Genomic DNA, 72,089 nt, shown 5'->3' with positions numbered 1-72,089 from the left:
ATTTTTGCTTCAATATTATAAATATGTATATACTCTTATCTGAATAATAGGAATTCATGATAAAGAAGAGGCTATAGAAGACAGCCATGGATCAAAAATGTAGCTCTATAAACCAGCCTGTTGAGTAGATGTGTTAAGAGTAAACATATACAGATTAAACCAAAGGGGTCCACTGACTGTAATAATCTAATATCTCTGAATCTAGAAAGGCTTTTTAAATAATTCTCTGAAAAATCAAATGATTTTTAAAATATTGGACTTTTTGTATATCTCAAGACATTTACAGACAAATTTAGCTGACATGTAGTATTGTATTAATCAAGAGCATTAGTTACAGGCATGATGGCCATTTGGTTTTTTAAAAATTAAATCTGCAATTTGAGAATGTAAAACAGAAATACTTTATTAGTTAATATTTGTGTTTATAATTTCACATTGCTGTACACAATTTCAAAGCAAGTTCCCAGAGACAACATACATAATACCATATTTTCTTCTAATATTGGATTCATATGCTTTAAAAAAAAGTTTCATGTTAAAAAGAAAACACTACAGTCATGTTAAAGCTTGGTTCTTTGTTTTGAACTGATATTCAGAGAGAACACAATGGTAGCAAAAATTTACTCTATGACATCTGCAAGTTCAGCATAACTGTGAAAAATTGTATATTATTCAGAGATTAAATGGAACCTCATTTGCCACAGTTAGTCTAGATTGGTCTTTACACACCTAAGAATGAGAAGTTACACTTCTAGTGATTTAAAATTCATTATTCATAATCCATTATGCTAAACCTTTTAGTAAGAGCAGGTTCTTACCTCCTGTCAGGCCAAACAGAGCCATGAAATAGAAAACTCTTTTCTGTGAATTCAAACTTCTGTTGGTGTAAATCTATTTATAGGTGTCCTCATCAAGTGGGAAGAAAATTCGCATCTCTCTCTATTAATCTGTGACCAGGGCTGGGGCTGGGGGCACACAGAAACTGAGATACAGACCCTCATATATGGCTGTGGGTGATCCTAGACCCCCAAGCACCCCTGAGGGTGAAGAGAGGTGAGTTTCTTCTAACTGCACAAAGGAAGATGCAGCTCTATCTACAGAAAATCAAATCTAAATTTTCAGTGGTGAAATTTCTTACTAGGGTGATGATTTTATTCTTAGACTTTTATTATTCAGAAGAATAGGAAAATCAAGAAGTTAGGAAAATATGATTCCAAATTAAGAAGTTAGGAAAATCTGATTACAGACACACATACAAGTGCATGTCTGGGGTCCCATGAGACACACATTACGTTCTCTTTCAATACTTAAATCTGGAGATGTGTTCCTACACAGTTGATAGGCATGTTCTTAAAAGACATAAAAATTCTGTAAGATTTTTGAGGGAATTTCAGCCCCTTTGTTGTAAGAAGGTCATAATCCCAGACTCTAAATCCCAGGTTTGTTGTCCCTTGATCCTGGTCCCTCACAGATCACAGGGAGCTCTTGGTACACACTTGAGGAGTGAATGCAAATATATTTGAACCTGACATCTCTTAGTCTTCCCATAGAGAAATAAAGATGTACAGAGATGAAAACTATTCACGGAAAAAGGTAATTTTTTAACGTGTGTATTAGTAGGAAGCCTCATCAATATTTTCTCTGTGAATAGCATGTAAATTGATTTCCCCATCATTATTAGATTATGTCTAGCTTTTAAAAAAGTCATTTAAAAATCATTTTAAAACCAACTGCAAAAAAGTTATAAAGACCTGTCTTCTTTTCATCTTATCGGCTAGAATTTATGAAGACATCTCCTTCTTCCTCTAAGTGACTGATCTCAGAAATTCACAGAGCTTTACTAAAACCATGTGAAAATAAAAACCAGGCACAGCATTTCTATCACGAGGGTCATCTTTCTTTCTATTTCTTTCACTATATTTGATCATGGACAATGAGATATATAGATGTATAGAGACATGTACATTTGCCTTTCCACAGAGTTCTCAATAATATATTGTCCATCATTCATTGTGACAATTTCAGTTTTCTCCAGGTTGATTTTCTCCATCTCATTTCTTTCTCTCATGTCGACTCTGAAGGCTTCTGCCTAGACTACAAATTTTTTCCTCCTTTTTAAAAATCAGTTCTGACAAAAGGCTATGGATTTCTATAGAGCTGGCCTTTTTTGAGGGAGTATTTCTTCTTCAAAACACTGAGGACTGCCCATTTATATTTTGATTAGGAAAGGATATTTTTTTCTTCAATAGAATTGCCTCATCCATTAAGAGAAGAAAAACATAGCTCCTTCTCTTCCCATAGATCTATTGACAGACAGTTGAATCTCTTTAAGCCACACATTTGCCAAAAGAATTCATGGGATTTACTGAGTCAGTGATTCTTATTTTACCCAGTATTCTGAAAAGTAAGGACTAAAAGCAGAGCGTTGAGCTTTGTTTTATAATAATGATACCAGGGTTGTTTATGAGGGTCATGTTTGAATTACATATTCTTTTATGCTTATAAATCAGAGGGGAATAGGAGCTACCATCGACTCATCAACTTTTTTAATTCTGTGAAGCAAATTTCTCTGGAAAAACAAATATAAATAATTAGACAATATCCAATTAAGGTCCAGAGGCCAGAGCTAAGGCCTCAACTCAAAAATCCACAAAGCACATGTGATAGTAGAAACTTTAGTTAACATACCCTATTACCATAAAATTAATGAGAATAGTATAGTGTAGGAGATTTCAGCCCCCTCCAACTAAGAGCCTTTTGACATAACTTCTTTTCTTTTTCTCAGGAATTTATTTTTATCATAAGACTTTATTTTTATCTTAAGACATAAGGAGCACTTCTCAAATTGAGAACACATTTCGGTTTGTATTTGTCTTTATTTGAACAGAGAAATTACTGTGTTTCCAACAATTAAGTGAGGAAGTGCTCCACTCTTGACTGATATAGAGGTGCTAGATGTCTCATAATAATTTATAGTTTTATTAGTATGTTAAATTGCTAAAGACTTGTATGTCCATTATCTCAGTAGTGGTCTTTACATGGTAGTTATGAAGTCCATTTTACAGAGAAGGCAGTGGGGGCTCTGACTAGTTAAATGAGTTGCAGAAGGTCACAGGTAGATATCAGTTGAATGAAATCTGGGTGGCAGAATGAGTCTTGAGCTGACGTGGTCTCTCCTGTGCTCATCACCTCCATAACTTTATCTTCTGCCAATTATCCAGGGACCTGCTGGAAATTCCCATGGTTTTTGTCCCTCATCCTGACCCTTGGCTTGGCCAAAGGGAAGGAAAACAAAATATGAGGCAAGAGAAGTAATGGAAATAAAGTCTGTTTCCTGTGATCCATGACAATGTTCCCTTTGGATCTAGTCTAGAGATTTTCTCTACTCTTTTACAATAAAATAATATATTTTAATATCACTCTCCTTCATCTTGCTAGAAACTCTGCATCAGGGACAGATCTGAAAAATATTTATGTGTCTTTCTATACATAAAACTGGAAACTAACCCTCTATGTATCAGTTTTTGCATACAAATAAAATTGACCAAATGCTACTGGGAGGAAGGTATTTACCAGCTTCTGAACAATAAGAGAAAAAGGGCTCCAAATATATTAAAGCCTGAATTATACAGCACCCACAAGTAGACACAGGCAAGAATAGTCTACAAACTGTGCCCTTTATGTATAATTCAGTACACAGATGATTTTTATCTCACTAAATCAGAATTCAGTAAAAAGTGCTAAAGCTTCATTATTAACCAAATCTCCCCAACTCCCTATTAAATGCTGATGTTACTTTTCACTTCCACAATTTAGAAATTACTTTCATGGATACATATTGAGTATGCTTAATTTTTTTTTCTTAAAAGTTTCTTGCAGTCAAATTTATATGGGAGGCAAGTGTCATACTTGTAGTCTGGTTCTTTTCAAAATGAGAATATCTGTTCATTTGGTTGCCAAAGGTCCTCAGATCTTCCAAACTAGAGACAAAAAGAGGGAAGAAATAATTTTATCTTTTATCCATTCCATCCACATTCCGATGAAGTTTTAAAAAATGTTTATTTTAGCCAATATGAAAATTCAACTTTAATAGTTTTTAAAATGCAGATTTAAAACAACAAAGAAACACAAGTTATAGCCCATCAGATTGGCAAAGTTTATGAAGAACGATAATGCTCTGTGTCGGCTAGTTTGTGGAAAAATGGGCATAATTACACACAGCTGGCAGGAATTTAGAATTGGTACAGCATGTCTTTAGCAACATCTGTCAAGATATATTAAAATGTACCTAGCTTCTGACCATTTCTTGGAATTCCTAAGGAAAGTATCAAGATGTGTATAAAGATATTCGTTCAGAGATTTTTCTTGTGCAGTTATTTATAGTAAGGAAACTTACAAAAATACCCAATAATCTTGGATTAGTTAAGCAAACTGTAGTACACCTGTATTATGTTAAAATCATGTTGTACAAGAGTATTGGACCTAAGAAGATATTCACCGTATTTATGTAGTATCTTGAACTGAAAGAAGGAGTCCATAAAACAGTACATAGTATGATGCTGTGCAACTCATCATACTATGATGTGAGATATATTTCTGGAAAAAAATACACCAAAATGTTACAGTGGTTTTATCTGTGTAGTAGATTTCAGATGGGTTTTCTTTTTTAATTTCTTTATTTCTCTTCTTTCTCTCCTCTTTATATCCTTCCTTCCTTCCCTTCTTTTGACTCCTTTTTTGTAATCTGTATTGTAAGGAAATTTGAAATAAACAGAATACCCAATGGCATTGGGTATCTACAATGCAAAATGATGCATTGTTTAGAGCACACTTTTATGTGTTACCTGATTTTTAGCCTTTAATTGGCTTTGAGTTATTTTACAACTCTGTTAATTGTGGATAACTGAGAACAATGCAAAAAAACCTTTTTCTTTAGGCATAAAAATAATTCTGTCTAAGGGAGGTTCAATTGTCATCCCTTCTTTCTGTTGGTAAGAACAATTTGGTATCTAGTTGAAATTCATTTCAATGTTCCTCTAGATTAATTTCTGCTTCTTTAACTTTTCCTCTGAACTGGTTGTAACATCTTTCCTGGTTCTCTCATTTAATTAATAGGTTAAATAGAATATCTGCCAAGTGTTCGTTTTATTTGTATGAGAATCATGATTTTACCTTTTCAGAAAATTACCCTTTAGCCTAGGTTCCGTACTCTGATAGATTGAGCATGTATTTTTTATTAGAACAACAAAATAACAGCAAATGTGATTTAAAAGAATAGTGTGCCACAGTCCACTATTACAATGTCGATCTATTATTTTTATAAAACATCTCACATTAAAATTTCTTAACATCTCCACAAATCAATTTAATGAACATTTATTGGCTGTATAGTCTTTTTAGGTCAATATACTAAATTGGAGAGCATATAAAGATGAATCAGACTATGGCTATAATATTCAGTATCTTATAATACCTACTTTTTTCATACAAAATAGCAAAATATCTTCTATTCTATTATTAAATATCTTAAAATATCAACTATTTCAATATCTGATTATTCCAAATGGTTTTGGCCATTTTTAGCTTAATCTTTAAGTGACAGAAATAATGTAATGCTGAGAAGCACAGAAGCTACTTAGACACAGCAGCTGTTGATTTATAGAATCAGTACCAGTAGGTTCCTATAATCTTACATATTCACAAATTGCTATTTGCCTTCAGAATCTGGCCATTAACATATAGTCTATAATAGAGCAAAGAGTTAGATATGGTGAAAATAAAAAAAGAATAAGACACATGATTTGGGGCAGAGGAGGCAATTCAACTGAGATTATGCATAAAATATATTACATACTAGGTTGGAGAAAATACTGGTTGTGGTCATCCCAGAATTTGTTTCAATAATACATGATCTTTTGTGTGTATGAAGTGAATCTTTAAAATTTTTTCTTGTTCAAAGTCCATAACACAGAATGAGAAAAAATATGGAGGGAAATGTTTCTGATGGGTGTTTGGGAGACCTGCTCCACCCCGTTGCCCTAAATTCTTCTCCCTTCTTCCTCCTCCCTTCCTCTTTCCCTTGGAGACAGGGAGGGGGGCAGATGTGGATTGGCCAGGAGCATTAAACTGGTAGCTCTTCCTGCACAGGAGGGAAACATCAGAAAGGGGATGAAGGGCTCTTTCCCTTTCTCAGGATGACTGGCTGGACTTCACAGCAGCTCTGGGGAGCTTTTGGGTGTGGAAACTCTGCTTTATAGGGAAAGTGCTGCTTCTCTTCCTTGGTCACAGCTGGTTGGGTGCAGATTGCTGCCATCTGACTTCCAGGCACAATGCATCCCATCCTAAGGGCAAAAGCAAGAATCCAGCAAGATGTCACCTTGCACTCACAGTTAATAGAACACATCATCCTAGAACTCTCATGGCATCCTAGGGAGGGAGACAACATTAAGCAAAGGTGGAGTCATAATATTTGCATATTATTAGATTAGTTAATATCAACAGCTTCACTCTTTCTACAGCACATAAGTTAACAATCTCTGATTTATTCTGCAAGCTCTAGAAATAAACAATTGACTTCAGTATTCATCACACTGTATTTGGTGTCCCAGATGCGATCCAGCTGGTGTGAAGCATAAACTCTACCAAGAAGCTACTTCTCTATTGGAATCGCCTTTGGTTTTGATAATTGTATCATATTGTAGTTCTTACTCTTTGGTGACATCTGGTAGAAACAAATTTCTTTTAATTTCCCCAGCTTCAGCAGCAAGCATTTTAAACACAGAGGTCTCCAAAATAAATATAAAATGTACTCCACAGCAGGCAGAAAGCCATCACCAAGATTTCCAGAAGTACCTCTCAATGCTCTTTGAACATCTTGAAGTCCTCCACCATGAGAAGTGAAGGCATGTTAACCTTCAATTAAAAAAATTTTTTTAAACGTCTTTATTGGAGTATAATTGCTTTACATTGTTGTGTTAGTTGCTGCTGTATAACAAAATGAATCAGCTATACATATACATATATCCCCATATCCCCGCCTTCTTGCATCTCCCTCCCACCCTCCCGATCTCACCCCTCTAGGTGGTCACAAAGCAAGAGCTGACTTCCCTGTCAGCTAACTATTTCACATTTGGTAGTGTATATAAGTCAGTGGTATTCTCTCACTTCATCTCAGCTTACCCTTCCCCCTCCCCGTGTCTTCAAGTCCATTCTCTACGTTTACGTCTTTATTCCTGCCCTGCCCCTAGGTTCTTCAGAACACTTTTTTTTTTTTTTTTTTTTTAGATTCCATATATATGTGTTAGCATACAGTATTTGTTTTCCTCTTTCTGACTTACTTCACTCTCTATGACAGACTCTAGGTCCATACACCTCACTACAAATAACTCAATTTCATTTCTTTTTATGGCTGAGTAATATTCCATTGTATATATGTGCCACATCTTCTTTATCCATTCATCTGTCGATGGACACTTACGTTGTTTCCATGTCTTGGCTATTGTAAATAGTGCTACAGTGAACATTGTGGTACATGACTCTTTCTGAATTATGGTTTTCTCAGGGTATATGCCCAGTAGTGGGATTGCTCGGTCATATGGTAGTTCTATTTTTAGTTTTTTAAGGAACCTCCATATTGTTCTCCATAGTGGCTGTATCAATTTACATTCCCACCAACAGGGCAAGAGGGTTCCCTTTTCTCCACACCCTCTCCAGCATTTATTGTTTGTAGATTTTTTGATGATGTCCATTCTGACCAGTGTGAGGTTACACCTCATTGTAGTTTTGATTTACATTTCTCTAATGATTAGTGATGTTGAGTTTCCTTTCATGTGTCTGTTGGCAATCTGTATATCTTCTTTGGAGAAATGTCTATTTATGTCTTCTGCCCATTTTTGGATTGGATTGTCTTTTTGATATTGAGCTGCTTGTATATTTTGGAGATTAACCCTTTGTCAGTTGCTTCATTTGCAAATATTTTCTCCCATTCTGAGGGTTGTCTTTTCGTCTTATTTATGGTGTCCTTGCTGTGCAAAAGCTTTTAAGTTTCATTAGGTCCCATTTGTTTATTTTTGTTTTTATTTCCATTTCTCTAGGAGGTGGGTCAAAAAGGCATTAATTTGTAATCTGTGCATTAATTTTGTATCCTGCTACTTTACCAAATTCATTGATTAGCTCTAGTAGTTTTCTGGTAGCATCTTAGGATTCTCTACATATGGTATCATGTCATCTGCAAACTGTGACAGTTTTACTTCTTTTCTGATTTGGATTCCTTTTATTTCTTTTTAGTCTCTGAGTGCTGTGGCTAAAACTTCCAAAACTATGTTGAATAATAGCCATGAGAGTGGGCGGCCTTGTCTTGTTCCTGATCTTAGTGGAAATGGTTTCAGTTTTTCACCATTGAGAACGATGTTGGCTGTGGGTTTGTCATATATGGCTTTATTATGTTGAGGTATTCCCTCTATGCCTACTTTCTGGAGAGTTTTTATCATAAATGGGTGTTGAACTTTGCTGAAAGCTTTTTCTGCATCTATTGAGATTATCAATTTTTTTTAAGAACTTTATTGGAGTATAATTGCTTTACAATGGTGTGTTAGTTTCTGCTGTACATCAGAGTGAGTCAGCTATACATATATCCCCATATCTCCTCCCTCTTATGTCTTCCTCCCACCCTCCCTTTAGGCGGACACAAAGAACAGAGCAATCATATGGTTTTTATCCATTTGTTATCCAATTTGTTAATATGGTGTACCACATTGATTTGCATATATTGAAGAATCCTTGCATTCCTGGGATAAACCCCACTTGATCATGGTGTATGATTCTTTTAATGTGCTGCTGGATTCTGTTTGCTACTATTTTGTTGAGGATATTCATCCGTGATATTGGCCTGTAGTTTTCTTTTTTTGTGACATCTTTGTCTGGTTTTGCTATCAGGTTGATGGTGGCCTCGTAGAATGAGTTTGGAAGTGTTCATCCCTCTGCTATATTTTGGAAGAACTTGAGAAGGATAGGTGTTAGCTCTTCTCTAAATGTTTGATAGAATTCGCCTGTGAAGCCGTCTGGTCCAGGGCTTTTGTTTTTTGGAAGAATTTGAATCACAGTCTCAGTTTCAGTGCTTGTGATTGGTCTGTTTGTATTTTCTATTTCTCCCGAGTTCAGTCTTGGAAGGTTGTGCTTTTCTAAGAATTTGTCCATTTCTTCCACGTTGTCCACATATTTGCTTGTAGTAATCTCTCATGATCCTTTGTACTTCTGCAGTGTCAGTTGTTACTTCTCCTTTTTCATTTCTAATGCTATTTATTTGAGTCTTCTCCCTTTTTTCTTGATGAGGCTGGCTAACGGTTTGTCAATCTTGCTTATGTTCTCAAAGAACCAGCTTTTAGTTTTATTGATCTTTGCTACTGTTTCCTTCATTTCTTTTTCATTTATTTCTGATCGATCTTTATGATTTCTTTCCTTCTGCTAACTTTGGGGATTTTTTGTTCTTCTTCCTCTAATTGTTTTAGGTGTAAAGTTAGGTTGCTTATTTGAGATGTTTCTTGTTTCTTGAGGTAGGATTGTATTGCTATAAACTTCCCTCTTAGAACTGCTTTTGCTGCATCCCATAGTTTTTGGGCTGTCGTGTTTTCATTGTCACTTGTTTCTAAGTATTTTTGATTTCCTCTTTGATTTCTTCAGTGATCTCTTGGTTATTGTGTAGCATATTGTTTAGCCTCCATGTGTTTGTCTTTTTTACAGATTTTTTCCTGTAATTGATGTCTAGTCTCATAGCATTGTGGTTGGAAAAGATACTTGATACAATTTCAATTTTCTTAAATTTACCAAGGCTTGATTTGTGACCCAAGATATGATCTATCCTGCAGAATGTTCCATGAGCACTTGAGAAGAAAGTGTATTCTGTTGTTTTTGGATGGAATGCCCTATAAATATCAATTAAGTCCATCTTGTTTAATGTATCATTTAAAGCTTGTGTTTCCATGTTCATTTCATTTGGATGATCTGTCCATTGGTGGAAAGTGAGGTGTTAAAGTCCGCTACTTATGATTGTGTTATTGTCAATTTCCCCTTTTATGGCTGTTAGCATTTGCCTTATGTATTGAGATGCTCCTATGTTGGGTGCATAAATATTTACCACTGTTATATCTTCTTCTTGGATTGATCCCTTGATCATTATGTAGTGTCCTTCTTTGTCTCTTGTAATGGTTTTTATTTTTATTTATTTATTTTTTTTTACGGTCTTTATTTTAAAGTCTATTTTGTCTGATATGAGAATTGCTACTCCAGCTTTCTTTTGATTTCCATTTGCATAGAATATCTTTTTCCATCCCCTCATTTTCAGTCTGTATGTGTCCCTAGGTCTGAAGTGGGTTTCTTGTAGACAGCATATATATGGGTCTTGTTTTGGTATCCATTCAGCTAGTCTGTGTCTTTTGGTTGGAGCATTTAATCCATTTACATTTAAGGTAATTATCGATATGTATGTTCCTATTACCATTTTCTTAATTGTTTGGGGTTTGTTATTGTAGATCTTTTCCTTCTCTTGTGTTTCCTGCCTAGAGAAGTTCCTTTAGTATTTTCTGTACAGCTGGTTTGGTGGTGCTCAATTCTCTTAGCTTTTGCTTGTCTGTAAAGCTTTCAATTTCTCTGTCAAATCTGAATGAGATCCTTGCTGGCTAGAGTAATCTTGGTTGTAGGTTTTTCCCTTTCATCACTTTAAATATATCCTGCCACTCCCTTGTGGCTTGCAGAGTTTCTGCTGAAAGATCAGCTGTTAACCTTATGGGGATTCCCTTGTATATTATTTGTTGCTTTTCCCTTGCTGCTTTTAATATTTTTTCTCTGTATTTAATTTTTGATAGTTTGATCAATATGTGTCCTGTTGTGTGTCTCCTTGGATTTATCTGGTATGGGACTCTCTGCGCTTCCTGGACTTGACTATTTTCTTTCCCATATTAGGGAAGTTTTCAACTATAATCTCTTCAAATATTTTCTCAGTCCCTTTCTTTGTCTCTTCTTCTGTGACCCCTATGATTTGAATGTTGGTACATTTAATGTTGACCCAGAGGTCTCTGAGACTGTCCTCAATTCTTTTCATTCTTTTTTCTTTATTCTGCTCTATCGTAGTTATTTCCACTATTTTACCTTCCAGGTCACTTATCCGTTCTTCTGCCTCAGTTTTTCTGCTATTGATTCCTTCTAGATAATTTTTAATTTCATTTATTGTGTTGTTCATCATTGTTTATTTGCTCTTTAGTTCTTCTAGGTCTTTGTTAAATGTTTCTTGTATTTTTTCCATTCTATTTCCAAGATTTTGGATTATCTTTACTATCATTACTCTGAATTCTTTTTCAGGTAGACTGCCTATTTCCTCTTCATTTGTTTGTTCTGTTGGGTTTTTACCTTTCTCCTTCATCTGCTGTGTCTTTCTCTGTCTTCCATTTTGCTTAACTTACTGTGTTTGGGGTCTCCTTTTCACAGGCTCCAGGTTCGTAGTTTCCTTTCTTTTCAGTGTCTGCCCCCAGTAGCTAAGGTTGATTCAGTGGGTTGTGTGGACTTCCTGGTGGAGGAGACTGGTGCCTATGTTCTGGTGAATGAGGCTGGATCTCTTCTTTCTGGTGGGCAGTACTGTGTTTGGTGGTGTGTTTTTGGGTGTCTGTGAATTTATTATGGTTTTAGGCAGCCTCTCTGCTAATGGGTGGGGTTGTGTTCCTGTCTTTCTAGTTGTTTGGCATGGGGCGTCCAGCACTGGAGCTTGCTGGCTGTTAAGTGGAGCTGTGTCTTAGTGTTGAGAAGGAGATCTCTGGGAGAGCTCTTGCCAATTGTTATTACATGGGGCCAGGAGGTCTCTGGTGGTCCAGTGTTCTGAACTCAGCTCTCCCACCTTAGAGGCTCAGACCTGACACTGGGCCAGAGCACCAAGACCCTGTCAGCCACATGGCTGGAGTGCCTTCAGAGTTGAGGAAGCTGGCCTGCAGTGGCTCTCCTTCTGCACTCCACATTAGAATCACCTGCTTCTTCCTTGTTTTGCCCCAAAGGCAGTGTTTCACAGAGAAAAACAGTAGCCTTGAAAATAGTCACAGCTCTGAGATGGATTTTTTTTTCCTTTGTGCTTAGTCAGGTTTCCCTTGCTCACAGGGAGCCACGTGCAGAGGCCTCGCACCTGGCTCTTCTGACCAGAGTTCCTAGTGCGGAAATCCAATTAAAGTTTTTAGACTGTGCCTTCTACTTTGTTTTTCTCCTTTGTTTATCAATCGTGCTCTCTACTTAGCATTTCCTATCAAATCTGGATTGTGGCATTTTGGTTACTTCTTTTCATTAATTCTCTGTGTGCATTTAAAATTTTTTTTCTAGAATTTTCAAATTAACATCCCATTTCAGAACTAAAATTTGATTGATTTTCCAATGCTTATATTTTTTCCTACAGAAAAATAGTATTTTTTAAACTATAGAAAATCTGAAAATACTGAAAAGCATTGAGGGAGGGAAAGAGGGAAGAAACATTTGTATTTCTTAACTGCTATTAACATTTTTGGGTATATTCTTATGAGTTTTCCTCCTAAACTGATAATATTCAAAATATTTTTTCTCTAATAGTGTTATGTATAGATTTATGTTACAAAAATAGAACAAAAAGGGTCAAATTTGCTGCTTCTTAACTGGTCCTCCAGCTCTGTGATTACTCTGCCCTCTTCTGCATTTATTCCATATCCATCCACCAAAGACCCATGAGAGAAAAGGGACACTGAAAAAAATAGCAAATAACATTTAAAGCTTATGCATGGCTAGAGGTTTTTGTTATGTTTGCTTGTCAGTTTGTTATTTTCTGGCCAGGATGGAGGGTGTTCCTAGTTGTCTATGCCTTTAAATATGCCAAGGAGATGAAATTAGAGCTGAATAAAATCTGGCATTCTAAGTGATCTGAATTTCTTAAAATATTTTTTTTATTTTAAAAATACATGCACATTATGGAAAAATTAAAAACACAAAGAAACATATCTATATCTATCTATCTATTATCTACCTATATACATACAGTAACAAACACTAAACAGGATATCATCTATCACCCATCTCCTCAGAAACAATCAGTGTTACTCCAGTATATTTATGTGTTCAATCCATAAATATTTTTTAAAATGTGTACTTTATGTCGGACTACCTTCTAGGCATGGCAGTAAATAAGAGAAAAATTCTCTCCCACAAGTCACTTACATTCTGATGGAGAGAAACAGACTTGAAACAGAAAACAAATTATGAGCAAAATCATTTTACCTTGTAATTAGATTGCTATGAAGATAATAAGCAGGGCGTATATAACAGCAGGGTATCTATCTATCAGTCTATCTATCTATGTCATCTATCTATCTATATCTGGGAGTATTTTCTGATTCATAACTACTTTGAAATTCTTGTTCTTCCATTAAAGGAACTATATTCCCTTCTATGGGGAGAAGTAGGGCCAATTTCAGAAATATCTTACAATAGGTGGGTGATGTCAAGTTTTCAGCTTCATTCCTTGTCTGTTCAGAAGTGACACAAGGTTAGTTTCTCTTAATCTCTGACCCATGGAAGGATTTGAGGGTTCCTTGTACCTTCTAAAATAGTGTGCAAACTTTTATATTTGCAGGGTCTAAGGGGGTGGTCTAGACATCTTTTTAATCCAACATTCTATGCATCATTGTTACAGGAATATCCTGACAATATCAGGGTGCATCAATATTTATACTAACATCACATCTGGTACATTTGGATCAGTTCAGGTTTGGAGCAGTATTTTAGAGTTTCAAGTAAATTTTGTTCCTATTTCTCTTGGAAATCTGCGTCTCTTCTCTGTGTTGGGGTCTTCTAATCTCGGCAGATTTTTATTTCTGCTCTTGCAGAGTGGCTTTTTTTTTGTACAGTTGCTGTGCATATGAATCAAAAATCACATACACACACAATCTAAGTTCTGATGAATTCAAAAAGCAGAACTAAAAATGGCTACACAATCATATGCTGTGGTCTGGAATATAATAATTTTAATTACTGATCATAAACCAAATAAAGTATGTGTGTGTTGAAAGCTATGAAAATGAGAAGCAGCTGCCTTAAATCCTTATGAGAACAGAGTTTGTGTAAACAAACAAACAAACAACAAACAAACAATGATGAAAGTGGCCTTGTTTTCAGTGTAGTGCAGCAGACCCTTTTTGATTCCTTTAGGTACATATTTTTTCATTATGAAAAATAAATGAAATCATCTCCTTGTAACTCATTCTTCCCAATGGAAAATATAATCAATGGTAACTCTACTTATGTATGCAGAATTTTATACCTCATTGACATTCTCAAAATGAGATCTCCAGAAGGGAAACTCTCCAATTCATGTCAAGGAATTTAAAGTACCTTCCTACTGACATGTATTACACACTGAAACCAACACTGTGTGCAAAAAAAAGTTTGTGTTTCCTTACTGCCATGTCATGCACGCCCACTCATTTGTTTTTCTAATAGTGAGTGTTGGCATCAGTTCCCTGTTCCTCAAATTAAAAAGAAGAGAGTTTCAGATTTTAGATTAAGAGAAGAAAATTCATTGGTGTAGGAATAGTGACAAGGAAGAAAAGCCTTATGATCTCAAGCTGGAAGCCTGCTGACTAATTATATGCTCTATCCCATTATGTAACTATTATTCTGTGCATGGACAGGCACAACTCACCCTATACTCTATGTGCATATCAAATTTCTGTATGTCAATTCACATTTAAAACCTACTTTAAATGCTCACTTGCCCAGGCTCAGTGAGGGCAGGTAACTGGTCTACCCTGTTCACTGTTGAGTTCCAAGTATTAGCACAGTGCCTGGCATCTACAGAGACCTTAAGAGTACTTATTTGAATGAATAAACAAATGAATAGATTAATAAATGAGTTAAATAATGAAGATACTAGGAGATATTTCCAGTTAAGACTTTCAATGACTTCTTTAATTTCTATATTGTGTAAATGTATACTTTCATGATATCAAGTTCTCAAAACTCACTTATATACTCTAACGATTAGAGACCTCCTTTTTCTCGGTTTTGTCTGTAACTGCAGTCAACTGAGGCTTTTGTGCAATATCTCTATAAGAATTCATTTTCTATTTAGATGTGGAATGACTGGGAAAAGTTGAAGTTTCTAGCTGCTGACCATGGCTGACCTCATAGGATGGTGTTGGCAAGCAGTATACAGTCTGTACAATTATTCTAGAAGCTCTTTAATTATACTCCAGCATGATTTAAGGGTGGCTGAGGATGCCAGAATCAGGAAGGGACAAGGGTCTGGGGAAACCTACCTGCTTCTGGAGCTGACCATCAGAAGTCAATGGATTTGTGCAAAGGCAGTTAAGGAGCTTAGGCTTGATTTGGACACGAATGGAAACCAGTGATATAAACTAGTGGTTGTAGCGGAATGCTGGCAATCAAAGATGCTCAAAATTAAGCTGGTGATGGTTATGTGATTTCAGGCCCAGGGCCTAGGGAGGATCCTGCAAGACAAAGGCTGACTTCATAATAAGACATCAATCCTGGAGCCTGTATTTCGACCTGACTCAATATGACACAGTCTAGGGGCAGGCCACCATTTAGAGGAGGGGGCATATAGGCACCAAGTGGAAATTCAAGATCTGCCCTATGCCAGCTCTGTGATGCTGAGCCTAATTCCAGATGGCACGGCTAATTTCATACTTCACGTGGAGGAGCTGTGAGTCTCAGCCTGCCTCCTGCTCAATTCTAGAAGGGCTCAGGGACCAGGAAGGACTCACCTGCAGGGGAAGGGCACTGGGCACTATAGCTGTGGTTCAAGAAAGGTAAGGACCGACAAAGTCAATCCATCAAGAAGTTAGCACTGGGTCTTTGTTTCAAGAATTCTCATCCATTCGTAAAGAAGGTCTAAATATGTGGCGATCTGTCAGTTTACAGCCCAACGTTATCCCTCCCACAAAAACCATGTTTCTCTTCCCAGCTTAGTGTTCAGGTAGGAGCTTGTCAAAGAAAAAATAAAAAACAAATAAATCTGGACTTAGTGAGGAGAGACTTTGTTCAAAAGGATTATTGCAAGAGGAGGAAACAGACTATTGCAATAGGGTGAAGGCTGGGACTTAATGTGACCTAATGGTCTGCAGGTGTCTCATAAGTTAAGCAAAAGGAGTTTTTGCTGTCGTTGTTGTTTTATGGAGATGAGTAGACAAAGCTAGAGAGAACTGAGTGTGAGGAAGTGGGATGGATGAAAGGGTGGCATGGCCGAATAGAAGATCAGGGAATGTTTTACCCCGAGGCCAGCCTGTTCTCAGGAGAGACTGTTTGCTGGATCCAGTCGAGGTTGGGCTAAAGTTCAGGTACCTGGGGGAAGGAGAGACATTTACCCAAAATTTGGTCAATAAGTATTTTGTTTAGAATAATTAGCAGTTCAGCTAATCATTAAAGAAAGAATTTTGAGTGTCTGTTTCTAGCCTCTTCATAGATAAACAGGCATCTGCCAATCTTACCTATATTACATGGAAAAGGGTGCTTTGCAGGAAGCTTGCTAGAACACGAAATGATGGAGGGATTTCTTTAATCTTCGCTGATCCCAAGGTTCAGGTGAGATTCCACACTGTCAAGCTTAACTTCGGGGTGGGTTTCTCTTTAGCTGGGTCTCACTCCACCCCAAAGGGCCATGGGAGCTGCTACCTATCCTGGTCTCTGCTTCAGGGGTCCTTAAGTCTCAGGTCCACGCCGTTCCGGTTGCCCAATGAAAAGGGGAGAAAGGATGATTTCCTTGAAGTTACTGCTGAAAGGCTTTTTTATTAGCCTGGTCCCTGGGCACCAACGTGGCCAAATCTCTAGCCATCCAGACCACTGCAGGTAAACTGCTGAACTTACGTGAATTTATAAAATTCCCTCTCTACTGCATACATTTCCATTAGTGAAATCCATTTATTGGGCTAAATAGATTGAGGGAATTCGGAATTTTTATACCATGAATACTACATTTCTGAATAACTGACTGAATGTTTTCTCTCTTCATGTTAGTACAAGGGGTTGACTCGGCCAAGGTCATAAGAAATTATCCTTATAGTGATCTAATGATGGATGAGAGAAAGGATGGGATATTTGTGTGCAGACGCAACCATCAAGGAGTGCAGTAGTTTTTTTTTTTTCCCCTGAATACATTTAAAAAATAAAGATCCGTAGGGTGCCAGGCCACTGGCCTGGGAGGCAAGAAAGGCTAGCTCTAATCCAAATATACCGTTCTGATTAAAAAACCATTTTTTTATCCATATAAAGTATTTATTAGGTATTGGATTTTATAAACTGTTTGGTCCCGGAGTCTTTATTTTAAAAAGGTTATTCTGAATGCATTACCAAGTATCCTGTGGAATATTTCACATAAAAGGAAGCAGCAATGTATAAATGTAAACAGGCTAATTGTATGCAGATATAAATTATGGATGTTGGTCTTATGAAAAAGCGTCGCTGATTTGCAGGGGTCTTACTCAGCAGCTCTGCATCTTGTCTAAGGGGATATTTAGTATGGCTGTGATGTGCAGAATTTAAAACAAAACTTTAAATCCTGGAGAATAAAATATAGCCCAGTTGTGCTAAGACCACACTGTTGCGAGAGTGAGCTTTTTCGTTTGTTTTCTTGCTGTCGACGTTGACTCATCAGCTCTGTTATCCCCCGCGTGCTCTTGTCTCCAGATGCTGTGCAAAAGTGAAGGTTTGGTAAGGGTGGTTTATGGTTATGTGATGCTTCTTGATGGTCATTGCAGGTAACCCTGTCTCCAATACTCTGTGGTTTTCTTCACTCAAGCGGGTGTGTGGTCCTCACAAGTAAAGATAAGACAGGGAGACCTCTGGAGTCTCAGGTGACATAGGTTCCTAAAGCTTCTTTTTTCCCCCATTCACAAAACAAGTACAAATATAAAACTTACGAAGTACGCCAAGTTGAGTGGTGCAGATGGAAAGAACTATGACAGGACTATACCCCTTATGGGGGATAATTTGCCGTGCCACCGCCAATTTTTATCTAAGTTACACCAACAGGTTTAGCCTTGACTTAAAGACACTGCCCCATCCCATTCCAAAGCACTGAGAAAATATGGAAAATGAACGATTTCATACTTGTAAAATAATTGGCCTAATATTTTATGGTATATGACACAAAATATTAGAGAGATTTCTGTGGACAGCATAAACCTTTAGCTGACATGTGATGTAAATGCTTCATAGTAAATAATTGATGAGCACAGGCTTACTCTCCAGGCATCATCTATCTACCTGTTAGTCCAAGGAAAAAGTATAGACTGGAAATACGAGCAAAGACCTTTTATTCTTATTCTAAATCGTGAGTAGTAAATTTGGTGTTTAAAGTCAACAGGAGTTTCCAGTATATACAAAACTAAAATATGTTTTAAAATAATTTTTAATGTAGTCTAAACAAGGCAGCCTAGGTATTAACTCTCTGGAGGGAAGGAAACATTGGATAGCAGAGTTTTCCCATGTGATAGAATCAAAAACACAAAGTTTACAGCTGTGCACAGGATCTGCTCTTTCCCATGGGTTGTAATGTTTGTCACCAAGGCACTCATCAAGAGGAGGATTTGTTCTGTGGCTCAGACTATAGACCAGATTATCTGGAAGATGTTTGGGCTCAGTCTTTCAGTTTTGTAAACATTTGCTCTCTCTCCATATTGCTTCTCTTTATCTACCCCAGTTGAAGGGCTCCTCTTAGTGAATTTCTCTTCTCAGCAACTTCAAATTTTCTTAGCCGGGATATAATATCCAGGGCATACCCAGCCAATTTAGTGGGTTATGTAATTTGAGTAAACTAGTTTGTGTCAAAGAGTTCACATATGTGTCTTCCTAAACCAATATATTTAGGCTTCCATTAGGAGTTTCAAAAATATCCTTTGAGCTAGCACTGTGAGGTCGTCTACTTGGCAAACATTCAATGAGTGCTAACTGCAAGCCAAAATGTTATGAAAATATTCTCTTAATAGCCCTGCAAGTTAGGCATTAGCCCACTTTTAAAAATAGAAATTAGGGTCAAATTAGGGTCAGAGATTAAAGATAGAAATTAGGGTCAGAGATTAAAGATTTGCTGCTGCACTGTGCTGCCCTTTATCATTCTTCTTTAATGCTGAGTTTACAAAGCACTCAATCAAGTAAAGCCCAGAAAATGATTTGGTTAATTTAAGATGTGTCGACAGCCAAATCTCATTCCAGGCTGGAGGCCTGATAATCAGGTTTGATCATCTCTCCTGCCTAAGTTGTCCAGACAATCACCAAAGAGACCCTTCCTTTAGGGCTATATAGAGTCAGCTCTGTTTGAAGTTTCGAAAGCTGCATGCGGCCATTCTTTTCACAGCAAATAGAATGATTCCTCGAAATGTTGTGATATATTAGGTCCGTATATTTAAAATCTTATTTCGTAGTATTTATTCAGTACTCACCAGTTCGGGTCTGAAGGAGGGTCCTGAAAGTGTTGGAGGATGGCCTTACTCTTTGTTGAGCTGGCCAGGGCTTATTTCCCCTCCCCCGTCCCGTCCCAGCAGGCCCAGTAAGAGCCCCCCTGAGGTAAGGATTCACTCTGTGGGATAGTAAGACTGATGAGTAACTGATGGATTATAGGGCACACCTAAACCCCTACTTGGTTAGACAAATTACCTCAGCTCAGAAAAGTGGGCTCATTTACTGAAATCCAAAGTTTAAAATATATTTTTACTACTACGAAGATAGCTCTGTAAATATAACCAAAAAACCTGTTAATAAAGATGATTGTATCTGAAAATTATTGCTATAATAACTAGAACTCTCACTAAAATTTCCAAGAAGCTTCATGGCTTTTTCTCCCTGGAGAGAAATTATACTTGTGTATATAAATTTTTTGATGTTGTAAAAATACTATAATAGGATTCTGGAAGGCACTTCCTGTGGGGCACATAGGAGCTGAATTATCAAAGGGAACCCCAGAAAAGTGGGGGGAATTCATATGAACTTGGAAAGACTTAATGAGCTCATCCCTGACCTTTCATCTACCTATAGTCTGCAAATCAGCTGAGAGCAAGAGTCATTTCAGGCTGAAACCTGGACTTTGGTGGGCAGCCATAAAAGGGGATGTAACCTTTGATTCAGGAAAAGATGAAAAACTATTTCTGGTTATTGGAGGTGCTAAAGTAATGCAGACATCCCCCAGGCAAGCAACAGCCCTGAACTCAAGTTAGCCTAAGCATCTGTGACAGCAGGCTTAGGTATGAGTTTAGACTAGTAAGTGACAAAGGAAGTTTTATCAAGACATCAACAGCATTCTTACTCCTCATGTGCCTTAATTCTCAAATTGAGTTTGGACCATGAATTTAGACTCTGCTTTATCGTCAAATAAATTAAATATGGTAATTTGGGGATGAAGTCCATTCCATTTTTTTTTTCAGATATACTGGCCTCTTTGGTTCCATCTCAAAATCAAAAGACTTGACTGCCCATACTTAGATGTCAAAACCACCTGATTCTACCACCCTTATTTCCAGAGTCAGGTGACTTAAAATTTCAGATCCTAAACATGAATTATGAGTTATTTGACACCCCCCAAACACACTTATTTATATGTATTATATATATGTTATATAATATTCTGTAACACTTCACATTCAAATGATGAATACATTTAGTATTAAGCTAAATAAAAAGAGGGCATTTTGTTGAAAAAAAATTCAGTACTTCTGTGCTTGGTCAAGAACCCAATAGAGATAGTTACAAAATGAAGGTCAGAAGTCAACTGACTCAAAAATGCAAAATATGTGTATGCAAATGATGTGAAAAGAAGGCTGTGCTTGTCTTGTGAAGAATACGTCTGCGCCTTATGGCCGAGAGAAACTATTTGGGATCAGTTATTTCTCTGCATGAACAAGGAAGCTTAGAGTGTGTGTAAACTCATGGTTTCTGTTGATTTATGTGATTTGTGCTTAATTTATTCATCAGTGAGTACTGAATAAATACATATGAAACAAGATATTTAAAATATGTGGGCACAATTTATAAAAATTTTGATTACTCATCCTAACATTCATAACCTCAAAACTTAGAATGTGTCATTCACAATTCAAAGATTTCAACCCTTCTGTTATTATGTCACCATCCTGGACAGGAGAGGGAATACAAAAGAGTACTTGTGAATTGATTGACTTATTTCAGGAGTATAGCTCAAACTATTTTTTTTTGAAGTACAGTTGATTTACAATATTGTATTGGTTTCAGGTGTACAGAAAAGTGATTCAGTTATATGTATTTTTTCAGATTATTTTCCATTATAGGTTATTACAGGATTTGAATATAGTTCCCTGTGTTATAGAGTAAATCCTTGTTATGTATCTATTTTCTGTATAGTAGTTTGTATCTGTTAATTCTATACTCCTCATTTATCCCTACCACCCTCCCTTTCCCCTTTGGTAACTATAAGTTTGTTTTCTACGTCTGTGAGTCTGTTTCTGTTTCGTATATAGATTCATTTGTATTATTTTTTAGATTCCACATATAAGTGATATCGTATAATGTTTGTCTTTCTCCGCCTGGCTTACTTCACTTAGTAGGATAATCTCTAGGTCCCTCCATGTTGCTGCAACATTGTTTCATTCTTTTTTATGGCTATAGCTCAGACCACTCTTAATAACTAAACATATTCATTCTTACAGTCTCTCTGATATGTTTTTCCCACATATTTATTGGCACGATCCTATTTGCTATTTTTTTTTTAGCCACAAAAGTGTTCCCTAATCTTTATAGGAGTGCCCCTAGATTTCTTCAGCCTCCAATTTCCCTAATAATACAAGGAGAAATCAGATGCTGTAACTAGGAACTGTGCCATCCCTCTGGACTTTCAACCCAGGTTCTACCGATGACAGTTTTAAGATGAACGCTCTTACACCTCATTGTTCCAATCTCCACCACCTCTTCTTGAGAATGAGAACACAGGGATGTGAAGAAAAGTATAAACTCTTATTAGATAGGATATTCTTTCTTTCACAATACAGCCAATTTTAGATAATGATAACCTCTAATTGTGTTATTAATAAACACATAAGAATTTAGTTGTGATTCGATCAAATATCTATTTACCTATTGTGACTCACTGTCGGTGCATGGCTTTTTTTCTCATCCCTTGATCTCTTTACTTACAATGTTATTATGTAAATTTCTGTTTGAGTCAGCCCAAAGCAAAGCAAATTGAACTGCAATAATGCTTCTTACTTATGTATTATTTTATAGTTTATAAAGCATTTGGAGAATGTTTATACATTTATTGTCACCATAAGTTTGCAAAGTGGGCTAGATGAATGTTATTAGGCCTATTTTACAGATTAGGAAAATCAGAGAGGTGAGTAATTTGCCCAAGGTCACAAGGCTAGTAAGCGGCAGAGCAAGTAGTCATGTCCAAGGGCTCCAAACTGTGGGAAGAGTGTGCATGGGGTCCACCTTAGTGCACAGGGAAACGAAAGTCACTGTATAAACATGTGCATCTCCTTGAGCATTAAATTCACTCAATTATGTTCTGTTTATTTCCCACTTCCTTCCTTCCTCCCTCCCTCTTTCCTTCCCTCCTTTCCTTCATTCTTTCCATCCTTCCTTTCTTTAAACAAATATTAATGAGGATTTACAATGTCCCAGACGCTCCTCCAAATATTGAAGGTACAAGGATGAAGAAAAAAAAAAATCAGGCTAGGCTATGGTATACTGTGGAATCAAGCTGAGCTCTCAATCACACAACAAAAGTTTATTTCTCATTTATGGAAGTCAGAAGAGGCTGGAGGGCCTCCTTCTCCTTGTGGCCATGAAATCAGGGAAAGGTAGCATTCAAGCAGTCATGACGGCAGGGGAAGATGGGAACAGAGGAGGCATCTTGGCTGTTAACTGTTGAATCCAGAAAAGTCACCAGTCACTTCCACTCACGGTCCGCTGGCCAGAGTAGTCCTATGTCTCCCACCTAATTGAAAGGCAGGCTGGTGGGCACACTCTGTGCCATAGTTCTGCCCTCCTGTAGCTTTTAGTCTGTGGGTGGGGGAGACACAGATAATTAACAAGTAAACAAATAAATAATTGCAAACAGTGATAAGTACAAAGAAGAAAATAACCTTAACAGGTAGTAACAGATAGAGCCCTCCAAAGACTGGCAGGTCAAGAAGGTCTTCTCTGGGACTGCAGCCTTGTGAGAAGGGACCAGCTGAGATGTGCTCGGACTCCTGACCCATAGTATAGAAAGTAGAATAATAATTCAAATACTTCCCAACTTAAGAGAGACTCTTCACTAATCCCCACAGAACTCTTACACGCATCTCGACAACCCCCCATCTGCCAAGGGTAAATAATATCTGGGATTTTTTTGTCTATCACTATTTTGCTTGCCTTCATAGATTTGCCACACACGTGCGTATCCCTTAAACAAGGTGTCAATGTGTTTTGCATCTCTTTGTACTTTGTATGGATGAATCATGCTGAAGGTGCTCTGAAAATTGCTTTCCTTGTTCAATATCGTGTTTTGAACAACAATATCATGGTGATGTGTGTCACCTTTAGTTCATTATTTTTTTCCATTGCTGGAGAGTATTTTCTCTTGTGTCAATAGACATTTGGGTTATTTGTTTCAAGGTTTTGCTTTTCTATTATTATAAACATTGCTAGAATGTACGTTCTTGTCCATGCCTGCAAGTAGAGGAGCTGGATCATAAGTTATGCACATTTTCAACTTTCCTATAAAATGTCAAATTATTTACTGAAGTGATTGTATCAAATTACACTCACACCATTCGTTTATGAGGTTGCCCACTATTCTGCACTCTTGCCAAAATTTGTTAGCATTAAGCGTTTAATTTTTGCCAATCTAGTGGGTGTGAAATGATAACCCTTTGGTTTTATTTGGCGTTTTCATCATGAATAATGCTGTTGAGCGCCGTTTGAATTTCCTCTAATGTGAGGGGTCTCCAGAAGTCATTGACTGAATCAGTCAGGGTTCCAGAAGGAAGCAGATGGCACACCCATCCTGGGCAATTCAAGAAAATTTTAATAAAAGGATGATTTACAAATATGTGGGCAGGACCCCAAAGCAGGTGACAGTGTTGTGACTAGTTACACTCTTAGGCCTGAAGATGGATGGGAGGAGTCAATCAGAGACAGGAATGTGACCTTCTGTGGAGGGTGTGAAGGCCTCTGGTGGTCTCAGGTGGAAAGAGGTTGGGGGAGGGGAGATAAATTGGCTGATGTAAGTCTCTTCGCTCCTCCCATCTCCTGCCAGGACTTCCATGTTTGAGCCCTGCAGTGAGCACGGGAAGCTGGGAGCCTATTGCTGTGGTTATAGGGGCCCAGGGCAGGGAGGAGACCTTGGAGAACAGGCCTGGAGGGGCAACATGGAAAGTCTCCAGTCAATTTCTCTACTGAATTGGTTGAGCTTATCTTAGGGATTTGTAGGTGTTTTACATACACAGATGATTCTTTAGCCTCTGCCTGACCCATTTCTGTGTGAGAATCTCACTGATTTACAAATACCCATTTCATATTTAGTGTGAAGTTTCTCTTTGCATTGAGTCAAAATTCACCTTCCTGAAACCTCTCATGACCTCTTTCTTTCCTCAGGGCTCCTCCCCCTCCCTTTGTTGCCACCCATATCAGATCGATGGTCCCCATGAAGTTTGTAGCCCACTAACCACTACTGCCCACCCCCATTTCACATGAATTGCTATCAAACCAGGTCGCCTCCATCCTATTCATACACAAATGACTTTTAAACCTAAATTCTCACTCTACAGTTCTACTTGCTATATTTTATCTTGTTTGATTCAAATCTTAGACATGCCTTCCTGTTGGAAACTGTGTGAATTTGATTCTTTGCTTAAATGTAGCAGTCTCCTTTCCTGGCCTTGTGTCACATACAATCTTTATTAATGTGGATTTTGATTCAAATAAAGTCACATTCAAATTTGGCTTACAATGTGACTTTGTACAAATTTCTTATCTTTTGCAAGATTCGTCTTTTCATTAATAGAAAAGCAATCATATCGGTCCTGTAGGGCTATTGTTCATTATTTTCAAAAAACTTTAAGCATAGAGAGAATTAATTAAGATAACATATGTGAAAACACCTTAACAATAGAAACTCTGTAGTGTAACGGAGACATAGTTTTAAACATCGAATGTGCTTTCCTTTTGTGTCTTACTGAGTGTGAGACCTTTGCCCTAGCTCACCTCAGCACCCATCTGCCTAAAGTGATGCTGGGATTTGTTACAGCTGAAAGGCAGAGAAAAAAAGCCAGTCAAAATAAGATTCTGCAGCGAGACACTTTCCCAGTCATTTGGCCTAGAGAAAATGATTTGTTCTCCCACGTTCCTTTTTCTCCTTCTTTAGCTAGCTAGAAGACTCAGTCCACAGCATTCTCCTGTAGTTTAGGAGAGAGACCTTGTCCACCATCAGGCTTACCTGGAATTAAAGGGAAAATATGACCTAGGTAAAGTTTAAACAAACAAAAGCCTGCCTGCTTTCCAGCCCTAGGGTTTATGGGAAGACGTGAAAACAGTGCAACTGTCAGTTACATAATTCCTTGTTTTCCTCTTGGAGCTTTGTCCCAGAGGGGAGCAGGTGGTTTAAATAAAATAAGGGAGCCCAGAAGGCAGGGGATCTTGACCGTCTTCCCATTTGGGATGCTGGGAGGAGGCTATCATGCAGATTGCCCTACACCAATGTGGAGCAGAGTTACGGCAACGCAGATTTGTGCGTTCAGGCAAAAGAAGGCCCTTGTGTGTAGCATCCCCACGTTGTCCTTGCTTCTGGATGGGCTTGGACATGACCCAGCAGTCACCCTGAAAGTCTGGCTGGGGAGCTTCTCCATGGGGGTTGCCAGAGCTGAGGCATGCATAGCGGCTGTCACTCGGGCTCCAGAATAGACCACTCAGGCTGGGAGTGAATGGGTGGCCAGGTGGCCCTGAGCTGACCAGTCCAAGGGTGGCCAACTCAAAAGTCATTTCAGCTTCCTATTTAAACTCCCAATATCAGTCCAGAGAAGACAGAAGTCACTTCCTCTGAGAGATCGACTCTATTCTGTCACCGTGAGGGCGGCAAAAGCCCTCCACACCCTCTACACTCAGAGCTTAGGGAGAGAAGGACTCCCAGTCCTTAGGGACTGTTTCAAAATGGAAGAGAATTTCCTTAAGAAGGGTCTGCTTATATGAACATAATAGACTAGGTTCAGACAGAATTGGACTCCTAGTTAAATTTTCCCCTACTTACCAGTAGATGGAATCTCATAAGAGAACAGCTACAAATAAGATAAACTTTTTATCTTCATACAACCATGGTGTAGTTTTTTTTTTTAATCCCTATTCAGCAGACATTTAGTAAATGTTAATTTCCCACATTTCCATCTTTCTTCATAAGCAAATTTTAAAAAAAATGTTGAACAGACGTGGCCTAAATGCAAAATGCTAGATTTTTGTTAAGTATAGATGAAAAGCTCACCCTTAATAATTTCCATTTTTACCTCTTATTTTCAATTTACTTCTCTTTTATTTTGTTGCTTTACTTAAGCTAGAAACACAACTCAAACTGGCTTAAACAAACAGAAATAAAAATGTAATTTTTGGATTCTAGGGATTTATGTCAGATATAGTTGGATCTATAGTGTATAAATGCTCGGTATTTATTCATTCTGTCTTTTAGCTTTACTTTACCTCTATGAGCCTCAAGCCCAGACTGGCTGTCTCTATGTGGGAACCTCTAGAAATTCTAGGTCAATCATATTCTATCAGCTTGAAGGCCAGTGCAAAAAGGATGTTTTTATGCCAATAACTAAAAAAATGTCCCAGAAGTGAGCTTTGTTGTCATGTCTGGGATCACTTGCCCACCTCTGACACAACTGCTCTGGTTAGTGGGATGGAAGACCTTTGCTTGGCCAGGCCTGGGCCAAGGATCCACCCCTAGAGGCTTGATGTCAAGGCAGCTTCATCTGAACCATATGGATTAGAGATGAGAGGGGATGGTTTCCCAAGGAAGATCAGGGCGCTGTTATCAGAAAAGGGGACTGAATGCTGACCAGGAAACCCTTACAAATGTCCACCATTCCCTTTCACCACCACTCTTCTGTGCATATCTCACTCTCTGATTCTAATATGTTTCCCACAGTAAGTTTCCCTTAAAAATTTTCCCAAAGGAGGCTCCTCTTGGAAGTTTCCCCTCGAAGATTCCCAAGAACCTTCCCCCAGAAGGTAACCCTCAGAAGATTCCCTCAGAAGTTTCCCCTGCATGGTTCCCTTCAGAAGGTTCAACTTGAAAAGTTCCTATAGGAAGTTTCCTCTCAGAAGGTTTCTCACAGAAGGACTCCCTTGAAAGTTTCCCCCCAGAGGCTGTATGATTGTAGCTGGCACTTCTTTACGTAGCATGCGGTGTAATTTATCAGGCCTGTAGCCCTGAGCTTCCCATATTCTTGACTGGAGAATGATCTTCCCCTCCCTGTAAAAGGCCTCCTCCTTGACTGAACATTCCATGGTAGAAGTGGTAAAGTAGAGCAGCGAGGTCCAAGGGAGCACCCCTTAGCTATCCAGTCCAGAAGAATCAACCATAGGTTGCCAACAGGTAGCAGAGACCACAGTCAGATCCTCCCTACCTCATGCTTTCTGGTCTCTTAATCTAGGTCTTACCTCCCTGGTATATGTACTTATTTTACCTTTTCTGGATGCAAAGCACTCTTGATGAAAGAGAAAGCCAACTAATATTGAACGAATAAAGAAATATTGGCATGAAAGAAGCAAATTATGTGTTGAATCAATCTGCCTTCCCTTTATTAACATTATCATGTTTACCTCAGCAGTGGAGACAGTCATTGACTGGACTGCTAGGAAAAGCTCTAAAAGACATCTTTGTAAAATGCTTTTTACCCCATCAAAAGCCCAGCTCCTTTTGGACTGAGGCTTCTTGCATTTATTACGGGCTTTAACATAGGCCTGTGGGATGAGCACCATCTACACCAGAAATGATGAGGTCTGAGAACAGGACAGTGCAGCCTGACTCCAGTCAGCCTGTCCTTGCAAGACTCGGCATCCACATTATCAAACACGCAGGTGCACTAGAATATCTCAAAGGTCCCTCAGCAGTAAAATTCCATATTTCTGAGACTATGGCACTCCTACCTTCTAGCTCTTCTGAGAAATCATTGTGAATCCACCCTGGTGTCAGTGCTCTCCTCGGGCTGTCTCATCGGAATCCCACCCTTTAGAGGCGAGAAAGAAAAAGCAGCTCTGACAGACAGTTGTCTGCTGGTCCCTGACCTGCTGCTGCTACAACATGGCATTCTCCACTTCACTAATTTCACAAACACCACAATCAGACCCCAACAGGCTAAGGCGAAAACGAGACCCTCTACAATCATGCCTGGGCACAGATCAAGACTAAACACTGTGCAAATCACCAAAATGACCAAGGATCCCCTCTTTTGGCTAACATGGGCGTCTGTTGCTTCTTTATCAATTGTGGCTTTAGTCTTGCTCCATTCTTCCCACCTCCTGGATAGAAATTGTGAAAATACCCAATCGTAGAATTAACCGCACTTCCTGACACTACCCATTCCAGAGCAAACTCCTGTTTCCTTGAGCCCTAAAACCTCCTAAAACAAGCCCAAATCCTAAAGAGAACATCTCTAAATGCCCCCCGGCTCCCCATGGTGTTGGTATATAAACCAAATTTTGTTGGACTATAGATGTGTTCTGGATGGTCTTTGGTTGGTGGGTTTGACAGAGGTTTCCAGATCTCTTATGTCGTCTTCCATGTTCATCTCAGTTTGGTATCACAGCCTCTCTTTGGAAGCACATGTTCAGAACGCCGGAGTAGGAGTTTGACAAGGTTCAGTTTTCTTTTCCTTTTTTTCAGGAACTACACAGCTACTGGTCACTTTGTCACCAGGCCTTAAGTTCCTTCCACATAATTAACTGGCTTTTCTTACTTGAGATGAATCACTCAAAAGAGTGGTTTCTCTCCTTAATTTTGTTATCTTTCACCTCTAACTTCAATATAGGAACTTCTAGGGTGTTTTAATACATGTCAGTGCCCAGATTTCACCCTCAGAGTTTCTGATTTAAGTGGCCCTGGTGGGGGTCAGTCATCACTATTATTTTTAAACTTGCCAAATGATTCTGACATGCAGCCACTGTTGCTGATCATTGTTCTAAGAAAGGAAATTGTCAGTATGTCAGATGTCTGCTTTAAGCTAACTACGTCAGGTACTACCTCGTTTCTCCTTCTCTGATGTTTCCAGCCTCCCATCCTGAGCCAAGACCCTCCACATCCAGTCCTAGACCTCCAACACCTAAGGCAGCTTGGCTCTCTGCCTCCCCACTGGCTACCCTGGGGTTGGGTGCCTTTCCCCCAAACATCTGCGCTGAGACTTTGACTCCAATTCAACGTTCCTCCTTCGGTCCCACTGATGGGACTGAAAACCTGTCTTTTGGTAATGTTTCCACTTCTTGAATTTTAGGCCAGTGCCAGGATCCCTGATCTCCAGGGTAATCTCACTACTCTAGTTCTAATGTGTTCATCCCTCCTTTTCATCTTTTAAATTCACAGATTGCCTGGGTCCCTGTACCAAAGGTTTGCTGGAACAGCAACTCAAGATTGCTGAAACGCTTGGAGCCCACCCTTTGGCTGCTCAGCTCAGCCCCAGAAGCTGGCTGGGCTCGCCTCCCAAGGATTTGTGTGGTGGCGATGAACATAGGAAGGTTCAACTTTGGCTCCAGTTTGTTGGGTGCAGCCCAGTTTATGCCTGCTTTTCCAGCAGGATTATTAAGCACCTCCTCCCATGATCCAGAGTGTCTTGGTTTGGATGACAGGTTCACCCTTACTACAAGGCCAGTTATGATCTGCTGTGAATTGCAGCCTTGATTCAACAAGTATGACACAATGAGTTTTCCACCAGTTGTTCCCTAGCCCAGTCTCCCATCACCAGGATATTTTGTCTCTTGCATGTCTTGGAAAAAGATAAAGGAGCTCTGTCTCCATTTTTCATGTGACTAGATTTTCAGCATGTTTAGGGCAAGATTAGGCTTTCTGCTTTTGTGTGTGTCTGCTTTGGTCAGCAGGGCAGTGCGAGACCCACAACAAATGATCAAAGAATATGCGCACCCCCATGGTTAGTTTCTCAAAATTCAGTAACTGCAGCATTAAAATTGTTTTCTGTGGTGTGAAACATCTCCAGATCTTTAGTTCCCGTCTCTAGTCTCTGCTTCCTCTTCCGCTGTTACTCTACTTTCTGCTTTAGAGTTCAACATCATCTTCATCAAGTCTCAGTTCTAATATCTCGTGTGGGTTGGTACTTATTTCAGCCTTTAAAATTTTTTTCCAGGTTTTCTTTCACACTGGTCCTCTTTAACCTTCAGCTTTTAACTTAATTTAATTAACCAGTTAACTAAATCTAGTCAACGTGGGACATTGGGTGATCACGTTTTGGCCCACTTCTTTCACAAACATTATTATAATATTTTTAGATTTTATTATGAATTTTTTTTTTACTTTAATGAGTAGCTTGTTATATATGTTCTCATTTTTACGGTCTGATGAATTCTTTGTGCTGCCCTGCTACAGTGATTGGCTTATATCAGACAAAATATTTTTAGTTACTAATGTAATTTTTTTGGTTTCTCCGTGAATTGCTGGGGTGATTCGCTATTGGATAATAGTGCTACATTGGCAGACTTTCATTTCATTTTATGGTGTGTCCTTCCCTCCATGTTTGCTTCAGATGGCCTGCAACATATTCATAGGATATGTGGAGCCCTGAATATTTGGTACATTACTTCCTGCCTCAAACATTGTCACCCAGCATGACAGAATGACAGAGCTCCCCTGGGATAGTAAAAGCAGAGAAGCAATATTAACATTAAGAAGTAATATTATTATTTACTCAGCATCATCATTTGAAGATGCATGTGGTTCAGTAATCTCAGTAATCTCAAAAGGCTTAAAAGCACAATGACAGAATCTGTAATGTTTGTTAACAGACAAAGATAAATGATAATTTAGTGGTTGGAATGCTGGGGTAGAACAGAATCAATTTGGATTAGATGTATATTACCAAATTGAATACCTTTTATTTCTGCATAATGTTGGATCATGAATCAGATTTTTATTTATAACACTAGACTATAGAAGCAACTGAAATTCTGAGTTGCTCTAAATTACTATTAACAAAAGAAGTACAACAGGTTTTCATATTTCAAAGAGAACTAGCTTACTTAGGGTAACTATTTAATCATAGTTTTAAGAAATTTGGACAATGAATCTATTTTCATCTGGGGATAATGTTTTACAGTGTCAGAGGGAGAATTGCCTTATATCATACTGGAACTATGACAATTCACTTTTTTGTATATGGATAAAGGAAGCTAGAATGGACTGTACACCACCTAGCAAAAAGGAAAGCATATCAGAATACACATGATTGCTGAAGACAGTTGGAATTAACTAGGTCTAACTTGAAAAGAGAAGGTTTTGAAATATTCAGTGATAATGATACCTGGCATAAGCCAGAAAGCAATAAAACTTTCCTCAGGCCTCCCAGGAGGGAAGTTGCTGGTGGGGACTTGGGGATTTGAGGGATATTCATGAATGTGTTTAGGGAGTGAGTGTAATATCAGGTGGGAACTGTCAGTTCAGAAAGAAGACTAGCCCATGGAGCTTATGTGTCTGATCTCCAGTGGAACTGAGGGCTCTGAATTAAGTATGTTTTCTGATAAACTAAATATTTTAAGATTTTTTTAATTGAAAGTAATATTTAAGTCATTATGACATCTGTTTCTCTACTATTTCCACTTTATATAGTCTATCATACAGGTATCTGAGAATAGCTATTAATACTGAAATACTATTTAAAGCAACTGTACATGGAGCATCAAACAATTACTCACCACCACTATCCCCCCTCCATTATAATTATTGAAAGCATTTGCACATGATACGTTGCAAAGTGCAGCTCAAAGGCAGTGAAATGACTTCAAGGAATATGCTTTTAAAGGAATATCTACAGAGACTGAAAAAAATTAAGTGTATCCATTAAAGAAACCCCACCCTTACACAAATAAAGAGATTTATAGCATTTCAAAGGCTATAAATAGTATTGTTTACTAAAGGAATTTTTTCTTTAAAATCCTTTTCATTAAAAAGAAATATATGAACCATAAAGTAGGTTGGGGCAGTATAAAATTATTTAAATTCATACTATAATTGATTTTTCTCTTTATTACTTGACTATTAACTATTTTTATTTTAAAGCATATTTAGTTAATTTTTATAAGATGAAATTTCTGTAAGGTAAAATGTAGTTATAATAACAAATATTTCTATTTTAGCATCTTCTATACTTTCTATCAAATTTATTTTATTAAATGATTTCCTGATTAGTTTAATACCTTGTTTCATGATCTAAAAATTCACTATTTTAATGTTTTAGCAGTTCTTCAGTGTCCAGGAAATTGTTCCTATTCATCCAGTTTTTATAAACAAGACCTCTAATATATAGTTTCCCTGTGTTATAGCAATTTCCTAAGGATTTTGCTGTGAAGTAACTAGCATTTGGTTTGGCCTATTGGTCATTTAATTTCTTCCACTAGTCTTGGCTCATGATTGACCCTTTATTCTTCCTTCCAATGCCCCACTCAAAGAATTAATGTTTTCTTTACCTGAACTTTCTTATGTTAAGTGAATCTGAGATAACTCTGATACTCCCCGGATTCAATTATTTTCCATAAATATTCAGTATCTGTTTCCTCCTATCTCTCAAACTTCATACATTATCATTTATTTGAGGCATTCAACCTCTCCCACCCATTTTATATGTAATCATGCATCTCCATCATTAAGATCTTTTCAATTCTCTTTTACACATGTAGTATCTATTCTTTATAAGATACTATGCGTAAATGTCATGGGGAAGGATAGAGCATAAAATGTTTTGCCAAATATGAAAACAGAAGTGAACAGGGTGTTGGACATGGGGGAAGGAATAGAATTTGAGAGTTCTTTGTTTTTGTTTTTTAATACCTACAACCACCCATTTTGGACACAAATGATTTATTCCTCATATTATAGATATTTTTTTAAAGGCTCAGAAAGGTAAAAGAGCTTGATAAAATCATACAACTAATAAACGACAGCATAGAGATATAAAATGAAATTTTCTAAAATATGGTCCTTCTAGAGTGCATCACCTTTTTCTGTGGACAAATAGATTCCATATCTCCTGGTTGCTGGTTCTTAAAAGCACACTGTAGCTCAATTACACTTAGTTCCAAAGGTCATAAATAGGCTGAAGCTTGATTGCCTTTGAGATAAGGTCAGGTACCTTTCAAAGGACAAGCTGTGTGCTAGCAGGATATCAGACAGTTATCATGTTTTGACCGGCTCTACATGTAACCCTGAATTCTGAGGTAATGCTAACAGAATCCTTATGTTCTACTAGGGGATAAAGTTAAAATACAGTTCTGATAGAAGCCCCTCCATATGTCTGATTTTAAGGGAGAATGGCATCAAAAGTCCCAGGGTTCATAACTTAAGATGACTGGTAAGGAATTTAGGGTGTTTTTGATTTTAAGAGACTATCAAAAAATGCTTGTGGCTCCTCTGAGCCTGGTTTAGCACAAATCACCATGAGAAATTCCATAATTGTCTTTCTATATATGAATCAAAATCCCCCATATTAACAAGTTTTGCTACATTAAAAGAAAAAAGCTGCATGGTAAGAAAAATAATGTCAAAAGACAAATGAAAAACTAAGAAAAACATTGCATTTCATATCAAAAACAAAAGATTAAATCCTTAATATACAAATAACTTCCATAAAAATGGGCAAAAACATGAACAGAGTTTACAGCAAAATGAATACAGATAGCCTTCAAACATATGGAAGGAGGTTCAACTTCAATGATAAGAAAACAAAAATTAAAACTACCTTGATTTCCTGGCTGGGGTGTTTCAAGAATTTCAAATATGAAAGAATAAGATATGGGCTAACACAAGTTTGTTGGATTTGGCAATTGGGTGGTCACTGCTGGCTTCAGTTACAGCAGTTTCTGAGCTATGATGGCTGGGAAAGCACAGAGGGTCAAAGGGAGAGTGAAAAATAAAGATGTGGACAGAGAGTTGCAACCTCTTTGAGGAATCTGGCTGTGAAGAGAAGGTAAGCAATAGAACAGGTTTAAAGAAAGTACAGAGACAAAGGAGTGATTTTTTTCCTTTAAAAATTTAAGACTAGAGAGATGCAAACATGTTTGTAGACTAAGATCCAAGAGCTAGGAGAGGGAATTTCAGCTTTTGGTAATGGAGGTAATTTGGATCGACCTCTCTATAAGGATTAGAAAAGTTGAACCCAAAGTAATCTGCTTAAAGAGCTAACAAAACAAGGAAGAATTATGAGGCCAAGACCTGATAGAAGATGGAAACCCAGAAAGATGATCATAGCTTTTCCACTACGGATGTCCATTGATTCTAGGAGATTGAGAGGTTGAGAAGCTGAGCAGGCATTTGCTAGACTTTAACAAGTAGGATGACATAAAATAGAGTCCAGGTACTACTGAAGTCCAGGGTATCTGGTAACTCCTGAGGCTTAGGGTAGGGAACTAGAAGGACAGCATCTTAGGAATAAGAGATATTCCGCCCTCACTATATGAAGTTATCCCCAATTGCTAATGCTCAAAACTACCTTCCAGAAATAAACTTAAATTTTCTCTGGAGAAGCATCATCCTAGGCCTTAAGTTATTTCTATTAATTTTAGAATAAAATGTCAAGCATTCAGTCAAAATAAGTAGACAATCAAGGAGACATGACAATATGAACAAAATCCAAGAGAAACAGGCAAGGGAAAGAGATTAAATGAAAATCAGATAATGGAATAATCAGAAATAGACTTTTAGATAACTTTCTCAATATTTTCAAGGAGATAACAAATAAGGAAGATAATTGGGATTGAGAATTATGGCAGAAAACAGGAAATCAAAAATAAAAATTTCAAAGCTGAAAAATACAATAATAATAGTTAAGACCTTAGTGAATGGTTTAGCAGCATTTCAGACACAGCTGAAGAGAAAATGAGCAAATTAGAAGATAGGTATAAGAAAATATCCAAAATGAAGCATGGAGAAACAAAGGGATCAGAAATACAGAGAAGAGGCAAAAAACATCTAAGATATAAACAGGAAAGTTTAATATAAATGGCACTGAAGTCCCAGAAATAAAGAGAAAATGGCTTAGAAGCATTATTTGAGAATTTTCCAAAATTAACATAAGCTATCAAGCCATAGAGTCAAGAATTCTTACAAATCTTGAGGAGAATAAATACAAAAATACCACATCTACGCACATCAGAGTAAAATTAAAGACCAAAAAATTATTACAGTTAGAAGGGAAAATATCAAATTATCTTGAAAGGATCAATTATTCAATTGAGAAATGATTTTTCAACAGAAACAATTCAAGCCAAAGACTATTTTCAGATAGTACGTAAAATTCTACCACCAGTGAAAATATCCTTGAAGAATGAATGTTAAATATAAACTGTTTCAGATAACAAAAACAGAGGTATTAACCATCAGCAGATTTACACTAAAGTAAACACCAAAAGATGTTTTTCAGACAGAACGTAAATGATTACAGATGGAAACTCAAGGATGAGGGAAAGAATGAAGAGGGTAAATATGTGACTGAATAAAAATCATAATTAACAAAACTACAATGTATAAGTTGGGAAGGGAGAAAATGAACACTTTGTCTGGAAAGCTGGTAAAAATACCAAGTACAACTAGATTTTTATATGTCAATGTTTTTATCTCTAGCTTAACTCCCTAAATAATAATAAAAGTATATATAATGACTAAACAAAATAATAAAAAGAAATCTCCCAAAATATAAGAAAGAGGAAAAAATTTACAATTGATGATGCAAATAGAAAGCAAATAGTAAGGTGGTAGATTTAAATAAAAATATCAACCATCACATTAAATATAAATGGAGACTAAATGATGCAGTTAAAATACAAAGATGAACGACTAAATTAACCAAATAAAACAAGCACATGCTTAAAAAAAGAGATATACAATATATTAGGATACAGAAATAATGAAAGTAAAAAGATAGGAAAAGATAGCCTGTGCAAACGCTGACTAAAATTAGCAGATTTAGAAACACTAATATCAATGTAGACTTTAAGGAAAAGATCATTAGTATAGATGAAGGGGGAAATTTAATAATAAAATATTTAATTCACCAAGAAGTTTTAACAATCCTAAATTTTGGGTGTACATACAGTGCATGTATAAAAGAAGCCACAAAACATATAAAGCAAAAATTAACAGAATTAAAGGAGAAACAAATCAATTCCCCATCACAGTGAGAGATTTTTAACAGGTCTTTTTGAGTAAATGATAGAATAAGCATGTAAAAAATACTATATTGACAAATGTATTCTTTTCAAAAGCCAGAGAGAGGTTGAAACTATATGAGAGCAGGAGAGAGCCCTTCACATGACAGCCCATGACTCAGCCACATGGAACTACTTGGGTCTCCTAAATATACCAGTTTTTCACATTTCCACGTTTTTCACTTTTTGTTCTCTATTACTTGAATGTCATACTCTTTTTCAATTGGTGAATTCTTACTGATTTTTAAATTTAAATTCTCAGTTTAAGTGTAATTTCCCTTGTTATTTTCCTGTTCTGGGCTTTTTCAGAAACTGGATTATATTATGGCATATGTTGCGTTGCAATACAGGATTTATTTAGACCTTGCCCATGCACGCTTTGAAGGAAGGCACTGTGGCTTACAGGTAGATACATGTAGCACAGTTCTTGATATTTACAGATGCTCTCCAAGTGTTTACTGAATTATTTGTTAGATCACAATCCTCACCCATTCTCCCTTTTTTACCTCTATTTTGAAAGTAAACATTTCCTTCAAAAAATGTTGCATACATTGCTTTGTTTAAAGTATTTTAGACTATTGAAAGTGTACCTACAGCTAAGTTTATAGAAGTTTTAGAAATATTTAGAAACATGGAAACACTGTGAGTCGCTGGAGCGTGTAGGAAACCCTTGGCTGCGTTATAAATTTCAATGTTAAAGCCTGAAGACCAGTCAATATGGAAAGTGAAGGATGAATAATTAGGAAATTAGTTAACTGTACCATTATCAAGGGTTAATATTTAAGTAAGGCCTCCTGCTTTTGGCAGAAAGCAATTAATTAGGATGGATGGTGCTTGAGGTCTGAAAGAATGATATGAAATGTGCCATAGTTTGTCAGCTGACCTGTATACACCTTGATCTTTGCAATTTCAGCCCATGGAGAGGAGAGTTCCCTTTTCTGGTTACCTCACCCAGGAGTATTCCAGGCCACTACTAGACTAGGCAGCAAATGAACTACTTTGCTCTGAGAAGATGATGGTGGTTCTATCTTCTTTGGGAATAGTCAAGGGAAACAAAACAAATAAAATAGGAGGTTATAAAATAGCACCTTCATTTTTTTTAAACAACACTACTTCATTTGTGATTATTAAATGTTTGTGTGATTTTAAAAACACGTTTTCTCCCTACTGTATCTCCTCACTGTATCCTCAAGTTAGTACATTATCAGGTTCATAGTCTGTGCTCAATAAATGTTTGACTGAATACATGAGGAAATGAATTTCTCACTCTGAACTACCATTAAAGATCTTGATTTTAAACCATAAAAATGGAAAGATGTTTTCCAAAAAACAAAAACCAAAAAAAATTATAATCTCTTTAAATGGAACATGAACTTTTGTTCCCAATTTTATTTTTGAATCCTTTTCATTTTCTCTAGTCCAAATTTGGAACATGACAAGTTTCAAAGTCGAATCTTAACTACTCACCCCCAAAGTGGCTGACTTTCTTTGTCTGATAATTTGGTACAGATTTTCTTCTTTCAGACATCTCTGAGTCTTTCCATAGCCTCTCCTTTCTCTAGAAGTTTCCTCAACACAACTCTTTCTTAATAGCCTGACACATCTTTATCAATCATAGTCATAAATCTCCATTAAAATTTTATTTTTCTTTGTGAAGAGCTTGTCTTTCCTTCCTTGTCGATCATTAAAGTTTTAAATATCCAAAGGAAGACATTAATTTTTCAAAACTAAAAAAATCTAAGAAGTAGAAAAAATAGACTTCAATTTGGGTTTATTATCTGAAGACACGACATTCAATCCCAATTACAAAATGAAAAGCTTTTTCACACCTTATACTGTCCAGCCATAAAGGTATAATCTTTTAGTAAAATAAATAGAAAATTAATTCTCCTGATTGGTGTGTAAACATTAGTCTACATTTCTTTTTGTGCTGCAGGAGATATTCCAAGCTATTTGTCTTTTTAAGCTTTGCAAATGTAAAATAATTAATGTAGGTTACCTTAGTCTATTACAAACTCACCTTACTGTCTATTAACATATCTCAACTCTAACTCAATGGCACTTCTACCTGTATTATTCAGTTTTCATTATCCCATAATCCAGGGCTCTCTCCCAGCACACGATAAAACACAACTATTAGGTCCAAACTCAGGGATATCTATCATCTGGGACATGGATTAGATCATCAAGTTATTTCAGCAGGCTAAACCAACTGCCACTCAATCAGGGCGTGAGGCTCTCACCAGTGCCTCTTCTAGCTACAGTCCATGATTTAAAATTTCTGTATTTGTTTCCTATTGCCTCTAACACCAACTCAAATTAACTTTCCAAGGTACTGTGCATTTTTAGTTAATAAACTAGCAGTCTAGGTCTTCTCCTGTATATTTTCATCCAAATGAGGTTTTACAAAACTCTATTTCCCGAAAGGGGGTTCATACTGAGCTGAAGACAAAAATTTCACGTTTTATCAACCTCAGGTCAAAACATTTGTCAAAATCAATTGTCTTTCTTGTAACCTTTCTCCTTATTAAGGATTCCTGCAAAAAATACATGAAACCACAGAATAAACATGGTAGCCTAGAAAATTTTAGAGTTTTAAAGCCACCTTGGCAAAAAACAATGGACTATGGGTTTGAGTTACTGGGGTTTATCAGAGCACTTCTTAAAATGTCAACAAATTGGAAAAACCTAACTGTCCAGCAATGGGGGATGAGTTAAATAGATCATAATGTATCCATTCACTGGAATGCTGTGATCATTAAAACTGATGATAAAAACCTATTTTTATTGACTTGAAAAGCAAATCAGAGAATATTTTGTTTGCTGTGTATTTATAAAAATTAAGGGAAATTATTAATGGTGATTATTTATAGGTTAAACAATTTCAAGTAATTTTATTTTTATTTTATTTTTCTGAATTATTGATTTTTATTTTTTATTAAAAATGAACACATACTCTTCTGCTTCCAGCCATGGTGGAGATGGAGAAACAGGGGCCAGAATTACCCTCCCACTTCAGAGAGCTGAAAAACTAGATAAAATATACGAAACAGTTGTTTCAGACATTCAACAATAGGCAGTGCAGTACAGCAATCCTTGAGAAGGGGAAAACACATGAAGTGAGTTTGACAAAGTCTCAGCTGAATGCCTGGAGTGGGTTTCTAGACTGCAGAACAGGGAAGGGGAACCCAAACTGAGGCTATACTCTTGAGTTGAGGAGACACAGTTGAGAATTTGGGGAGGGCAGGGTGGCTAGAACAAGCAGGGAAGAGTACTGAGACAAGAGAGTAGCATAGAATGCGAGCTCCAGAAATCTGCAGGAGATTCTTCTGGAGTCTTCAGCTCAGTACTAGTAAGCACATGCTGTGAGGAAACTACTAGAAGTCAGGAAAAGGATCACAAGAAAGGAGAAAAGTCACACCAAGATGGAGATTGTTCTTGTTCTCAACAACTATAGGGGGGAAATCCCATAATGTACAGGTATTGGTTTTAGTACTCAAAAGGATATTGTCCCAGTAGTGGGGCCAGATTAACCCCAGATTAAAGACTGCGCTTGTCCTGCCTATCAAAACATAAAAGCAAGATTCAGAAAGATCAATCTGCTTCTAGGTAACTACACCCCAAAACAAAGCTCAAAAGTATTTAAAAGAATTCAGTATTCAGTAGAGTAAATCACAGTGTCTAGCATCTCTTCAGAAATGACAAAGTTATCAAAGAAGCAGAAAAGATAAAAGATCTGTAATGAGGATAAAACTCAACTATTAGAAAAGACACAGAAAGGAAAAAGATGGTAGGATTAGTACACAAAGACATTTTTAAAAATTGTAAATATGTTCAATAACATTCACAAAAATAGAGGAAAGTATAGGCACGTTAGGGAGAAATGTAAGATAAAATGAGATCCAAATTGAACTTCTAAAGTAGAAAATACAATGTCCAAGATGAAAAATACATTGGCTGGGGTTAATAGCTAACAACAGTGATAAAATGGAATCATTAAAGATATTCATTTGAAAGAAGGCAGAAGGAAAAAACGGAACAAATAATTGATAGAATAAATAGAAACTAGCAGGATGGTGGATGAATACTCAAATTAATGTTCACATTCAAGGTGTATACTTTAAACACCTCAATTAAAAGGTAGAGATTAACAGATTGGATTTTAAAAAGCATGTCTGTAAGATTCCCATTTTAATTATAAAGAAATAAATAGATGAAAAGCAATGGATAGAAATTGATATACCATACTAATACTAACAACAACAACAAAAAAGCTGAAGTAGCTATGCTAATATCAGGGAAAGTAAATTTCAGAGCAAAGAATACTGCCAAAGACAAAGATGATCATTTCATGGCGAGAAAGAGATTGATTCATTAAGACATACATGTTTATGTACTTAGTATCAGAGCTTCCAAGTATGTGAAGCAAAACTGATGGGATTGAAAGGAGAAATAAATGAATCTGCAATTATAGCCAAAGATTTCAGCATTTTTCCTCAATAATTCATTAGCCAAGTGGACAGAAAAACAAGGATATAGAAGACTTTAGCAATATTAGCAAACAACTTGACCCAATTGATATTTATAGAACTCTATCACCACCAATAGCAGAATACACATTATTATCAAGTATACACAGAACATTACCAAGATAGGCCATATTCTGAACCATAAAAGCTCCCAATAAATTTTAAAGTATTGAAATTATAAAAAGGATGTTTTCTGACCAAAATGGAATTAAATTAAAAATTAGTAACAGGAAAATATTTGGAAATTTCTCCAAAATTTGCAAAATAAACAACACACTCCTAAATAATCCAGGGGTCAAAGGAAATTAGAAAGTATTTTAATTAAATGAAAATTGAAATGTTACCACAAAATTATGAAGGATGAAGTTATATAGTGCTTAAGGAATTTTATAACATTAAATGCTTATATTAGAAATGAAGAAACATCTTAAATCAATGACCTCTATATCTCCTGTGAACATAAAACATATACTTTTTTAAGATTTTAATGAAAAAATTGCAACAATATACAGCATAATATATCATGACCATGTAGATTATTCCAGGAATGCAAGGTTGATTTAACATGTAATACATCACAATAACAATCTAAAACTATGTAACTCACCATATCAAGAGTTGAAGGAAGAAAAAAATCATATGGTCATCACGATAGATGTAGAAAAAGCATTTGATGAAATCCAGTGTTGATTTATGATTTGAAAAGAAAAACCTTCAGCAAAAAAGAAATGGGAATTTACTCAGTCTGACAAAGGACATCTAGGAAAAATCTACAGCTACATTACACTTAATGATGAAAGCCTAGGTGTTTTCCCTATAAGATTGGGAATCAGTTAATGATGTGTGTTCTGACCATTTCTATTCCATAATGTACAGCTGAGCCTATCCAGTGCAGTAAGGCAAGAAAAAGAAATGAAAGGTATCCATATTGGAAAGTAAGAAGTAAAGCTTTCTTTTCAGATAATATGATTATTTATGTAGAAAATCTTAAGAAATCTACAAAAAGGCTTCTGGAACTAATAAGTGACTTTAACAAAGTTGCATTCTATAGAGTCAACACACAAGTATCAACTGAATTGCCATATAGTATCAACTATATTTTTGTACTTCAATAAAGCTGTAACAAAATGAAGACAGATATTATCTGTAAAATAAAATACAATAAGTTCATGGTTTCCTGTTCCATTTCTAGCTGTTTCTGACTAGTTATGTGAGCTTAGGCAAGTAATATCAATATTATATGTTGAGTCAATATACTTTTCTGTAAAATGGGTTGGTAGGATGAGCTGATATTTAAGGATCTTTCCTATGACTTTGTAATAACATCAGCTACATTTTGCTGTATGTTTATTAAATACCAAGCACTGTACTTAGTTTACATCATGAGACATGACTTAGAGAAATTAATGACTTTTCCAAGATTACAATGTGTAAGTGGAGGATCCAGGGTCAAACAGTTCTGCCTGACTCTACAGCCTGTGCTTTCAGTCAATCTGCTCTACACCTATAAATGCAATAGTTTGATCAGTGTTCCCTTCCTAGTAACCTTCCTAGCAGTTTTGCTTCAATCTGTTCTATTACCTACGAGTTGACCTATCCAGTCCCCTCCGATTTTCTATCTTTTCCCAGGGTTTAACATCCAGTGTAGGTTATTTGTCATGTGATTTGTGGAATTCAGCAGCTCAGCTCTTATTAATGTTAATGTGAGTCATGGAGCAGAACTCAATCCATTGCGCTGAAGATATATACTGATACAATTTCATCACTAACATAACAGCTTACGTTACACAAGTTTAATATAATTCTGAGCCTTACTCTTTATTTTCTATCATTGCCTTTTCACTAGAGAAGAAAAATGGAAGGAAAAAACCATTGGATATAGGAGAATGCATAGTTTCTTCCCTTATGGAATTCAACTTCACTTAAAAGAAAATGTGATATAAATCCCTGAAGAGACTTCTCATAGGACAGATCAGTTATAAGCTTTCTCTGTCTTTTGCTTGTGTATATTTCTCAAGAGACAGCATATATGTATTATAGATAATCAAATGAAAAAATACCATGCTAATTAATTAATTAATTACTTGAGTTCATGAAAGAGATGAAATAGGTTCATCAGAAAATTTAACCACCACAAATCAGCCCTGGACCCTCTTCCTGTCTTAAGTAGGCATATCGCTGCTGAATTTGTAAAAGCCTGGAGAGTGAGCTGATTAACAATAATCTCTTTGTCTTTAGAGCAACACTCATTCTTTATTCACATCATGGCTTACAATTTTTTTTTAATGGGCCCAAAATAAAGATTTCAACAGGTCTGTAGAAGAACCTATTGCCAAACAAATTCAACAGAAACAGCACAGCCTGCGGAACCAACCAGATCTGACTGTACCTTTTCCTTGCACTTGCCTCCCACTCTCCCCCTACCTACTTCTATCTTGCATGTTTCTCTTAGTTCTTCATTTCTTAGAAATGAGATACTAAAGAAACTCAGAGGTTGCGGGCCAGGCATGTCTTTTACTCCCTTTGTTTCCTTCATTCTAAGTTGCTCTTGGAATGAGGAGTCCCAGGCATTTGCTGGCAAAAGTCTCTGGCTTACTGCTTGGTGTTCCTCTTACCCTGAGTTATCTTGTATCAGGTACTCGAAGCAAGCGGTGTTGGAAAGACTTTACAAGTAGGAAACACATTTATTTTGATTTTACTATTTTTGTGATGTTGGAAGGCACGTTTCATTTTTTTTAACTTTTAAAAATAGCTTCATCAAGGCACAGTTGACATACAATATAGTATATACATTTAAAGTATACAGTAGGTTTTGACATACGTATAGATGGTGACACTATCACCACAATCAAGATAATGAACATCTCCATCACCTACAAAAGCAAAATACATATGTGAGTTATTTTTCCCTTTATACCCCATCCCCAATCCACCTTCTTAGCCTTGTCACCTGTGTGATAGAATCCTTTTTTTTGTTTTTTTGTGATAGAATTCTTATCCTGGACAGCTGCAGAGCAAACTTAACCCACAATGTGTTTTGTTTGACTATTACATTGTATTCAAATTTATAAATCAGTTTTTAGTATTAAAAATTGGTAGATTTCATATAAAAATCCAGATTTCTGTTTTTGTTTTTTAAATTCAAGCTCTGGCAATTCTGGGTCAGCCATTCAGATTGCAACCCCGCGGTTGTCGTCCTCTCTAGAAAAAGCTCATACTCTCCTGCTCCTTCAGTCTCCACAAGGCTTGCTTTACGTGTTGATGTTGTTTGTCTGGCCTTTGAATTTATGATTCCTGCCACTCAACTTGCCTTCTATCCTAAGCACTGGCTTATTTTTTTTCAATCCAATTCTCTTTTAAAAGCATTTTGTGAATGCTGACCATGTTCAAAAAGCTCTATAAGCACTGTGGAGAATAAAGAAATGAATAATAACTAGTGCAACTCCTCGAGAATCTCACAGTGCAATGCGAGCAACTGAAAAATATATGAACATTTTGGGTAATGAAAATAGCTCAAATAAAACCCCAGAGATTGGGACGTCAGCCAGTGTATTCATAGAACAGTTAAATATACTACTCCTGCCTGAAACACAGTTTTTGTGGAGCTGGGCATTGGAAAGTTAAATATGACATTGTAGAAAGTTTAAATATTGGAACTGAGGAGTTTGGGTTTGTATTGCATAGACGTTATAGGGAGCCATTAAATATTGTAAAGCGATTATTCAAATCAGTGATGAATTTGGACATCTGCTGTGTGTCAGGGTATTGGCTCAGCACTTACACATAGAATTTTAAGGTTAAGGTCAATTTTGGCTTCTCTCTTTCTCTCTCTCTCTCTCTCTTTCTCTCAAACAGATATTTGTTAAAGATCCCAAGGGTAGTTTTAAATTAGTAACAGGATACTGAAGACCCACGGAAAATGAGCCATCTCTACAACCCAGAAAATTCAGTCCCCAAGGGTCATTTTGTGGTATATTTGGGATTCATGTGGCCGTATAATGCTGAGCACATTGTATTATTTAAACAAATTTTGTTACATGTGTTTTGATCTTATATAAAAAGCAACTTCAACCTGGTGACCTCTGGACCACTGAAGATGTAGACCATTATATTGACTACTCCAGTGAATCAGGTTGTATTTAAAAGCCAGGCCTGTAAATCAGTATCTAGCAAGAGAAGGCAGGGCTAAGAACCACAGGGTGACTGTATTAAGACTCTTTTCCTGTCTTCTTCGCCACTCTGATGGATGATAATAATTTTCTTTTTCCCTGCTGATAATAAATTTATGCTTTCTTCTATCAGTGTGCAAAGGTTTCCAGAGTTTTTCTCAGTTCACCCTTGATAAAATTATCCTTTGGAGGAAGGTGGTAGAGCTCTCTGCCCTGGCCCTTCAGGGATGGACCCTCGGGACTGAGTTCTGCCCTACTCACAATGTAAGGCAAAGAACAAGCCTTGAGACACTCTTAGCAAAGCTGAGCATTCCCTACATAAGGCAAAGAGCCCAAGGTCATAGTCAAGGACCAAGAGGGCAAGCAGATGACAGCATTCCCTGCTGAGGAAGCTCTGGGGTGGCTCAGGAAACCAACAACATAGCAGCCTGATGGCCCATGCAGGTGGAGACACTGGGCAGTCTGATTTGCCATTCTGCTTCCAGCAGGGAACCAATGCTGACCAAGGAATCTTCCTGGGCGCAATCTCTCCAAGAGCAGCCAGGCCACCTCTCAAGTCTGCGATGCTGGCACTGTACAGATGGCCCTGCGCATGCTCATTTTGTCCCTGTGTTCTGTGGTTGGGAGGGGATGTGTGAAGCTGGGGGTCGCAAAGGAATGGAAGTCAAATATGACATCATAGGAGGTTTACATACCAGATCTGAGGAGTTTGGGTTTTTATTGCTTATAGGTAATAGGGAACCATTAAATATTGTAGAGTGAGGGTCCACCTCCCCCCCACCTCTCACCCTGTGGATGTTTTGTGACACTAAACTATTTCATTTTGAATCAAAGGGAGTTTTGTGACATAGTCTTAGATGGATACATATTAAATAAGGGGTCAATTTTAAGTTCTTGGCTGGGTCATGTTGGTGTGTGATGGTGCAGGGTGGGTAGGGGACCAGGAGCGACAGCAGCAAACAAAGAATCAAGACATTTTGAGAAGATTTAAAGAGAGCTCTGCTCTCCTGCCAGTTGGCCATCTCTGGTCCCCACAGCTGACAAGGAGAATATCCCTGACAGTTTGCAATGGAGAGATTCCTGCCTGGATACACTGGCAATCTCACTCTGCATGAAAGAACTTTCAAGAAAACTGTTAGGGAGAACTCCTAGCTGGAGAAGTTAAAATACTTAAGAATACAATTTCATAACTGAAGAAACCATGAGCTGAACATGCTCACAATGATAATTTGAGGTTTAATTAATTAATGACTAAGGTACTTTGGAAACACAAAGGACTATATAAATGCTAAATATTATTAAATGTTAATAACCTTGTTCTCAAATAACACTGATATTAATTTAAATTCCTAAACCTTATTATCAGAATGAAATGCATGCTAATGAGGCTTTCCTAATAAATATTTTGTTTATGATGTATTTGGAGTGGTATTACTTATCTTGCTAGAGCAAGTATAAATTACAGCACATGGCAAACGGGTTGCTGCCTTTTCTTCATGATAATTAAAATGGAAATGTAGAGAAATATAATGAATACATTAGGCAAAAAATTTGTGTTAGAACCACTGAGTTTCACTTTATGACCCAGCCAGTGATTTCATTTCTTCTTCAGGTAGTGGTTTCGGGGTCTTGTTTGTCCACTTTTGCCTTCTTAAATTCTCTTAACAGAACTTAATGAAACATATTCAAATTTTAAAGAAATTGGGTAAAAATCAAAATTTTCAAAGAATTTTCTAAAAATCTCATGTCATCCTTTGAGGTCACTGGAGATATCCCGACTGCTTTCAATCAAACTTGGGGACTTTGTTTTTATACTGCCTCTTGCCTGGGACAACTGACAAGTCCCTATCATTGCTACACAGATGTAAGGCTGGTTTGCCTGGTTTTGCATTACATGCATTGACTGAGTTATAACACTAGAGCTTGCTTCTTGGGGCATTGAATCATTTTCAATTACTGAAGATCTCAGTGAAATCCTCAGGTAGTATGTATTCATACATTTATTTATACATGGTTTTTTCAAACTGCAGTGGCTGCTTCTGTTTAGGATATAGTTGGCTTAGCCTGAACTCTCTTGAAGTTTAGAAGTCTGAAATTATACATACTCGGGGATCATAGGAAACAGAAAAATTTTCTTTTAATCCTCGTCTTAGTAGTAGTATGCTATACGGTACATGCCTTATTTAATTCAATCCTCACAAAAACTATAAAGCAGGTAATAATATTATCCCATTTTAAAAAAGCCTACTATACACATTTATTTAGTGTGGTGGCTCTCTAGCGAGGTTTAACAGCCTGATTTTGAAAATAAATACATATTTATATTCTTTAGCTTTGGTTTAGAGTTATCCATTTATAATTTAGAATAATATAAATTCATTATTGTATAAAGACATTTTATAAATTAAGGATAGTAAACCTTCTTTGTTATTTTGGGGCAAATAATTTTCTAATTTCTCTTCTAAATTTTAAAATGTTCAAAGTATTAATGTTAAACAAACATATTATGTTTACTCGTATCTTAGCGATCTCTTCCCTTGTTTCTGAATTCAGAAAGTCTTTCCCCAATGAAAGATCAGAAAACTATTCACAAATAAGTTTTTTCTAGCTCTTTAATGATTTGAAATTGCATAAAGATATTTTTTTCTCTTGTTTTACATTTAACCTATTAATCTATTTGAATTTTATTATGATATAGAGTGTATGGCCAAGCTCCAAATAGAACTTTTTCCTTCAAAGGATTAACCATTAGTTCTAAAATTTTTATAAGGTACGATTAGAGCTTGGAGAAGAAATGAGGTCCAGCTGTGTACCAATAATTGTGTGAAGTATCTCTCTGCTGCATTTAACAAACATTTTTGCAGCACAGAATAGATAATACTAAAATGCAGTAATGCTTTAAATGGCTGCCCAGCTTGGGAGGTTTTGGCTGACTCCTCAGAAGGGGCAGAACTATGTTCTCAAGTCATTAGCTTGAATGTTTGAATCCCTTGGGTATGAACAGCAGATATGGCTGTCCTAAAGGACCAAGAACCTTGGCTTTGTTGATGCTCCCATCATTTTTTTCAAAGGCCAAGACTTAAAGTCGCATACTGAGACAGAAAGCTGGGGAAAGTCTCCAGACAATATGTCAGCAATACATCAGCCTGGGGGGGGGGGGGCTGCAGGATAGATGATCTTTATGTCAAATGCCACTTCATACAGCCAGAATACTGGCTACAATCTAGTCATATAGGAAATGGACTTGTGTTGCCTAATTGATTTTTTTCCAAACAGTGTCAATTTTCAAGCCTCTAGGTAATTGCTTTGCTGTTGAACTGAAGCAGAAAAAAAAATGCTGATTTCTGGAATTATTACTCAGAGGATGAAAAAGAAATTAATGTGCATCACATCAGGCATCTAGCAACACTCACAGCAGCTAACATGCTCTGAAGTGCACTGGTGTAAGTGTGTGCATGGCACATTTTATATGTATTTCCCCATTCAACCTTCACAATAATTCTATGAAGTAGTGACTATTATCACCTGGAATAATTTATCTTCATTTTTACAGACACCTACCTATGAAGTGGAGGACCCGGGGTTTGAACTTGATTCCAGACTCTATGCTGTCACTATACGGTCTATTTGAATTATGTACAATAAGTAATTACTAATACCTAGAATAAATGAATAAGTTAATTATTGAGGAAGTGTGTAAAATAACATTAGTTATCAATTTTTAAGAGCCACAAAATTATTATAATTACCATAGAAGAATTTACTCATTTAATACAATTTATAAAATCATTTCAACAACTTTAAAAAGTAAAAATACTGTAGTATTTAGTAAAAATACATCTATGGCTAATAGAATAAGTGAATAAACAATAAGTAAATCTCCCAGAAAAGACCATATCCAATTGTCATAGCTTAGTAAAATCAATTCTGAAGAAAATAATTTAATTCAATCTGCCCATTTAAAGATTTTTTTAATATAGATTATGAAAAACTACATGACAGTGAAGCAACTGAGACTATCTTAATGAATGGCCAGTGAAATTTAGCTCCTTGAAACAGCTGATCATTTTTGCTGGGTTTTCTCTTATTACATTTATGTACACATTAAAAGGAGTAAATGATACCTAAGAGAAATACAAACCAAAAAGTCTTCATGGAAATGGATTATCTATCACCATTCAAATGTAAGTGGGAAACTAATCAAAAAGCAGACGACTGAAAATCTTAAAGAAATATGTAGAGTTCTAAGTAATATAAATATTTTTAGACTCCATTTGCAAAAATATAAAATGTAAACAATAATTATATAAACAAATAATTAATAAATTCCACAGGTAACTATTGAAGAAGCATCACCTCTATTCATGTAATCTTAAAAAAATCATCCAATGAAAAGAATATAAAATTATGATACATAATACAATGTCACTACAAGCTTATAAATTCAAATATTTAAAAAGCATGTTGATTTAGAAATATTACTTAAGAAACTAAAAGATATAAAAGGAAATGAGGAGTCATTATTCTACTCTTTATTATTTGTCTAAGCTGTAAACAGAGATTTGTGGATCAGGGATAAGGAAATAAAGAACATAAATAAATCTGCCAAGGTCCCTAGCATGGTAGGTGATGGTAGACGTAGAGATACAGATACAGGAAAAATATTAAAGATTGACAGCATCATGATAATAATGACAGGTAATCCCAAAAGGATGGTGATCCGTTATCGCTGCCACCATCTGATTATCAAGAAAGTAAATGTCACAGCATCCTGACTAAAGTCTTTAAGCAGGGCATAAGCGAAGTGCTTTTCCATATTAGCCTAGTATTTTTATCCAAATACGGCTCATTGAAGAAATCACAACACTTTAAAGAGGCTACATGGAAAGAAAGATGAATAATGTGTCTAAGACAATGGTCATGTTATTAAAATCTTGGGAAGATTCTTCTTTGTGCTTTTCTGTATTGTATAAAATGTATGTAGTGAAAATGTGGTTTTGGTAATTATTTAAAAAAATAAGTATGTCCTTTCATATAAATGACTAGTCTTTTACCTCATTATAAAGAAAATTACATAGTTGAACTCTAAAATTAAAGTTTAAAAAAATTCCGAACCCAAATCTTTCTAATCAATTATATATTTCATTCATGCACTCATTCATCCAAAAATTTCTGCTAAGGATACACAAGGTGCCAGTTTCTTTTGTCCTCTTGGGGCAGAAAGTCCCATAAGACAAAGTTCCTGCTACCCAGGAAATCAGAGTTTACTAGGAGAGATACATAAAGTAATCAGAAAAGAGTAAATGAAATATAATGAAAGATGCTGCATTGAAACTAACTGTAGCAAAAAATAAAAAAGGGTGTGGACAATTCCATTTGGGTGCCCCAGGGAAGGGTCTGCAGCGGGGGGAGACTGCTAAGCTGGATAGGAATGAGGTGTCAGTCACTGGTGGACCAGGGGTGAGAGATTCCCAACAGAACAAAAAGGCACTTCCTGAGGGTCGAGAAGTCACGCTAGAGAGACAACCTGTTAAGAATTTCTCATTGTTCCCACTCTCACCCCTCTTTGCCCACCCCAAAGAAAAAGATGAATTGAAATTAGATGCATAGAAATGTTAGGGGGTATCAGTTCCAGATGCTGGAGTTCTTTCAGTTCTGGCTCTTAGGAGCCAGGCAGGGCGAGAATGGCTGTTGCCATCCGCTCTTGGGAGAAGGCCTGCCATCTTTCCTCCACTAGGCTCCTCCATTGCTCTCTTCCCTCCTAGCGCTTGGCATACGCTTCTTTACATATAGCCAGAGTGCCAAGGGTTTGGGAACTGCTCATCCTTGGCAGGAAGCTGGCCTTCTGCATCTCCAGGGGCTCCCTTTTCATAGGATTAGAGGTCCTGATGGATCCAGGGCCATTCCTCTTATAAAGAAATGCACCCCTTGACCCTCTCCTTTCAGCATCCTTCATCCTTGCAGAAACGCAAGCAGGAGATAGAGGAGACTTGGGAGAGGAGGTCAGCCTACCTAACCCAGGCAAAACGATCTAACTGGCTCCCTACAGTCTGGCCCCAAGTTCACCAATTTTCATATTAGTGTTGGGGCCAGAGACCCTGTTAGTAGTAAAATGCACTTTTGTGTTATGTTGATCCTTATTCCTGTATTTCTCAGAGAGTGTTTGCTGTGATTTCAGAACTTGGACGTTCCCAAGTTTCCTAATCATACAATGTCTGTCTGTCTGTCTTTTTCTCTTTGCAGGTGCATCAGCAAGGATGATGTCATAAGGGGGCCTTATATGTCGTTCTGGGGGATTTAGGTAGGTGCCTAGGTGCCCACTGAAGGGTTTTAAGCCAACTTATCAAATAAGCATTTTTATAAGATCATTTGGGCAGCTGTAATGAGACTAGATTGTGGGGAGTGACAGGGTTGGGTAGTGATACAAGAGGCAGAGGATGAAATGAAAGGTGGTAAGGACTCCAGCAAGGGAGAGGAGGACAGTGGGGCGTCATAATGACCACAGTGGGGAATCTGATTGGGAAACTGGAGGATACGACTCACCAGCTAGAGAAATTGTTCAATACAGGAAAGACACTGTGTTATATTTTGAATATGGACAGTTCAGGATGCCTCTGGGAAATAAACGTGCTGACCTCCAGTTAGGAGATTTGATACATGGCTCTGGCCCTTGTGAGAGAGATAAAAGCACATGAGTGGTCACTGAAGCTGTGCATTTAGGTGAAATCAACCAGGGAGGGTATTTGGAGCACTAAGGCCAGATAGCTAAGAATGGAAATGTTGGGAACATACGTTTGTAAGGTAAATGGAGAAGAGGAAGAGAGAGAGAATAAAGAAGACTGAAAAGCAATTTTCCAAGACATAAAATTCTTCTAGAACTTCTCTGTGGCTTTAGACCAGGGATCCGAAAACTATGGACTCTGGACCAAATCCAGCCTGTCAATTGTTTAGGATAAAAAAAAAAAAAAAAAGAGTTTTGTTGGAACCCAGCCACTTTCTTTCATTTACATATTGTTTATGGCACTTTCATGCTTCAAGGGCAGAGTTGAATAGTTGTGTAGTTGTGATAGAGACCGTGTGACCTACAAAGCCCCAAATGTTTACAGCCCTTTACAGAAAGCTTGCTGCTTCCTACTTTAGACATGACATAGTCACTGTTTTTCTTAAATGTCAGCTATAGAAAGAATGGAGAGGACAACTTTAAGATCTTATCTGTCTCTGTTGATCTTTGCAGCCATTAGGAGAACAGAACTCTGATAGCTATAAAATAAGTTCATCAATTCCATGGTAGACTGGAAACAAAAACTGGGGAAAAAAAGCACAAGATATTTTATCAAGATGGACGGTGACCTCATAATCAATGTCTAATTATAAGGAGAATTAAACAGAACCTAATCTTTGGTTTGGTGGCGTTCACTCAATTTTGGGCAACAATGCTTAAAGATGTTAAAACATTGAGGGTGATATCAGAAGACACTGAATGTCTTGGGAAATGTCAGAACAAAAAACTAAGAACATTTTTTAAATGCCTATGTATAGAAATCCAGGAATTGAAAAAATCTAGCTGCGAAGTTAATATATGTGTGTACAAAGGCACAAGACAAGAAATTGATTAGCAGATTGAAGGTGGTTGCTGTGTACAGAGGCCTAAATTAGGTTAGCAGCTAAAGGCTGCAGGAAACTCTCACAGTCATCTTCTCCACCATGGCCCCGGGCTTCCTAGTGAGGCATTTTGACAACTAGGTACCAGAACTTTTTTTTTTTAATCATGAATGCTGTTAGGAGAAACTGTGATTTTTGCACATCACTGACATAATACCTAAAATTTCCTATTTAAAGTACCTAAAAGTATTTGGAGCAACATTTGTGAATTTAAGAGAAACAAAATAATCTATCTTCTGGGAAAGACTCAAAGAATTCAAGAGAACTCAATGAGCTGGCTTTGAACTTTTAACCCCTCTTTTCCCACGTCTGCTATGAATATCTACACTTAGAAGCTGGTGCTTATTGGCTGGAAAGAAGGAATACTAATAAATTCATTCTATTGAAGGCTTTATATAATCACATCATTTATCACACCATAAAGGAATAAGTAGATGGTTACTTACTATTTCTTTTCGACAAAGCTGTTTATAGAATTTTTGAGATTTACTACAAAATGAAAATGCAGGACATCTTGTTCAAAATGCAGGAAAAAATACCACTTAAGATACTGAAATATACTCTTTTTCCTTTCTTCCATGATCTTGCTCTCATTGATCTTGGTGTTTTAATTTGTTATTTAATATTTTTCTAATAAAGAAAAATTAAATTTTAAATCATTACCATGTACTATTTATCTTTACATTGTACATTACCAGCTTAACATGTAAATATGAGCATTTAATTAGTATGTAGAATCACCGACATTACAAAAATAGTACAGGCATATGTATTTTGTTCTTACCAGAACAGTAGAAATTCTGCACAAAACTAAAGCAACTGGTTTTATTTTCACTTTTTGATATGTGCACATTCTAATGACATTCTACTTTCAGCTCAATGGTGAGTAAGGAAGGACTGAAAGGGAAGGGAGCTATGGATTGCCCTATCTTTCCTTGTCCTCCTACGTCATCATACGTGGTTGGCTAATAGGGAATTAACATGTGTAATAAAGAATACGATAGAGTTCCTTGGTCATTCGGGTTTCTTAGGAACCACCACCACTTTCTTTCGGCATCTGAAGCAAGCGCTGGTTCAAACGAGTGGCCCTCAGGACTGTCAACATCCCCAGTCAGTCATGGTCATAACAGCTGACCTTACTCCCACTGGGTCTCACCCAACTCCCACCCATCATGGGTCCACTGGAACTCTGTGCTCAGGGGACACTGTGAGTGCTCTATGTCAACGGCAGGCATGAATATCCTACTGTATGTCCCCTGCTCTTACACATGCTGAGTTGTGCCATTGGACCTCCCAAAACACAAGTTCAAAGGTAAAATTAAGAATTTTGGAAGAGTGACAGCAGAGCATTAATCCACGTGGGGTTCTTCTAAGTGGGGCCCCTGTGCGACGGTACAGGTCCTATGTCCCAAGAAATCAGCTGGGCTTCAGGTTTCAGTGAGAATCCTACCCAGACCAGCCAGTGTCCCGTCATCTCTAGAGCCATCGTCAGCAGCTAGGAGCTGATGTTGCCTAGACTTCAGACCGAGTCTCAGCCCCTCGCTCTGTGTCTGCCTTCTCCACATCCTGCTGCAGCCAAGATAGTACACAGGCACCCACAGCCTCACAGCTGGCTCACTGCTCAGTCCTCGCAGATCTTTCAGATACACCGAACAGACCTCCCTAAATATGATTTGTTTCTTGCTCGAGTGGCTCTGATGAGGCTGAGACTGGGTATTATGAACATCCGGCTGTCAAGAATCAACTAGGGGTTTTCTGGTCCTTAGGCACTCAGTTTCCTCCAAAGAGACGCCCAAGCCCCATGCCTGCCCAAGCAGAGCAGACCCCACTGGAACTTTGTCACTCCTGTCCCAGCTGCTTTCATTCTACCAGGATGTCGTGCTGCTTTTGTAAACTCACCCATGCGCAGGCAGGCACAAGGATCCAGTACTCAGATGACATCACCTGCAATGGTGGGTACCCCCCCCCACATCATTTTTGTGGTCCTGTTGCCCTGTAGTGAAATAATGTGACTGTGTAGCCTTGTCCTTGAGTCTCCCACAAACAACCACGTTTGGTTCTTTGTATCAGGTACATCACAGACCTTGAACCACTCTGAACTTATAACATCTCATCTCCTGGGTTCTAAGTGTCTAAGATTTATCCATATTGTCACTTCACTCTTATAGGGGACCAGAATGTGCCATCTCAAAATACGCCACTTGGCATAAAGATTATTTTGGAGCTGGAGGCAAATGGAAATCAGTAGATGCAGAGAGATGCCTTCCCAGAGCCTCCTCTATCTGACTAAAAAGCAGAAACTTGTGAAAAATGGAGACTGCCATAAATCTCCTCTCCCAGGGAAATGTTATGGCAATGGGAAGGAAAAAGGAAACTTGACACCAAGATGGACCTGCACAAACCAACCTTGCTCCCTTTGTTTCCCCCATGGATTTACCTTTCTACAGTTTGCCATCCTTGGAAGCCTAGAACCCTTTTCCTTTGTCTTGTCACTTCTCTACAAATTTATTGTTCCAAGATACTGTATAATCCCAAACTCTAACCACTGCTTTGAGTTAGTCATCATGGGGTTTCCCCCCCGGGTGATGCATTCTACACTCATTAATAAACTGTCTCTTATTAACCTGTCATTTGTCAGTCTAACTTTATAGGGCTCCAGCTGGAGAACCTAGGAGAGTACAAGGAAAAATAACCCTTTTCTTCCCGTATACTAGCTTCCAAATCACCTAACTTAGTGCCTTTCAGTACTCCCCTGTGTGTGTGTGTGTGTGTGTGTGTGTATATGTGCACGAGTGCATGCCGGTGCCAGGGCACAAAATAAGCAAGACAGGGTCTCCACTCTGAAACGTCAGTGGAATGATCAAATGCTTGTCCTGATGACCGTAACTCCATCTTCCTTGAGTCTTATACCTTAGGTCTTATACAGTATTCATCTACTCTGTGATTCACATATTTTTCCCTGAAGATCCTCTTGTGATGAGGAAGAGAACTGAGGGCAATGCTAGAAGCAGCTGCCTGGTGAAATTGCTTTGAAGTCTCGAGTTTTAATCTTACAAATTCATGTGAATTTTGCGTTCTATCCATAAATAATCCAAATTTGTTTTAATATGGATCTGCTTTAATTAAGCTTGTTAAATTACTTAACTTTCCTTTCAAACTTTTCAGGAAAGTTGATCCTCAAGGAAGGTAATTACTCTGTGGCTTTATATAGCACACCCCAAAATTTGTGACCCGTACATTCACTTTATGCTTTCAATTTTTGATTTGTTCAACAAATATTAATTGAGCACTGACTCTATAAAGGTAACATGCTAGGCATTGAGGATACTGGGTTGAGAAAACACAGACCCTTTTCCCAAGCTCCCAAAGCACAGAGTCCAGCATCACCTAAGATGGGGAACTGAGGTGAGGCTAAGGCTATTTCACTGGATTCACAAAATATGTTACCATTTTGTATTTTCAATAACTGAAGCTCATGAAAAGCAGGAACTCAGGTCTTCTGAAACCATTTGTTCAGTGGTCTTTCCAATCCTTAATACTGACTTTATCATTCTTCCAATAAAATATGTCTACATGGGTGCGGTTGGGGGGGTGGGTACCAAGATTGAAGAAAATAAAAAATACGTTTATCTTTAGAACGTTTATTGCTCTAACCAGAGTTTCCATGTGGATTCCCGAGTACAGATGAACTCCTTCTCTGGTCAGCTGAACTGAGTTTAATGGCTATGAAATAATTCAGTGCCAGCAGACAGGATGGGCCAATTGACCTTGCTCCTTGTATTCCATTTCAGGATTTTTATGAGACTTTTCCACCTCACTGGAAAGTCGTCTTAGTCAATCAACTTTACTTATTTGGTTTGGATCACTTTCCTTAGGTAGATTAAGATCCAAGTGTGCTTTTGTGTTTTTAAATGTATTAATTGCTTGATCAACTTCCATTTCAGCAAGGCTCAGCGAAGTGCTTCCTGCTTGCATCTCTGCTTCTCTAAAAGCTGCTTCTCTGCTTTTTCCTTTTCTTTGATTAACCCTGCACTTGCCATGCAAATCCTACAAATTTTGCACTCTGGCAAGTAAATTACATTTATATTTGAATTCCGTTAGAAACTTTCATGCGTGATTGAACTTGTTTATGTTCCTCCTTTCTGATCGAGTGTGTCAGATCTAAAATCTGTCCCTGACTCAATGGTATGGGAAAGAAGTCTTATCCTTGCAGAATAATTTCTAAGTAATTCAAAATGGGGAAAGAGGAGGAAAAAAAAAGTGTTAAAAATTCACTTTTTTTCATTTTAGAAGCAAATGAATTCCTAGAACTGAAAAAGGTTTAATTAAGCATTTTGAAATAATCATCAATAACCCAATGAAAAAGTAATATATATAAAACCATTTGTATATTTCCAATCCTTGTACTGAGGTAGCAATGTTAACACTTTAAAAGTATGTATCTTTGAAGGGCAAAACAACAATCAAATAGTTCCAGATGGATTTGGATAGTCAAGAGGTCCATGTAATCAATAAGAATTTACCTCAATCTTACCTCAAATAAAATATTGTTCCTGGTATCTATATAGACTTTTTTAAGCAGATAAGAAAGCATGGCATTAGGTGAAAATGGATAAATTCTTTCTGGAGAATTATAAATAATGTGATTGTATGAATAAATAATCCATCTTTCATTTTAGTATAATATTACTAGGTATGTTAAATATATTTTTAATATTCTAAAATAGCACATAATTAAGAATTAATTGATTTACTAAAGCATTTAAAATTTTTATATTCTCTTACCAAAGAAATACAAATTACTTTGGAGATCTCTCCCTACAGAAATGACTGTTCACTTGAGAAGAAAAATGAAGAACATTAAAAACATAATTAGCAACAGATGATAATTTGACCTTTCTCCAAACTCCAGTTACGTAAGGCTGAATTTTTATTATTTCTCATGTCCTACCCCTAATTTCTCAAATTCTCAACAAATGAACTCAACACATTATATATTAAAAACTACCCATTGTCTTTCCTTTGGTCCTATCCAGCTTTTCCAGTCCACTACACTCTGATCAAACTATTGGTCCCCAAACATCTCTACACTTCTAACCTCATGCTGTGGCCCATATATTTCTAACTGCCCTAAAGTAGATTCCCCAGGATCTACACCTACTACCGTCCAGCCTACCCTTCATTTCTCAACACCAGTACCAGCTTCTCTGTGAAGTGGTCCCTGAAAGTTCTCTCCCATCTTTGAAACACTGTATGTGGAATATTCTGAAATGCAACATTAACAAAAAGTATAAACACATGGGCTTTGGTGTCAGACTTAGATTTTCACTGTAGCTGAGCACTGACTGTATGTCCTTGGGCAAACTACCTGACCTCTCAGACTCCGTGTTTTCTCATCTGTAAGATAGGAACAGCAATACACATTTTATTGTGGTGAGGAGCAAATGAGAAAACTAACGTAGGACTTTTGGTCCAGTGTCTGTGCAATAGGAAGGGCTCAAGATTAGTAGCTGTTATTATATTATTACTATTCCTCACATTTCATCCATGACAAATTGTATTCGTTGGGAGAGGACAAGTCTATTTCTTTAACTAGATGGTTTTGGTAAGCAAATATCTTATGTTTCTTTGCTATTATCCATCACAATGTCTAATACAATATCATGGCACTTAATAAAAATTTCTTAAGTGATAATTTCTTCTGTGAATATGTTAAATGGCTATTCATAAGAAAGAAAGAAAGAAAGGGAGAAAAAAGAAAGAAAGAGAGAGAGGGAGGGAGGAAGGAAGGAAGAAAGGAAGGAAGAAAGAAAGAAAGAAGGAAAGAAAGAAAAAGAAAGAAAGAAAGAAAGAGGAAAAGAAACTCAGCTATTCTCCTTTCTCACACAAGTGTGTGTGTGTGTGTGTGTGTGTGTGTGTGTGTGTCTGGCAACTTCTGGAACGGAATGTCAGCTATTTTTGTATTCCCATAGGAAACATATCAGTGCTTCTAAAGATTGGTCATTCTCACCAATAAACAAAATGTAATTAAAAGTGCCAATACTTTTACACTATTACCAGATAGAAAATAACTCAAAACAAATTTTCCTAATAATAAATTCTTAACAATTTAATCTAGTCAATGATATTTAGCTCGGTATCAAGTTTTCAAGCTTTTTTTAGCTTTAGAAAAATTATAATTTCTGAGTAACTAAAACTTGAGAAATAAAAGACATCTTGCTAGCATAATTTGTAAAGCATTCAGTGGTTAAAATAAGAAAAATTAGCCTTTGAGTGAAACTTAAAACACATTTGTCAAAAGCTAGCAGCCAAAACACAGGAAAGCAATTTATCCAAAATTAGATTGCATTGAAATCCTAAGGTTAATGGAATCAAGAGAGGGAAAAGGTGGTGAGATAATTTGGCATCGTTAAAACCTTCAACGTAGATGGGGGATAATCTAAGTTAACTACATGAACATTAACTGACATCTTAAAATGCTCCAAACAACTGGGAGCTGTTAGAAGAAGAGGAACATAGAGTGATTTTTGTACCTGTCTTTTAGAAAGATAATGTGAAGCCCATTGAAATCTCTTTTTCTAGTAAAGGTTTTTTAACTTATGAATAACTGGACTGAAAATCCAAGTCTACAAAGAGAACACGAGTTTATCTTAATAGGAACACAAGTCCAATTTGTAGAATTACTTGAAAAAAAGTGAATTTTTAATTTGAGTCCTTGAAATATATCTCTGGGTATTATTGGGGGCTTTTGGAGTGACAGAGGGAAATGATGAAGAAATAGAACTATGGTGTTTGGCCATAAGGCTGCCTCATAGAACCTGCATCATTTACTTATATTAACGTCATTCATCATTTTATTTATACTCATTCCTTCATTCATTCATATTCAAATGTTTAAATGTGTCCTAAGAAGTATGACCATTGCAACAACTACAATAACAACAAAATGGAATCATGGATTCTGCTTTCCTTAAATGGAGATGAATAATAACCATGTTTACAGGTTTATGTTTATGTTCCCTTGGATTGTACTTAGTATTTAATATTTTTAAGTCAAATAATTCTGTTAAAGTGTCTTTTCTCCCCCTGGGACCCCTAAGAAACCAGAAAAGTATAAATTAAATGTACCAGTATCCAAAGATATAGCATTTATATTTTTTGAAAAGAGTAATATTATTTGTTAGAGATCTTGTTCGGTCATTTATAAATAGTCGCCTTTGTAAAGCAAGAAATAACCTTGTTTAAAAAACCACTGACATTGTTGTTCTATTGTCACCTACTGGTAATTGAAAATGTGTTTTTGTCAGTTCTAGCTAAGATGGAATGTAATTCCTTCTAAGATCTTGATCTTAAATTGGTAGCAAGAAAGCCAAAGAGGAAAAGCAAGAAGTCTTTACTTGTTCTTTGCACAAGTAATTTTGTACTGCCCTTTCTGATAATGTGAGTTATTATTCTTACTGACTCTTGGAAGGCAGCAATAGGCTTCTATTTTTTTTTTTTTTTTACAGCTCTCAGCTCTGTTTTACTCAATTGATATGGAAGTGGGTCTCTGCCTGGCTTTGGAACACACATTTGTAATGTTTATTTTAAAATAAAATCCAGATTGCTTTGTTAGAACAAGCATCTACACACAGTAAATAGCTAAATCCTTGCCACAATCCCTTCAGCTTTGTTTTTTTTCTGCGAGACCACAGATTTGTTCTAGAACATGTGTAACCTTACAGCCTAAAGTATAACAATGATTGCAGAGAATTAGTCTTAGTCTCAAAATCATGGATCCAGAATAATTCAGACTGTTACCAGCCTCAACTGGAAAACTACCCGAATCTGATGTTTCAGAATGATGACACCCTGCAATGCTTATCTATATCTATATCTCAAAGAGTGCAAACAGAATTTTAATTACACTTGTAACACTGCCTGAGGTAATCATATCACAGAAAATACTGAAGAGCTGTCCTGAAATTCTTTTTTTTTTTTTTTTCTATTTGAGGGAGGACAGAGGACAGCTAGAAATGAGTAAAATTCTTTCTTCATCACCAGAGAATCTGAAAAATAAGCTGATTTGGAAGAGATTATACCTTCTCATCAGTTAAGGAGTCACTTAATCTTGGAATTGGGATGAATTTATGAGGTCACATAAGCAAATCTTTGCACGAGAGCAACAATTCTATCTTTATTATTCTGGGTAGAGGTCACCCTGACTCTGTTTAAACACGGCTAGAAACTGGGAGTTTCCTAGTTAGCAAAGCGGTCCAGCCCAACACTTCTATAAAGAGTTCTAAATGTTTAAGAGTTCCCTGTATCAAGGCAAAAAAATTCACCTCCCCTAGAACTTCTTTTTATTGTTCTTCATGCTGTCCTGTGGAGTTAACAGAGTGAATCTAATTAACTCTTGTTTCACCCGACCGTCTTTCAAATATTTGAAGATACCTACCATGACCAGTGTTTGTGGTGCAGTGGTTCAGTGCTGTTCATTTTATTTCTTTTGATTTCCTGCACGCTGCAGGGATCCACGGATGGGGTGAGCTCCCACCTCCTTTGTCTTTTTAACCACAATAAAGGTGTCTTTTAAAAAGCCTACTCTTCTGTTGCCTTTGTGTAAGCCCTTTCCTAAGTTAAGTATCACACCTACTTCAGCCCTTCAACATATATGATATTTTATATCTAAGTATATATGGACTTTGATGTTTAAAATGTGTAATCATGAGGCATATAAGCATTTGGACTTTTAAACAAAAGACCATATTGATGATACCATGTATGAAATAAGTACACATACAGTGTAGGTTAAAAATTAGAATCTTAAATGCCATAGTTTGTTGACATTTAAAAATTGGTTCTTGTGGCATATGGCTGTTGGAAATATAAATCTGAAGCTGAACTATCACATGTTCAACTTCTTCAAGGTAATATGATAAATAAGAAGCAGCACTGATCTGCATACTCATTTATCTAGTTGTTAGTAGAAGGAAATCAGGTAGATATACGTGTAGGTGGGGGTCAGATCTGCAGTACGTCATTCTCAAAAATGCAAATAAACGTATAGTGCATGTTTGGGAAGGTTTCTCGGTAAATTTATTTGCTGAGGCGTTCTGTCATCAACATGGCTACATGAATTATCTGAGCCTGCAGATACTCTTCTGAAACCTGAAACTCCTTTGTGCTATGGACCTAAGAGACATGGGGGGAGAGGGGGGCAGTGGTGGTATGAACGTGGAAAGGTCAAGAGGAAACTTTCTAAATTCTAGACTGTGAGATTTCCCCTGTGGTCCAGTGGTTAAGACTCCTTACTTCCAATGCAGGGGGCACAAGTTCAATCCCTGGTAGGGGAACTAAGATCCCATATGCCACATGGCACAGCCAAAATAAATAAATAAATAAATAAATAAATAAATAAATAAATAAATAAATAAATTCTAGATGGTGACAAGTGGGTGGGCATTCATCAAACTAATTGATCAGTGAACTTCACTGTATATAAACCAGACTTTGACTGGAAAATAAAACTTAAAAAAGCATATGAATTTTTTTTTTTTTTTTTTTTTTTTTTAAATATTTTATTTTACAAAGAAATGATACAGGCACAAAACAAAGTCTCCTTAATGAGTCTTAATTCTAGTAGGCAGGCCTGATTCTCAGCTGGTAAACCCTTGTAGGGTTATGCTAGTTGCTTACAACTTGTGCCCAATCTGATTGGTGAGAACTCATTCCCTTTCCAGTTAAAGTTAAAAACAAAAGGACCTAATAGTATAATTCCTTGTTATTTAAAAGAATTAAAAAGGCACATGTGTATTTGCTTTTAAGGATATTCATTTTCTATGTATCTGGTTCCAATTAACTGATTTGTTCCCCATACTTTTCACTGAACATAATACAAGATGATTACTAATGAGTCATTCCTTTTACCTGCATGCTTGATTTTTAGAACTTTATTTTGTAGATATACATTGGGGGGGGCGGGCTCGGCTTTTTTAAGGTATTACATTCCTTGCATTCATATTTTAATATAATTTCATAATAATATACTAGTAACTGGATAGAAAATTCTGGAGGGATACATAAGAAACTGTTAACAATGGTTATCTCTGGAGAGTGGAAGTGGAAGTGAGTGGGGTAGGAGATTTTATATTTCATTTCATACCTCTGTGTATTCATTTAAGTTTTTTTATCATGTGCCTATTTTCTATAATGTTCATAATAATTTAAATTAAAACAAAAGAATATAATCTTCTAGAATACCAGCTTTGAACTCCTATCTTCCAGGCCTGTCTCCCTACATTCCTAGTGTAGGAAATAACAAATTTGGTTTTCCTGGTTTTTTTTTTTTTTTTTAATTAATAGACTTTTACTTTTTTTTTTAAGTATTTGTTTATGGCTGTGTTGGGTCTTCGTTTCTGTGCGAGGGCTTTCTCTAGTTGCGGCAAGCGGGGACCACTCTTCATCGCGGTGCGCGGACCTCTCACTGTCGCGGCCTCTCTTGTTGCGGAGCACAGGCTCCAGACGCGCAGGCTCAGTAGTTGTGGCTCACGGGCCCAGTTGCTCCGCGGCATGTGGGATCTTCCCAGACCAGGGCTCGAACCCGTGTCCCCTGCACTGGCAGGCAGACTCTCAACCACTGCGCCACCAGGGAAGCCCCGGTTTTCCTCGTTTTTATTCTCAGTTCTCTGACTCCGTTCGCATTTGGTCTGGCTCCGGTTTCTCCTAGCTCTCCAGGTAACCACCGCACGTGCTTTAACATGTGGTTCATCTGCTTGCTTAACTGGCACCCAAACCTGAAAGAAGGTCACACCGAAGTTTCATAAAGTTCAATAATAAGTACCATTATCACTTAGGAAAAGCTATTGTAAAAACAAAAAGGAACATTTAATAAAATTGACTTCATTAAGATGCTCAATACCTAATTTAGGGTTGAAGATAAAAACTGGTTAAAAAGCATATGAATTTTGAAGGAAACTTTCTGAGACCACGTTAGAATATCTGGACATGGCTTTGTTTCCTTGCAAGTGAACCATCACCATGTGGTTTTCCAAAAGTTAATATCTGAGGAGTGAAATACTCAGGATTGTAGGAGCCGGGGAAGGAGGAAACATTAATTTATTAGGGACCTTCCACATATTCAGAGGATGAAACTTGATCCTGTGGCTGCAGTGGTACATAAATCCCATAAAGCTAGTCAGCCATTGGCTAATGTTCTCAAATCCCTAAAGCATTAGTTAGAGCCAGAGAAAGAAATCCCATTTAACTGAGCATCTAAGATGCTTTACTGATAAAGCAGGACCAACAGCTCTGTCTGAGGCATTGCAGCATGGAATTCCCCGAAACTAATGGGATTGCCATACTTTTATTAGCCTTTCTTACAAAGCGTCCATTTAATGAAGATTTGGATAGGAATTAACTTTTTTTTCCCCCTTTGGTGCCCAAAGAACTTCTATCTAGTTAAGGTCACTCCACTTGAAAGTATTTTCCTCACTACTCCTCAAATGCATCAACGAAATGGAGATCTCAATTTCTTGCCTCAATAAAATGATGCAAATCCCAAATGGGAGAGCTTGATAAACAATGCATGAAGAACACAGAAAATATGCAGAACCCAGTTTCCTGCACCAACTGTAAATACAGTCTCGTAAAGATTAATGATTATAGAAAATGTTCCATCAGATAAGACAGGAAGAGCAAGGGCGACAATTTTCTTTTACATAAGATTGTCACAAAAAAAAAATCCTGGAAGGTACCTACATCTATACTTTTCTCTTTCTTAAGTGTTATTTAAAATACAGAGTCAAAAACATACTAATATTTAGTATTTTCAAAGGGTTACCTCAAACAAAATTTTAGAGAACAAAATGTTAATATTAATTTAGAATCATTATAAGAATATGGCTTAAAACGTTTTACTCTTATATGGTATCCACTTTCAAAGTTTAGGAAATTAAGAAATATCAATTATCAACCATCAAAGTATGGATTTAAATGTGCAAAATAGAAGAGAAATATATGACAAGATCCTTACTTCAAAGATATTATCTGCTTAGGAGAATAAAATTAACACACATAATCAATATTGAAATGATAATGAGATAAACTGTTAAATAATCTGGTACAAAATGTAAATGTAAGGGGACATAAATTCGAAGGAAGTAAGGGTCGGTATGGCCTACAGTTGTCATACACAATGTCACGGAGAACTTAGGCTCTAAACGGCCTGGAAGGATGGCAAGATCTGAATTGGCACGGATGAGGAAGAAGAGCAGTTATCTGGGTAGCTTTGGGGTTGTAAGGAAGGGATGGGGCTTATAAATGCTGAAGAAAGGAGGAAGATGTGACTATTTTAAAGAAGAAACGTTAGGAGGATCTTCAATGCCGTAGATCCGATTTGATGTGAGAACTAACCGACAATTTGGGAAGATTTCTGAGTAAGGTAGAAATAGGATGGCAGTTGGAGGAGAAGGCAAAACAGAGTAGAACAAGTCTTAGACTTAAATCCCAATATCTGGGTAAAACTTATGTTTGCATCTCAGTGTTGAGCCAGGTGAATGAAGGATGTCGAAGACTATAAATCACTACAAACACACAAGGTAGTAATGTTTTAATACCACTCTGAGAGTAGTGTTGGCGGGAACAAAGAGGGTCCAGAGGCGGTTGAGCGTTCGTGAGTGAGGGGACCTGATCAAGTTGATTCATGATTCAATGTGGAACTGAGGACTTAAATATAGGAACCGAAATTATTTAATTTTGTATATTCTAACATCTGGTTTCTATCTAATGAGGTAAATATCTTTCCTGCTTCAATAGTCTCAAAATATATTTCAGGTCATAAACTAGTAACTCTGCAGTAGCTGGTATTTTCTGTACAAATACTATTTGTCATAATTTGCTCAATTATTGCCTATCAAAACCCCACACAACTAACACTCAGCAAAAAGTTAATTGATGTCAACTGTGTCTAACAAAAATATGTATTCTAACAAAAGAAAATAACAAAACAAATATATATATTCTAACAAAAATATATATTCTAACAAGGTTCTTACAACTAAAAGCAGCTAAAACCAACAAAAATATATATTCTAACAAAAATATTTATTCTAACAAGGTTCTTACAACTAAAAGCAGCTAAAATGCCCACCAAATAGCAATAAGTTGATAATGCTCTAGTTTTTTAATTTTCATCTGAGGGGGGAAAGTGAGAGAATTTCCAAATCTAGGGTGCTCATCAGATGTGACATGGGAAAAGATGAAGCACATTCTAAGGTTCTTCTATCTGACCATCCAAGAGAATGGAGACTATTATGATAAGACCTTATACAAAGAAGGCCAACATTTTATCCCTAAAAGAAAACTAGCAAAGACTACTTAAAAATGAAATTCCATTAGGAAAGAGAAATAAAGTCCTGTTTCAAATCCATATAAACTGCAGAGGCTGATAGTTGGGAATATAATCTGATGGCCTCTGTATATTTGCACACACACTGTTAGTGGCAAAAAAATATCAGGTGTGTGTATTTTCTCTTTATTTCAGAGAACCCTATGAATTTAAGGCAGGCAAAGTCTATCACAAAAGCTTGCAATAGCAATAAGAGATAAGAACACTAGTAAAGGAAGGCCTTCCTGTAAAAAGCGCCTTAGAAATTTCTCATCACGTAGAACTGATAAAACCCCAACACTCACAGGATGCCACGAATGCCAAGGGCTGAAATGAGATTGCTCCCCAAACAGGATGGTGTCCGGGAGAGTCAGTTTGTAACGAAGGATAAGGTAGGCTGAGCGAGCAGGGTAACAGAGAAGCATACTTAGTGGGAAAAAAAAGACACACAGAGAACAAATACATCGCAGCTTTCAGCAGTGAGGCCAACTCCTAAAGCAACGGTGAGATGCAAACCAATTAGAAGGGCTCCTTGCTAAGGCCTAGCTTTTCTCTCAAGGACGTTTCCAATTGTCTGTTCTACACTTCTTGGTGCTTATTCGTATGCCAACCATGTGGTTTGAATTGCATCCCTTAAAAGGTATGTTAAAGTTCTAATCCCTGGTAACTGGGAATGTGACCTTATTTGGAAATAGCCTCTGATGATGTAACTAATATATAAGGAAAAATCAGGTCCTACTGGAATAGGGAGGGCCCTTAATCCAATATGACTGCTGTCTTTGTAATAAGAGAAGAAACACAGAGTCATACACACAGAGAGACACAGAGAGAACTCCATGTGACGATGAAGGCAGAGATTGTAGAGATGAGCTAATAAACCAAAGAATGCCAAGGATTGCTGGAAAATCCAAGAGCTAAGAGAAAGGCACAGAATAGATGCTTCCCTAGAAACTTCAGAGAGACCATGACCCTACAGACACCTTAACTTTAGACTTCTGGCCCCCAGAACTGTGAGAGAGCACATTTCTATTGTTTTAAGCCACCCAGTTTGTGGCTTTTTGTGGCAGCAGCCCTAAAAAACGAATATACTGACCACGATTGATTATTAGTTGTTTCCTGTGTCTTGCTTTTTTCAATGAGATGGCAAACTCCATGAAGGCAGGGTCCTTATACTATACTCTCCTCATCTGTCCCCCAACCGCAAGAGCCTAGCTCACTTTTACAGTAGAAACAAAGCCCTTCATTGGAACCACCATTGCCTAGCTGTGTTCCAGAGCACAAGGTCTACTGAACAGGTGGTAAATGGGTGCTAAAACCTGTCGACTGCTAATTGCCAAATGGATGAAGCCTCCGGAGTGTATTTGTCCTAAAGCAAATCACTGTGTATTTTACTACATAATTGTTTTCTAATGATCTCTATGTTGCCTGCTTCCATAAAATATTTTACTTGAGTGACACAACTAACAAGCATAAAAACAGGACAATTAAAACAAAATGAAAAATGCTGGAGAAAAAAGAAGGATAAGAAAAGATCTACTTTCAGCCATGAGTTATTACAATTGATCAATATCCCTCTGAGCTTACTGACAGCCAAGGAAAAAATGGTTTTATGGTAGGTGCTGGAGAAAAGAGAATACATTTATCTTCACCTGAAGAGTAGAATTTTTTCTTAATGTAAAACTACAGTAAGTCCCCTACATCCGAATGAGTTCTGTTCCCAGAGTGTGTTCATAAGTCCAATTCATTTGTAAGTCCAGCAAAGTTAGCCTAGGTACCCAACTAACACAATCGGCTACATAGTACTGTCATGTAATAGGTTTAGAATACTTTTCACACAAACAATACATAAAAAACAAACACAAAAAATAAAGATTTTTAATCTTACAGTACAGTACCTTGAAAAGTACAGTAGTACAGTACAACAGCTGGCATACAGGGGCTGGCATCGAGAGAACAGGCAAGAAGAGTTACTGACTGGAGGAGGGAGAGGAGGTGGGAGATGGTAGAGCTGAAGGATCGTCAGCAATAGGAGACGGAGGCCAAGCTGCAATTTCACTCATGCCTGACGTTGATGGAACGCACGTTCGCAACTTGAAGGTTCATATGTAAGGGACTTTATTAGAATTTTTATGAGAATTCTCAATGCGACCTTTTATATGAACTCAGTATATATTCAAGAAACTAAATTGTTAGTTTCTTTAATAACTATTTTGCAGAAGATGTTGACGTGTTTTGCGAATGAACATTTCCTAAGTAACTCCTAAAAGGACATGGAGGATATTTATGGATTTAGTCATTCATTCATCCCACAAGAATTTTTTAACTGCCTAAATTGTGTCAGGCACTGTCAAGGTGCTGAGATCTAGATACAGTCCCTTGGCAACTCTTGTCCTTAAACAACTCTCTGATTAGTGAGAAGACAATTCATATGATAGATACTGTAATAAAACATGGTAGGCACAAAAACAACAACAAAAAATGAATAGAACATTGAGAAACATGGAACTTAGCCCAGGACATACAGGAAGATGTGATTTCAAATAAGATTCAATAGGAGCTAAAATTCCAATGTCCAGTTCTTCCTGGTAAGCTGGCAGTACTGAGGCAATCTAGAGAACAAAGCAGAGGTTGAAAATTAATGACCTATGGGCCACATCTGACCAGTAGACGTGTTTTGTTTTGTCACATAATGATTTAGCATTTTTTGGTACATTTAAACATTTAAAAATTATTTTAAAATTGGATCTCTGGCTTCTTTGAAAATTGGAAGACCTGGTCCACACAGCAACAATTGACTACATGTGTTGATGGTCTAGGTTTGGAAAAGCACTGCATTGGATTTTCTCCAGCAATAATCGAGAATCTTCAATCAACTCATGGGGTTTGTGGAGCAGATTCATATCATGGGTGAATTCTCTAATGATCTCCAAGTGTTAACACTCTGGCTTTTCTAAAGTAACTTATGTTTATAGATCAGAGACACGCACCTTGCACAGCTGTCATTCTGTTGTAAAAAACTTAAGCTATGCTTTTATTAGTACCTGAGTGGAATGTCAAGCTACTGTCAACCAAAATGAGTTGCACGGGTACCTGCAAAATATACATATGTTGTTTTTCCTTCAAAGGAGAGGTTCAATCTGTTCCAACAACTGAATGAACAAGCGCTCCAAACTCCAGAGTTACACAGCACCTAATACAGCAAGTGGATTTGGATCACAAAGGATGGTAATGACAAAAGCCACTATTTTCAGAGCATTTAATAATGTGTCAGACATTGTGTTTCAGGCTTTATCTACCTTTTCTCATTTAATCTTTACAACAAACATATGTGGTCTAAGTTATTATCTTCATTCTACTGGCAAGGAGCCTGAGGCTCAGACAGAGATTCAGCAACTTTCCCAAGGTCACAGAGCTGGTACATGGCAAAGCTGGAATTCAAATCTAGGTCTGTCTAACACCCAAATCTGAGCTCTCAAATCCTTGACTGTATACTATCTATCTCCAACATCAAAGATCAACACAAAACTACAATGTGCATAAACTCTGCATATGTGTGTGTACACACATCTATATGCACATACTTAAAATAAATACTATGTGTGCCCAATATTTTAACAGTTATGACAGACACATCTTGTCTGAAATAGTTTTCAGAATTATGTATTTGATGAGATTTTGTGAAGTAAATGGATTTACCACATTCCATTTACAAAGAGCTTGGTAATCTGGAGATTCATAAATCCAAGGGGAAAGGTCAAATGGTTTAGAAGACGATATTGGAAAAACTGGTTTATTATATTGAAAATAATAAAGGTACCTAAGATTAAATGCAGATTCAAATCATAATCAGACCACACTTGGCATCTATTACATCGGCAAAATTAGAAAGCTGGAAAAAGTCAAGTGTTAGTGAGGATGTGGAAATAGAGCAGATATTCTCAACCTCACTGGCATGTTGGAATCACCTGGGAAGCTTCAAGTACTACTGCTGCCTCAGTTCTACCCCCAGAGATCCTGATGTAATTACTCTGGGTTACGGCCTAGTTGGCTGCAGCTCAAAATCCTCCCATGTCTTTACAGTCTGGGTGCCTGAGCACCGCTGGGATAGAAGAACTGTCGTTGGGTGCCAATGCCTGGGTAGCCAATCTGGAGAGCAATCAGCGCTACTTACATTACATGTACATAAGCCACACGATCCAGCAATCCGGCTCCTGGAATGTACATCCCAGAGAAGGTTTTACAACAGCTTAGAGGACATACACACAACTGCGTCCATCCCAGTGTGGCTATACGACTGGAGACAATCCGATTCGTTCACCCATCTCAGGGATGAACGAATACCCAGGGGAAACATTAAGCAGTGTCTGGCAGGCAGGGGAGATGTCTGGGTGTGATACAGAGAGTCATCAACGTATAGATGGCATTTAAAGCCACAGGGCTTACTGAGATCACTTCGGACTAGACTGTACACCCTTGAGAGAGGCGAAGGCCAAACCTCAGCTATTCCTACATTTAGGGAAATGGCACCGAAAAAAGGAGCCAACAAAGGAGAATGAAATGAAGTGGTTGGTGAAGAGGAGACATAGGGGGAACGCGGGCTCGGGGGAGCCTGGAGAAACAGGGAGTGTCCTCTACATCACCTGCTGCCGACGAGTCCAGCAGGCGAGACTCTGGCAAGTTGCAGGTTATCTTCCATGACCTTGATAAGAGCGATCTCTGTTCTGTGGGAGAAGCAAAGCACCAATTAAGATGCATGGGAGAGAATGGGAGTTAAGGAAGAGAAGCCAGTGAGTCAGTTGACCCTTCTGAGGAATTTTGCTAGGAAACTTAAAGAAAAACAGTATGGTCTCTAACTATCTAGTGGGAGATGTGGAACAAGGTGAAACTTGTTTTAAAAGATGGTTATTATTAAGACATGATTGACAGTCCTGGGGAAGGAGCTAGTCAAGATGATTTGATTGATGTTGCAGGAGAAGAAGGGAACAAGGTTCTTGAGAAGAGGTGAGGGGATGGATTCCAACGCATACATTCAGGACAGGCTTTGTGGCTACTGGTGCAGGTTGCTTGGTGGAATGGGGAATGAAAGGAACAGCTGCTTGTTTCTCTTTTCTCTGTGAATGTGAAACGTAGCCATCAGCCAAAAGTGAGAGGGGCAGGGAATGTGGGAGATCTGAAAAGAGAGAATCTGTGAAAGAGTCACCTCGTTTACGAGAGAAATACTGCTGTTGGCTGAATCATTCCTGCCGTGATAGAGGGCACAGTGTACATGCTATTTTCCTAAAAAGCCTCTTCTTAGCTGCTTTAATACTTATAGCCCTTACCACGTTATGTTGTCATTATGTTTATTTGCCCCCAGGTTCCCTCTTAGCACTGCCTCGGTCAGGGTCTGGGTTCAGAATTAGAACCCAGTGCCTGGCTCGGTATTCTCCCCAGACATTTTAAATGAGTTGTTACGTGTGTATGGAAAGGCCCTCCATCAACAGAGCTGATACCTGCTTTAAGTAGATTTTGAGGCATAAATGATTAATTTCAACCAAGTCTAAAAGTGCCCTCTCAAGGACAGAAATAAATAAAAGCTAATTATCAAACAATCAATAATACTGTCACCTTGATTAAAGATTTAAGCATATAATTCCTTCTGAAACAATCCCACAAGTTGTTTTAAAATAATTGTAGCAATAATTGCATATAAATAGATATTCACATTTAACTTTCAGAGAGTTAGTAATGGAGAAATGACTCATAAGGATGCACTCTTCCCAGTCCAGACTTTGTAGGGATAAAGTCTTAGCAAAACCAGTGTCTCTTACCATTTAAGTCAATGAGATAATGTTTAGAGTGAAATCAGTTTAGAAATACATTACCTTATTCTAGACATTTATGGGTTCCATATACTCTTGATAGACTGCAACTTTTTTCCAAGCTATATCCAGA

Source organism: Balaenoptera musculus, chromosome 12 (assembly GCF_009873245.2).
Source record: "Balaenoptera musculus isolate JJ_BM4_2016_0621 chromosome 12, mBalMus1.pri.v3, whole genome shotgun sequence".
In the NCBI taxonomy this organism is placed as follows: Eukaryota; Metazoa; Chordata; class Mammalia; order Artiodactyla; family Balaenopteridae; genus Balaenoptera; species Balaenoptera musculus.
The sequence above is the reverse complement of the archived record's forward strand: the minus strand, read 5'-3'. Positions refer to the sequence as shown.